Source organism: Ixodes scapularis, unplaced genomic scaffold (assembly GCF_016920785.2).
Source record: "Ixodes scapularis isolate PalLabHiFi unplaced genomic scaffold, ASM1692078v2 PGA_scaffold7__128_contigs__length_106722199, whole genome shotgun sequence".
In the NCBI taxonomy this organism is placed as follows: Eukaryota; Metazoa; Arthropoda; class Arachnida; order Ixodida; family Ixodidae; genus Ixodes; species Ixodes scapularis.
Window position 1 is genome coordinate 23,276,839 of NW_024609882.1, and position 72,089 is coordinate 23,348,927.

A 72,089-nucleotide genomic window follows, 5' to 3' on the forward strand; every position below is an offset into this window, starting at 1 on the left:
TAAGTGAAGTTGCGGGCACTCTGATACAAACCTGTAAAGGATCGACCAAAAGAAAAAAGAGCAAAGACCTTACCAATATCCGACCACTAGTTATACCATACATCCACAAGACGTCGCACAACTTAAAAAATGTTGCCAATAGATACAACGTGCCCATGGTGTTTTCAGCCCCAAACAAACTGGGTAGAATTTGCACGCTTGTGGACAAGAACAATGACAGCAGGGCTTGCTGCATGAAAAACCACAAGGTGCACTTTGTGTCTTGCATTCTACAAGTGGTTTACCATCTTCCTCTGTCCTGCGGGAAAACCTATGTCGGACAGACTGGGCGTTGCCTCAACGACCGCTTGAGGGAACATAAACAGTCTCTTCAAACCACCACTGGAAGCCACCTAGCCATCCACTGCAGAACCTGTGGATGTGATCCAGATTTTTGTGCAACAACTGTTCTAGCTTCCCATAAAGAAAAAACAACAAGAGAAATAGTGGAAGCCTTTTGGATAAGAAAGCTCGAATCCAAATGTGTGAGCCAGCCATCATTAACACTACAAGACAGCGAGTATGAGTTTATGGGGGCAGCTGCGCACAAATAGGTGTATGGTCAAGGCTTCGGAGTGCCGGCACTGGACATAGGACTTTGAGAGATTGATTTTCATTTTATTTTGTTTTCCTTTTCAGCTATAATCATTTTAGGTGTAATTTTATTTAATTTATTAGCTTTTTCACATCTTTCTCTTTTCCGATATACGTTCATGTGTGTAGTTTTCTTCCTTCTCCTTTTCATAGTAAATCGTCAGTTGCGAGTCAGCGCTTGCCTGTTCTGTCTTCCTTTTCTGTCCCTCTCCTTGTGCGCTGTTTAATTATGTAAATTTTATTTGCGTGCGATACGGGATACCCTCTGACGAAAATAATCACACGCATGGAGATCTGGTAAAAATACAGCGAGAAAAGCATCTGCTTGGAACATTATTTCAAACCTGCGTCGGACCCTCTTTCAGATGTTGCGCTTAATGTGCAGTGTAATAAATAGCAATAATATTGATTCTAACATTAGTGGTTCGATACCCCTAACTTTTTTTTAGGCTCGCAATACGGGTGTGTGTTTCGTACCTGCCTTGTAACCATCAAACTGAGAAAAAAAACCTACTGATTCTTCAGTTTTAAGTAAGACCCCAAGCGTGCATGACTGAAAAGGAACACCTCTCCGTGCTTCTCGAATATTTGAGTTTACTCTTATCCCGAGTGTAGAAGATACGGAGGCCAGGAGGCCAGTGTGACCTTGCTTAAGCAGTCTTACCCAATCTGACTAGCGAACATTCTAGGACAAATGTTCAAAATGCTGCGTGCAGTAGGTTAACGAGCCTAGCGCGGCTCTGTCGACTCACACCAAGCTGTCACGCCGACGCATCGTGTCTCTGCTGCCACCGTCGTCGCTCCTTTCTTTTATTTTAGGTACAAGTTCGGCGATTAGATCGAATATTTATTTACTGTTTTACGCTTGTCGATCCGTTGCCATCTGCTACAATTATAGATGTCACAAACAGTTCGTTTTCGATCAGACAGATGTGCTCTGAAATAATTGCGCTCTCAGAAATCGTTGAAACGTGTGCTGGCCTACACTTCGACCTTGATGCACATAACGTCGTCGTCGTCGTACGTGACTCTGCTTCAAAGTGTTTTCAGCTTTCCAAATACTGCGGTAGTGAGCTCCAGGGGACGGCGTTCGCGCCCTCGCGCACCTCAAGCGTCGATCAAAGCTGTGCTTCGCTTCCGAAATGCCACAGAAAGTTTACCCCGAGAATGGAAATTTCGTCGATCGTCGCCAACCTTATTCAAGCCGGTCGTGTACTCACTCAGAAAGAATTACTGAACTCTCGAAGCCAATTTGTCGTTTCCTAGCAAGGCAAAACTGGTTGTGAAACCTTATTAGGGGCGTTTGTCATCGCTTTATGGCACTGAGACCATAGAAAAAGTCTTCATGATTAGATATGGAGAGCACGCAATGCTTACAAAAAATGATGAAGTTTTTTATCAGCCGATTTCTAACCTCACCTCGAGCCCCTATGCATTTGTCCATAACAACGGCCCTAGCGATGGTTTGTTTGAAGCGGAGTGCCATGTTTTGACGTCATCATTTACGGGGTCAATGGGCAGGGCCACCATTCTGTGGGTGATGGCCAGAGGGAGTAGTGAACTCCACCTAAATTGCGCCTGGGGAGGCTCAAGTGAGAGTGGGTGCAACTGCTAGATCGGAGATCACGGGATATGGACGCCATTTGATTGCTCAATTTTGCTGGGAGTCTATAAGTCAAAGGGTCGTTTTATATCCTAACTCTGGTCATAAATGCCCATTAAGGTGCTTGAATAACTTACGCAAGGTATAATTGATTACTTCTTCATAGCCACCATTTTTGTTCCGATAGGTTAAACATTTGTTTAACGCGAAAAATGGTAAATTCCGCCATCTTGGACGTTGCTGCTTGTCTGGCGACCCTGCTTTCTCCTCTCGACGTTTGCGATTCCCAGAGCGAGAAGGAAGCGAGAAAGGCTGTGCCAAGGCGTTCGTTGCTTGCAATGGGAGGCGAGAGGAGAAAAGGCGCGTGGAGCAACAGAGTTGGAACAGAGCGGGCGTCTGCTCTCGTGCAGGAAACATTGGCGCATATCCTTTCCTAATCCTCTCCCTCGGGCGCCGCCATTAAATTGCAAAGCGCTTTCCAGGTTTTGAGTTGCACTCACCCTCACTAGAGCCTCCCTAAATGCGTCTAGCGTCGTAAATATTGCAGAATTTGTTTTTAACTAAGTAAAAAAGACGTCTTTTATTTAGGCCATTAAAACATTTTTATTTTAGCGTTTCTTTAATGGTGTATTTGCGCGAAAGATGGTTGTCTCTGGAGAAAACCGAGCACATCACAGCGATCACAGAGACTCCTCAAAGGCCGCGGGAAGCGCCCTTTGAGGAGTCTCAAATCAAAATCAAATCAAATCTTTTTATTCTCCAGAAATTCTGGAGGGGAGCCTAGGCAAAAAGCTGTTCAAGAACAGCTTGACTGGACTCAGGCTCCCCCGTTTACAGGCAGCAGCATTCAATAGAGAAAACAAAGAATGAATACACAGTACGCACACATATAGATACATGAAAATAAATGCTACAATTCATTCAAAAAATGAAAATACAATAAAAACCGACTAAATAAAATACGACAAGATGTCTTTCTTGCTAGCCGAATATATATCTATGTTCTTGGTGAGATATGTATTTAACAAAGATGGAAGAATATGCCGCAGGGATTGCAGATTATAGTTTGTACGTGACCGAGGGATAGCCCGAAACTCTGTACGACCTGTGCTGACGATGCTGAGGCTTTCAGTTAATTGCGAAATACAATATAAGAATTCAATAACTGATGGCAGTGCGAAACGAATGGAACACATCAGGCGGTATTCATACAAATGCTTAATAGGAAGGATATTATACTTAGTAAACAGAGGTTCAGTGTGATCAAGATAATGTACTTCCGCAATGTGTCGTAAGACCTTTTTCTGGAGCAAAAATAATTTATTTATTTTTGTTTTAGTTGTAGTAGCCCAGATGAGATGACAGTAATTCAAATGGGACTGAAATAATGCGTGAAATATTTTTAACTTAACATGAAGTGGCAAAATACCACGACAACGAGCAAATATACCGACAATACGAGACAGTTTCGAAATCAAAAAGTTTACATGAGCGTCCCAGGTCACATGTTCGGAAAAGTATAAACCTAATATTTTGTGCTGGTTAGCGATTTCTATTTCCGAATTGCCAAGTAGAATTGGGCTATGAGTTAAGATAGACTTATTTACGGATCTAAAAATAATTGCTTTGCATTTCTTCGCATTAATCCTGAGCGCGTTAGCCTCTGACCATAAAAAGAAGTTCTGAAGAACAGAATTTGCGCGACATATTAATTCATCGGCACTATCCGCAGAAAAAAAAGGCTTGTATCATCGGCATAAATGATGAACTGTGCTTGGTTATCAACGTCTCCACCCTGAAGCAGCGCGTCTCTGCTACCCATTGTCACAATCTCATTGGCTACGGAGGGGTAATAAGATGGTCGACACGACCTGCGTTTCTTAACTCGTTAGTGACTAAAACTTTTCCGGACTGGAACCACCTGCCGGCGTCATCAGTATCAATGCTCTCGCTAGTGTTGTGTAAAACTTGTGCCACTAATTCATTTGGCGTCAGTCTTTCGTGGTTATGTTTAACGGACATATTTGTGTATCGTGATGTGTTTTTTATTTGCCCACTCCACTCCTTAATGCCCTCTAATCTATAAATGTGCTATATAAAAAAAAAGCTAAACCAGCTTGGGAGGATAGTTTGGTGTGCTGTCGTTATGAATGCTGATGCATAAAACAACTACAATTATATTCTATGAACACTTGCGGTGTTTGGTAAACATGATTAGTTCTCAAGCTCGCTGTGACTTTCAAATATTAAATTATGAGGCGAACGCTCGCAACGGCCTTCTCCGGGTTCATGCTAATATGCTGGAAAATAAGTAAATATTTAGCGTTTCGGGTTCTTTAAAGCAGAAACATGCAAGGAGCAAGCATAGCAAGGTAACAAAAAATATTACACGCACTGCGATTCGGTGTAATATGGTCGCTTTAAGTGGTGTATCTTCCAGCGCCAAATCTTGCAAGAACACTCCAGGCTGGTGCAACACTATTTTGCAGCTCACTCTCAGGTTTTTTGCGGTGGGATTGGCATCGCAAGCCGGTGCAGATGAAGCAAAATTCAGCAGGTCCACAGCTTTTTAAATTATGTGAAGCACGACCATTACTAGAAGCAAGCGGTCAGCGCAAGTGACAATTTTGTAATTTGCTTTACCTTCAAAAATTAAGTTGTTACTTAATTTAACCTACAAAAAAAAAACAGAAGTACTTGTAAGTTTAAGTGTTTCATTAATGCGCTATGTTTTAAATCAGGACAAGAAATAAGGAATTATTTGGAAAGTTCAGCACCATATATCCTAGCGACACGTGCGGTAGCTCGCGTCAAAATAAATTTATTATTTAGTCGCAATCTTGCTGAAGAAATAAAAGTGTATTTCAATGCGAGCTTGGCCATTAATATTGCCTCTTTGTTCTTTATCTTTTTATATATTTTTCAATTTCACTTTATCTCTGAGAGCCAAAAACCCTTCGTTTCTCGAGAATGGTAGCAGTGCTCATTAACATTTCTTTCTGCATTCCATTTCTCAATTTTAATACTAAAGGAACACGAAAAAACCTATCAGCAAGTTTAAAACTAAACAAGGACTGCAGTATGTTATTCCTGTTTGCGAGGCCATCCATATTTACTTGTTTTTTGTTTTTGTTTGTAGTTCATGAGTTTTGTTATACAATTAAGAAATTTGCTTTGTCTAGAAATTAAGTTGTACAAAACCGCAATGGGTGCTTTGCGTTGGAATTTGAAGGGATGCAGTCGCATCACCAGTTGCACCCGTTCATTGTTTATGTTTATTGTTAATTTTAATGACATTCTAATATCTAGCAAAGAAAAATAAAATTAACCACTGCCGGCCTTTACGTCAAAGCGCTGCTGAATTCGTAATTCATTTTCGCTGCCAATTCTTTTTTCTTTTAAATTCGCGTAAACTTTTAGTGGAAACTTAAGTTTTTAAAAACTCAATGTATATGTCGTTTTATTCATACATATTTAGCAAGCTCTTCTCCTTTTATAAAATTTCCATATGGGATCTATGGATACAATGCATTTTAAAACGCGTAAAAAACACACAAAAAGAACCAACTCCGACAGCTGAACTGAAGAGTTCGGCTCTCGCAGTTATAGTTTCCTGTTTCTACGAACCTCAAGAGCCCATTGCGATTATTAAGATCAAGTGCATTTAGTACAGTTTGACGTGTTGCGCGGTATACTTTAGCAAATATCTCGTTTGGCGCATGTTTTCATTTAACTCAGGCGCCTTTTTAATTTATCTCAGTTAATGAGTCTTCGCAGTTCTTATAAAGTAGCTATCGGCAAAAAACCAAGAGAAGAAGGAGCGCTTATTTAATGAGGTAACGCTTAGCGGCAGTTTGTTTTAATTAGCAGCTGATGGTAACTTCGAGCGTGATTCTGTAATGCCTCGCGAGTGAGTTTTATTTAATCCTGTTTATAATCCATGTTTGATGACACTTTCATGCAAAGAGCTTTCTTAGCCTCGATATAGCTGCTGTGAATTTAACAACACAAAGACAGTTAAAATAAACTGGTTCTCTTTCGTTTAATCATATAACGAGGTTAATGAAGATTTAATATCGTTTATCTAACGTTATGAAAGACAAATTGGGTTGTGTTCAATATTGATGCTGCCGACCGCCTTAAACGACAAGCAAATAAAAGTAGCTTTCATGAATATCTGGTTTGCCTTCGTTCTAATTACAATTAAGGAGAAAAGAACAGTTTTAAAATATTATTCTAATGCGTTTCATTTAACATGTCCAAACACATACCGATTTTTAGTCTTCATTAGTAGTAAACAAGAAATCCTTTAAATAGTTTTAACAAAACACCGATCACAATATTGTCGAACAAAACACTCATTAAGCATCGCATGGAAATGTACGCAGAATATTTTAGAAGTGTTATGAAATGCACAGCTGCAACGTAAAAAGGTAAGCACAAGTAACCGATGACCGGAGTGGCAAAATCGCGACACGCGACGCTACCGTTCCCGAACGTGCCGATAGCGAGAGTGCCAGGCACGCTCTATGTTGCAAAGCGGGGGTGGCCAGTAGAAGGCAGCCCATATCCTAAAGCCCTCATTTCGAAAGCAATCTTAACTCTCACTTTTTGGCCGAGCGATGCTCCAACGTGTTTACGGAAGTAAACCCGTTTATTTTTTTCTTCTTTTTTTTTTTCTCGCAGGCGTTGTGAGTGGAGGTATTTTCTTTATCGCTGTTTTCCCCTAAACCGACAGTAGGGCCACTTCGAAAGACTACCTTTTGTTGGTAGCTGTGTAATCCCTGCACAATGAGGAACTAAAACCGCAACGTCACAGACGCATTTTGCGTTTGGTTGGATTTGACGTCTAAAGCACACCCAGATAAGAAGGTGATGCATGCAGTGACATTGCACTTTCGTCGCCGTTTGGTTGGCTCGTCGGCTCCTAACCGCTCACAACGGCCGCGTTAAAAAAAAATAGTAGCAAACGGGCTCACGTGCGCAACCACGTTGGCAGATCGATCGGCCGAAAAGTGAGCGATAAGATAGCTTTCAAAATGCCGGCTTTAAGGATCGGCTGCTTTCTGCCGGACAGCCCTGCTTTGAAACATGGAACGTGCGTGACACTCTAGCTATCTGTGCGCTCGGGAACAATAAGCAACCTGCAATGCTGTTTGGTTTGGCTCCATCTAGCGACTGAAGCAAGAAATATTGGGTACCCCTGGGAAGGGCGGCTGCATTGTTCAAACGAGAGCTTTTACTCCGGTGGCGCCACTTAGCCTAGTGTTTGAACCAAGAAATACTGGGTATCCCAGGAAGCCGTGATGGCGTAACGTGCCAGTACAGCGGAAGCTACGGCCCAAGAGGGCCAATCGGAACGCGACTGCGTATCACCGGAGCGCGCCTCAACTCCGAAGAAGTGTCAGGCTTTTCGCTGCGTCATTGTACAATGCGTGTGCGTTGCGCTCGTATACGACGCGTATTTCGAAGCCTTCGGCATGCAATGTGGGGCTTATCGTTCACCATTTGCCAAGTTACTACGAGACAGAGTGTAACCGTCGGCTCTCACCCTGCTGGCGCCGCCTGGCCGTTGCCGGCTGGCTATAGCGCCGCGTGTCCCAATTTTGCTGCTCCGGTCCTCGGTCACTTGTGCTAATCTTTTTCCGTTGTAGCTGTACAGACCATTCCAGTGGTCACCCTGCCACCTTCGTCAATTGGTTTGAAGGCGTTTTGAACATGTGCACTCTCTTTAGCGGAATAACAGGCGCCAAGCATGCGTCAACACTCCAGTGACTCAGCATTTTTAGCCCGGGTGATAAGCGCTACAGCGATGCATACATCTATCTCGTGGCTTGCGTAGTGCCATATACTTACAAAGCCTGGCAGTTCGTCGACGAAGCCATAGTGTCCGATCGCAGATTCGGAGCGCAAGAATCTGTTAGCACAGAGCATCAGAGAGTCATGTCGCGGGGAATTTGGACGTCAGCGCACAGCTTTTGCAGCGGCGAGGACCCAAAACATACTTGTTCGCTCGGGAGAAGTGTGTTTCGGCGTCTCGCCGCAGCGAGCGCCAGTCACGTGGCTGTCCTAGCTTATCCGTTGTCTCCCGCTCCACCTTTTCCATTTCGGCGGCCGCCTCTCCTGGCGATTTGCCAGGCTTTGTCAGTATATAGGAGGTTATGGTAGCGCTAAATTGCTGTGATAACTACATATTCTTTCAACACTTCCTTGCATGGCGCCGACAGTTATACAAAGAGGTCAACCGCAGTCGCCCCTCCACTCTGCAGTAAGCATGCTAACGAACGCGAAAGCATGAATTTTTGTGCAGTGCCAAAAAACAAGAAAAATAAATTACGGGGAAAGTATTCTTATGTTTGGATCGGTCACACTTCTCAACGCGGGCGAGAATTTATCGGTTTCATGCCAAACATGGCATCTCCGCACAAGGGTGCTCACCAAACTACGCGTTCACGCTTAGGAAGTCTCATTGAACCGCGAGAGCTGCGGCACTAGAGAGCCAATAAGTGCGTCAGAGCAATGCATGTTACGACGCCGAACTCTGCTGTGCAACGCTATATACTTAAGTCTGCGTTTTCAGGTCTTTTTATCTTCTCTTTTTTTAACGCGTTACAACCACGGGGTAATGGACGAGACAAGCGTAATGCTGATTGACCCCTCCATAGACGCGTCTTTAAATCATCAAATCTAATTATTGGTTTTCTACTTCGTCATCCGTAGGACGTGTTCTTAAAATCACAGTGGTTGACCCATAAAGGTATTCATGCACAACGGCGTTCAAATGGACGAGACGGCGGTATGCAGCAATATCACGTCTTGCAGAAGCGGAAACCTAAACGAGCCAACAAGCCATTGAACAATACCAATAAACAATCCCTAAAACAAATTCTTGGGCGAATTCGGGACATTTTATCGCAGCCGCAAACCTGTACAGAACGTGAGTCGACTAAGAAAGCTTTTTCGCATAGAACTAAAATGCTTGAGACGTTGTGTTGTGTTCGTCCCCTTCTGTGTTCCTGAGTCTCGGGTTTTATTACCATGAACTAAAATGGGCGCTTTCCCAGGGAAAATTGAATAGGAAGAACAAGGAGCTAAAAGAAGAAACAAGAAAAGGAAATAAGGGACCTTGGGGCAAAATGGGGGGCCAAAACGAGACCAATTATGAACGAAAAGGCTTAGAGATAGAATTTGTGATTGTAATGAGATTTAGCGAAATCTCACTTCAATAACAGAGTGAATGTGATTATAAGGGGACTTAAAGGGAAGCACCCCATTTTTGTACGTACCACATGGCACACTTAAGTTTAGAAACGGGGGTGTGATATTAAGGATAAATGTTACCGGGTAGCTATTCAGTACATTTCGTGCACACTAAATTGGCTGGTAATGATCAAGACGTTACTTCATATCACAACTTATAATACAAATGAAATATATTTTTTATATAAAACAGACGCAAACGTTTGTTCTGGAAACAGCAAAAAATATAGACAGCCCCTCGTACGAATTTTTAATGATTATGCAAAAATACAACACTCGGGACTGTTTAAAGTAAAAAATTCTGTACAGGCCAACCCAAAGCAATACCTCCACTTTTAGGCTGAAGTTTTGTGATAGGAACAGATTTCGCATTAACCGGCAAGACCACTCATAATCTGCCGTTAGTTTTCTTGCTCACGGACATTAAAAAATAAACTGCTAAAAAAAAAGCTTTAACGGAATTAAGGGATGAATCCTCCAGCGGTTAGTAAATAACAAAGCTCGTGTTAAAATGTATCGGAGGCCGGAAGCGCTCTGGATACGTGCCCTGCATGAAGCGATGAGGCTCAGCTGGGATATATTGAAGCCGTATTTCATTGCCGTTTGCTATTAGGGCATTTCTACTTGTCGTCAATATAGTTATGGTAACGCTGTGTTCGATTGTATTTTCAGGCGCCTCTTTGTACTGCTATATATGATTTACCAACGGCAAAGTGGAGGACGCCTGTCTATTATTTCTTGTTTGAATTTGGAATGGAAGAACGCAAACCGGATCTGCGATCAGTATTCCCGGTGGCATCCCTCCTTAACTCAATTTTCCTTGTTACGCCGTCTGTAGGTTTCCTACTGGTTTTTACCGTCTTCAGTGTCTTGGCGTTAGTTTTGGTTCTGCCAGTTTGAACTGGAATCTGCATGTGCCAACCCTGTTCGCTGCAAAATACGTTAATATTAAATTTTACTGTCTCTGCTTTTTTAGATAAACTTATCATCCGCATGACTAAAGCACTGCTTTACCATTGCAGTAATATAGTTTTAAATGTTACTATTTCTATCTTGTAATGTTACTTTTTTGATGCGATATATTTTTTAAATAATAGTTTGCGACAGCCAGAATTTCATTTTTACCAAAACCTTGTTTCTTTTTAAGACAGACTGATTATGAGAGCCTCAAATAACTTGTCTTCGACATGTGACAAAGTTGGCAGCGTAAGGACGACTCACTTTCCGCTAAACATCATGACCAGTCCCAAGGCTTCACAACTGGTTGGTGATAGTAATTATTGTGTCAGGATCGGTTTTCATTGACGGTTAAGTTAGAATAAAGGTGTCTGAACTGCCCACGCCCCGTCAACATTAAAGAGTTAATAACTGGAAGTGTAAACAAGTTTGAGCGATTGCTGTTAGTGTGTGCGGCCTACATGACATGTGAATGCCTCACGTCTACAGCAATATCTTTTTTCTTAATTACTTTACTTTTTTGTTTTAAATAGTGGTTCAAGACGCGGGATAAATAGGTAAAAGTGTGACTCACCACCAAGATGCCTTCAAGTGATGCGCCTTTGGTCCTGAAGCATGTTCGACGAACACTTAAGACTCAAAACAAAATAAAACTAAGTCACGTCAACGAAATTGGTAGTGCAGAGAATCTAAAATGTTAGATTTCTTCTATACGTCCTTGTACGTTTGGTAAATTTCACCGATTCCATTGATTTTTCATCATAGTGCAGATGTGTACCGCCACTTATGCAAATGTTTCTCTCTACTCTCCTTCATTTTCATAATTTTCTTAATAGTGCATGACCATATGTAGCATCGCGCTTTGCTGTGATAGCTAGCCTGGTCGTCCGGAGAACGTGTCATAACGTCGCAGCGCTCTTGTGACGATATGGCTCGTTTAAATCAATGTATTCACAAGGTGTTGTCAGTCGTATACGATTAAGCTGGTTACCAAGCAACCCTAGCAACCTGCAACGCAATCGACTCATACGAATTATGTTTGTAAAATTGAAAGACGTCATTCGTTGAATTGATTTTCGTGTGCCATTTGAGGGGGCCGCTAGCGATATTTAGTCGACCATGTTTTAAAGAGTTTGTATACCGGTCGATTCAACATTAGAAAAAAGTTGGTAATGCGAACATGAACTTCTCTCAGTAGCCACGTCCAAAATGGCCACGCCAAGAACCAATTGACAATACACAACTTATTTCTAGCATAAATAAATAAATAACTTCATCGTGTTTTTTTTTGTTTTATGGTTTTTTCGGACGTTCGGGGTTTGGCCAAAACGATGTCCGATAATTTTTAAGATTTTTTTTTATGTTCTGGTTATTGTTATTGTAAAGGAATTAGTTAAATGCTTAGATCTGTGTCCGGTCTTATGAGGGAGAATTATCCTACGGATTGTCAATTCAAAGATAGTTGCGTTTCAACGATTTTTTTTTTACTTTTTAAAATATCTGTGAGAAATTGTATTTGGCCTTTATAACCTACGAAACATCCATCACTTTTTTTCTTCTTTACGCAAGGGTAGTCGTAGAAAAAAAGATGGAAGAAAAACCTACAACATTAACTTAATAAACTCGCAGCCTTAAACAGCTTTTACGCCCCCCCCCCCCTCCCCCCCAACAATTCAGTTCACAAATTTCTTTCTGCTAGGTTCTTCGGGAATCACCAAGAAGCTTGCGTACTATTAAGGTTTTGTTACATAATCATATATTCCCCCGAAAGGGCCCCTGCATACAGAAATACTATTTAAACGTTCACGTTTCGGGAGCAGTTCTCTGGAGGAATATTTAACGTATAAACCTTAATTTTGTGTTCTCGAACCAAAAAGAACTTCTGTGAAACATTCTTTGCCAGCACACATTAATCTAGGGACAAATGTATAACGCAAAAGTATGGGTACCCAGTGAACGAAAGTCTCTTGGAGTTTAACATTTAGCCATTTGACCGAAGGAACGGGGAATATTTTCTCTCGCTCGCGACGCGCCCTTTGGGAAAGGTTAACGTAACTTAGACCTTTGTGCTCGCAAAAAAAGACCGTTCCGTTTCTTTTTCTAATGCTTGATATTCGAAGTCATGTATTGTTTCGGGTTCGCTTCAAAGGATAATACACTTTAGAGAATATAACAACGCATAATTTATCGTTTACTATTTATATTTTGTTTTCTTCAGCACCCGATTAAAGTCGCAAGGAGATTGATATTTTTGTAGGAGTTCGTGCCTACCATTTGGATCTGTGTAACCTTTAAGAGCGCTGAGGTTTTTGCACTCAAAGCAGAGTATACGCGTGTATTTCAGAATGTCTCGATATTTTTAATGAAGCCTAAAACACTTCTGTTGGAATACCGATAGGCGGTCGCAACATCACTGTTATGCAATCAGCATTCATTATTTAATTTGGTAGTTGTACTGCGCTGGTTATGAATCTCCGCTACTGACGATTTTTGTAGCGCTTTTTCGAACCTACTTTCACGGCTCCGTCTCTTGACCCACAGGCTCTGCGAATATGTGAAACACCCGAGAAGGGTGGAGAGCGAACCTGCCGCCACCATTTTGTGTTCTAGCTACTAGGTGACGTGGATTTTGCTGTAGTCACCAATAGCGTCCGCCTGTGTAACCATTTCAATAAATAAGAGTGTTCCCTCGCTCCATAAACGTACACAACATCAAACTTATTTTATTTTACCTCAGCATTGCATTCTGCCTTTCGGTAGACGTTTAGGCACTTCCGAGCCGGCGAGACCAGCTATCCACCTTCGGTTGGTTGGCGGAGTAGTGTCTTTATCACTGGTCTCTCTAAGAGTCACTAAAAGACTTAAGATAGGCAGGGAATGGCGAATCACGAGCATCCTATTATCGCTGCTTGGCCAATGAGATAGTTGCGTTAGCCGATAACAGCACCATATAGAACGAATCACGAAGTTAGACTATGGAACATGATAAGTCACGTCCTGGGCTTTTCAATAAACCGCAGTGGTTTTAGGCAGCTATATATTTCGTTTCATTTTAAGTCCAAAGCACGGCCGACGCTACGTGGTGATATTAATCAAGCCAACGATGCAGCGACCGAAGATCAACGTCGCGGAGTTCGTTCATCTCTGTTTGTGCGTCACGATTGGCTGAATCGACCAAGTGCAATGAATTCGTTTTGACCTTCCGCTCCTGGTACTTCTGTTCGTGTTTTATATCTCTTGCGTACACCTTTGCCAGTGGAATCCCGGCTTAACCTCAAACCGCGTGCCCAGGTGAGAAAGATCCACTCTTCAGCCAGGACGTTCACTGCTTGTCGTACAATGTTGCCAAGCATCTCTTGCGAAAGAGAAAGACATATTTTAAGGAATGCAATTATAAAAAAAACAGGAACCTTTATTGTCTCTGGAAACGTTTTTAGCACGTGATACGTAGCTATTTTCATTCCAGCTAAAACCAAAGGGAAAATATAAACGCTTTGAAAGAATGTCAACGGGAGGGACGTCAGGAGTCACCTGGCCATTGCATCAACAGTGGCTGCGTTCGAGGCAGCGCTGGCTTCCACGACGTGCTGGAATAGTGGCTCGATCGTTATAAAGTCAGTTCCAACCCTTCAACATGCCCCATCCTGCTATATGTGATGTCACGATTGTGTGTGGATACCTCACCCTGCGTTTCGAAACTGTAAGTACGTCGTTAACGTGCGCTAACGTCGGCCATCGGCGATGTAGCAGCCGCCGCCATCTTGTCCTCGCCTACCCCAATGACGTGCCCCTAGCCCACCTCAACATGGCGGAAACGTTACCCGGCGCCAGCATCCCTCACATTGGCAGCGCACAGAGCCTTTCTTGCAAACGTATAGCCTTAGACAGCTCTCAGACTCAAAGTGAAATGTAATCACAATTTCGCTGCTAAAAAAGGCGCTAATTTTTGAAACGCCGACGCCTAGCACACAAATTATTGAAGACAGACGCCGACGACCGCAACTCTACGAAATATTCAATAGTCAGTTAACTCGATGCTCGGTCGTTCTGTTGCCTAAAACTTCTCTCAGATTGCGGGTACAACAACCAAACACGGGGCAACAACGACAATGTTGCGTCGGTGTGACAGCTTTCAACGACCGAAACAGCAGCCACTAGTGCTGGACAACGCGTGTTGCTTGGTCCGATGGATGAAGGAATTTCGACACGAGAACACAAATAGCTTGGATGGCAAGGCTCAGAATCAGGAACGTTTTTAGTATCCAAACATTTTCACGAATAAATGCTTCGTAAATTAATATATTTATATAGAAGTATGATGTGCAGTTGATTTCGTTTATATAAAAGCTTTTTTTCGCGTAATTACAGAAACTATTGTCAAAAAAGTCGCAGCTACGCTTTTAGACATTCCAACCGTTTCAGAAACCAGAAGCATCACAACAATGCGTTCACACACCGCGAGTATAATAAAGATAACGCTTCTTGTTACTCGTTCAAGATATGCTGAAAGCCATCCCCGAAACCGAGCAATGCGCCGACAGACAGAGAGAGGAGCAGACAAGAGCACGCTGGGACGTCAGTATGCCGAGGTCTGATTGGAACGAATAGTGGGTAAACGTAAAGCCAGCTGCCGTTGCCTCCACTGCACTTATCAAGCGTGTTTGAATGCAACTGTCAACCGGCGCACGTGGCGTTCTAACCCGTACAAAAACATCATGATGGCGCGCTTTTGACGCCGTCTGATCAGCATGTAGCGGCGGCTGCGTCTAGACTCAAGGTGAAACGGAGTATTGGTCTCGAGATCGACCTGGAGGTGGCGCAACTGTCGCGCTATCATCATCATCAAAGCGGGGATAGAAGTATGGCCGCTCCATATAGGCTCTCCTCCTTCGCGCGCGAGGCGGTATTGATTCTCGCCTTTATTTTGCCGCATAATATCGGTCGTAATAGATCTTAGCCAAAAAATAGTGCGGTACTGATCGGCGCTTCAGTGAAAATCGAATAGTGTTACCAGCGAACGGCCTAAATTTAAATAATCGCTTTTGAGTGTGCGTCGTCTGCTCTAGGCATACGTTGGGAAGCATGGACCATCACGACGGATGCCTGTTTCCGGGTGAACAGCACTATTTAGGTTAAAGATTTGTTTATTTAGAAATATATATTTATATATATATCGGTTCACCAGCGTGGAAATTTAACAAAACAACCCGGATACTTACATAATGCTTGTACAATGTGTTGAGGAATCGCAGGTTCTATGCATTTTTGTTTTCGTAACTTTTAGCTTTCGCAGTAATATAAATAATTCGCATTGAGAAACGTTCGCGTTGTACTGGAAATCACTGTGATATTGGAGCTTTCATGAGTAAAAAAGTTCCTCTGCATCCAATGTTTTCTTTTCCTGTGATCTCGGGGGGGGGGGGGGGGGGGGGATTTTTCGGAATCGCAACAATTGGAATAGTTCGTGATATGGAGAGTGCCTTTTCTATTCACGATCCGCGAACTGTTCGTTGGCAGGACAACTGAAACAAGTGAAACAGACTGTTCTAATATATCTGCCACGACTGGAATGAACGAGTGTAAACCAGCAACGCAGAAGCGTGCATGCTATTAAGTGTTCTCGGTGGTGTGGGTTCACACGCTTCACTTTCCTCAGAGAAAGCCGCGGATGTCAAGAGGATAATTTTACAGATTTCTGGCTAAATATTTTGATATTTAAACGTAGTAGACTCTGCAACTCCAACGGGCGACTCACACCACGTTACAGGCAGCATCGGCAGCAGCGACACTCTCTTAGTGACGAGATCTATACTCTGTTTCATACTTAGTGTGCAACGCTGTGAAAGCTACTGGCGCGAGCGTGTGGCTTGGTCTCGTTGCTCATTTGCACGCGTTCTCGCGCAAACAAAACCATAGATGAAGCCACGCGCTTGCGCCAGTAGCTTTGACAGCGTTGCACGCTAAGTATGAAACAGACTGTAGCGCGACTCTCTCGAGAGTTGCGGCTATCGCTTTGCCCTAACCTAACGCATATCGGGGCTGGGCAGTTCATCGATTAACCTTCAGAATGTTCAAATAATGCTTTAATTGCTATATTTATTTTTGCCGTTTAATTGGAATTTTGTGGTGCAAAAAGTTTGAAAAAAGTAAAAGAAAAAAACAGCTTTTTAAAATATTTGTGAGGTCTTTATTTTTTTAGGCCAGATGCATGCATGGTAAATCACTTGAAAGCGCGTGTAATTCTCATTCAGTATGATTATACTGTTTATATAATAACTTAAAAATTACTTCACTTTAAAAGGCTTGCAGTGTTTATACTTCTGAAGGCGTCACAACGTGAAGTTGAAATTGGACTGCAATATGCCATTTATGGCATAGCAGAATAGTAAAAAAAAAAAAAATTGTAGTTTCAATGTTTTTAATGCAGTATAGACTGACGACTAATCAACTAACGAATTTATAATTGATTAGTTTATTAAAGGGTGACGATCTGTGAAATCAATTTTTTTAATAAACCCAATCAATATTCAACGTTTTATGAAAACTATGGATTGTTCGAGATAACAAAAATATGTGGGACCGACGGTTTCACAAACGACAACACTACAATTATTGTAGCGTACGACTTAATATTAATCGCTTTACTGAATTTCCACGCCTGTGAAACGACGCAACACAACTTTTGGTAAGAAGATACGACAGCAGAAACAACGAACATTTCATGAAATAGGGCCCAGCTCAGCCGGAAACGGGTTTGCGTCGTCGAGATCCATGCTCCTGAACGTGCACCCGTAGCAGACGACGCACGGCGGTATCACCTGCTTTCGCATGTTTTCAATTTCGGCCGCATGGTGGCGAGACAATTCGATCTCGAGACGAATAGGGACTTCCGCTTTTGATGCTGCTTGAGTGGTTTATTTACTTCGTAGCATTGGCTGAGCCAGAACTTACGTTGGCACTGACACACCGAAGGTCGTATTTTTGTGTATTGTCTAAAGCGATGCAAATTGTAATCATATCCACGCAAAAAAAAAAAAATACCGCAGCGCGAAAACAATTTTTTTTTCGCGCGCGTGTGCCATTTTATTAATTGCACCCTTTCAATTGTTTCACTTCCTAGCTTATTTTTATTTCTGACGTATTCGATTAGGAAATTTAGAAGCTTTGTGAGCGACATTTCTATAATATTCATTGACGGTTAAAGACTTGAGCGTGTTGGTGATCTACATTGACTTAAAACGAAAAAAACACGCAAGAGGACGAAACAGACGGCATTGGTAAAAAAATGTATTTTTTTGAGGCAGTTGCCAATGCAATATGCCCCCTTCTTTTGAAATATCGAAAATCGGAGTCGGGAATTAATGTCGTCTCCAGGCTTTTTATCCCCCCTCGGAAAACATGGCGGCGTTGGGCACACGCAGCAGTGAGGATGATCGGGGAGTCGTGGAATCGGAAGAAGTTCTCTTTTTGGTGCCCTATGATCTCTCAGGCTTCGAAAAGGAAACCGTCAAACGGTCAAAACAACTGGGCTTAGAGTCCGTGCCCCGTAGTTTCTGTTGTAACTCCGCCGTGGCAGCCTTTCACGTAGCGCCGGTGCGACGTGGCCCTCACGTCGCTCACAAAAATCCAATGATCGTCCTCTTCGACCTCACACCGTTTCAAAGAATTGGGCATCGCTGAAAGTGGTCTAAAAGAACTTTAAACTCGAAAATGAAGCATCGTCTGCTCACAGCGATTGGCGGCACGCATGGAGAAGCGCGGTTCATCGTAGGACGCGGGAGAGCATGACACATTCGGTGGGGACGGTTCGGACGGGAAGGCGGGAGAGAAATTCGAGTTGCAGGACGACTCAATCTTTGACGTCACTCCACTGGCGCGGATGGCTGGGAAACTTTGAATTCGGTTTTTGGAAAAAAAGTTTTCTTCACAAATACTGAGTTCCCATGCAAGCATTGAAGTTTTAGGGTAATTTTCAGGCATATTTTTCTATCATTTCGGACAATAATTAAAAAAAAAAACATTATTTGACCAACCAGTCAGACTAGTTTGACTGTTTAAGATCAAACTAAGAATAGTTTGCTTCGACTATAATTTGAGAGCGACTTCTTCATTTCCACCATACACCACGGCGATCGTTTTCTACTCTTGGGACGCCAGAGGAGAAGCTTGAACTTCATAATCCGGAACCTCGAGTGTTGAGCAAGAATATATTTATTAAAAACAAAACTCAATCCCCGGACATGCGATCCCCGTGCTACCAAATACTCGTACCACTGATGAACCAGTCTAGTGTGCGGTCCACTTTAACAGTAATCGGGTTGAGGCTCGGCAGGTGTGGTTGCCTCTGGTGCTGGATTAGGAGGCTTGTCTGGTTGGGATGGCGGTGGGACTGGTGGTGCTGGTGGCACAGGCGGTAATGGTGGCTGTGGTTGCACTTTTGGCGGTTCGGCAGTTGTGTCCGGCGGTGGTGGTGGTAAAGGCATGGGTGGCTTAGGGTTTAGGAACTTCTGGTACATCGGGAGGTCCGGAAGGAATTTCTGGTGGGGCTGAGAGATCGGGGTTGTCCATTAATTAGCATGAGTATGAATGAGGTATTGTGTGACACTGTTCTTGCTAGCAATCATTAAGCAGCGGCATAAAACTTAACTGACAAAATTAAAAAAAGAAATATTTTATGAGCTATTATCTAAGGCTACAGCATCACGAATGATTGTAGCAAACGCATGATAACTCGGGCGTACAACGATCATGTTGGTGGTACTGCTATAAAGTGCACGTTATCACGTGATTGATGCTGGTGTGCGCTATATGGCAACGTGATGGGCCGTCACGGTTCCTCGTGACCATGTAGCTTGACCTGACAGTGCCATGTGACCATTTAACTTGACATCACAGTGCCATGTGTCCAAGTAACTTCAGGTCTCCGTGTCCCGGGACATCCCTTCATGGCACGTTATATTGTGAATGACGTCATGGGATGCCCCAGCCTTACGCGACACGCCGATGTAAGTGACGTCACGCCACTTGGTCACGGGGTTGGCGTCACGTGACAAATTTAGAGGGTAATATTATGTCGTGCTAGAACAGCCCCACGAGTCGGCATTCTGCGTAATTCAAACCTTATTCGCAGAATCAAGGTGTTTATTATTTTTATATAACTTGGGGAGCAGAATTATGCCTACCAATAATACAACCGAAAATTATCACTGAGGAGGGAGCATTTATATTGATATGCATCATATTAACTAGAAATTAGCTAAGGAAGAAGGTAAAAGAAAATTCACTAATTGTCGTTCTGATTAGTAAAACCTTCTTTACAAAATGGACAGTTGAAGGTCACTACAATATTACTTAATCGAATTTTTTTTGTACTAATGGCAATCATTCTACGATATGCCTGATGATATATAAAGCCAGAATAATGCATTTCACGACGCAAAGTAACTTTCTTTTTGCGTGGGGTGTATTAAAGGTAAGACGATTGGGCTTGTTTTTTGGGCACCCAAACTAAATATTATTATTACTAATATTCTTAGGATTTATCTCAATGTCGAATGTAGCGAGGAACGTGATACCAGAAACTCCACTCGCGTACTTTGTTTTGCCTTCTAGAATCAATGAACTCTTACACTATAGTTGGAGCTTTTTTAAATAGAAGCTAGAACGTGGTATGAAGTATTTTACAACGATAGCTGTTATGGGCTTTTCCCACTACTAGAAATAGCGTCCGTTGTTGTTGCAGTATTTGTAGCAGGGCTTAATAGGGTGCAGGGCGTCCGTCCTGATATTGCCAAGTTCCTGAAAAAAAAAAGTCGCCATTTTTCTCACGGGAATTTAACCTGGGTCGGCTGCGTGAGAAGCGGGCACATTACCGTGCACGGCCACGCTACAGCACTGGCAACCCGCTTTATTATACGGTTTTTGTGGCACAAACATGAGTATGAGTCTAGAGTACTTGCTACCCGCTAGATAGCCACAATTGCTTTGACGTCACTGTATAGCGACGTAGTGACGTGTAATCTCCTATATAAAACATTTATGCCCTTCCTAATTTATTTCAAATTTATTTGGAGTGAAATGTTGAAATTAAAAGCTGCCGCCCGATTAAAATGGTTCAGCCGTATCCACCCATCCATTCTGCGCAGCCTTGAAGAAGGGCCTGATCATTACATCATTGTTAGTGGAGCCTTCAGCGGCCCCAGGCGGCAAAGGCTCTGAAGCTCGACGATTGTACGACGCAAATCGGCCGACGCGTGTGTCTTGGCGTCGCCGCGTGCCAGCGTCGCTCTTGTTGTCCGACGCCAATGCGTCGCGCCGTTCGTCGCAGGGTGAACTGTGAGGTGCTTGCTCGTGGCGACGAAGTCAATGCGGAGCGCATCTCTCATTGGCTCAGATTGAAGAACATTGGGAAGACCACAATGATAGCTACCTTTGAGGCCTACCCACTATCCTTAAAGGGGTCATGAAACGCTTTCCCAAGTTTTTCCTGTTTAGCTTTCCTCCTCAACTCATAAATCGCGCATTCTACCAAACAGTTCAAAGAGACGAAAAAAGGGGAGTCCCTTCTTGCTCGGAATCTCGCTTGTATACCCGGACAGAGCCATTGTCCCCCTAGAAGATTAGCCCGTCGCTCAAAATTCAGACAAAAGTTGCTTTCCCCACCCCGTTCACCCCGAAGCTGACAGTGCTGCGGAACCTACGTGCTCGTTAAGCCAGCCACACTTTTGCCACGTGATCACGCTCTCTCGCGCATACCCACGTGCAGAGAATGAGGTCAGGTGATGAAAGGGAGGCGGCTGATTGGCCGGGCAAGCGCGTAGCTTCCACCACAATGTCTGCTTAGGGGTGAAGGGAATATATGAGGTCCGGTATCGTGTGACGTGCGTTTGGACCCGGTGACGCGCCTTGGGAACCGCGGATGTGTGTAAAAAGGCAGAGAGCACGATGGGGAGGTGGCACGAAATAGTCCGCTGTGTTTTCAAATTTTGCACTGAAAGTCAGGCTTTTGACTTTCTACCTTTTTTTCGTTTGGCCCACTGAACCGATGTGCTATTAGTAAAATCCCAATCTAAAGTGATTTATACCAGCCTAATTTCGTTTCATGGGCCCTTTAAATCAGAGCGAATCAGGGCTCGACATTTTTTTGACGTCACCACAACCCCAAGAAAAGAAGCAGATGAACTTTCGCTTCGTATTCAGCCAACAACTTTGCCGTGACGTGTCCTAGCTACCGCTGTGACTGTATACTATGGATTAACAGAGGATAATGTTTATTTTACGTTTCAAGAAGTAATTTAGTTTTATACCAAGTTGATAACAATCATACATACACAAGCTGCATACACAAGCTGTGTATGCAGCTTTTCCCTTGGTCGCCACCATCGAGTGTGATGGAAATAAAATATTATTATTATTATTATTATTATTATTATGATGATTTCAAGAGAGAAAACGTACCTACTCGTTCCCTTCGTTTTCAAGAAACATTTAAAGTCCCTTTTGTCCGTACTCGATATGGTAAGAATACGCGCGAATATTATGTGCCTGAGACATTTAACAATTTGCACTCTGAAATTCTGCAGGCTAATTCTTTGAGCCAGCTGAAGAAAAGTATGAAAGTTCATCTTTCTGGAGGAGAGATTACATAATGTTTATATTTAGTTGCGTATGTATTTGTGTACATATTATTCATGTTTTGTGCACTCCTAACTGCGTTATTCTTGTTTCTCACGTCCACGTTGCTTTATTTTTGCGAATTTTTGTACTGACTTTGTTCTTGGTCGTTTCACAATTGTGTCTATATTTACTACATTTGCATTTGTGTATATATTAGTCATCCTGTCTTGTGCACTCCTAACTGCTTTATGATCGTTTTCTTTCCCGTTTTCTGCTTTCTTTGTGCTAATTTTTTACTGACTGTGTTCTTGGACATTCAACCTCTGTCTCTTTCTTTTTTCATTTTTTTTTGGGCGGCGTCACACAAGCCACCGTTGGCTTTGATTGCCCCCGCACTCCTGTATGAATTTATGAATGTTCCTAAATACAAATTTATTATTATTATTATTATTATATTAATTTTGGTTACTAATTAATGTGCTTTGAGTATATGCTAGAAGTAAAATTTAATCGTCAGGGTGCCAGTGTTGTTGTGCACAGGTGCGTGCTTTTATGTAGCAAGAATCCGCAAGATTGCAAGGGTGATTCCAGGACCGTTACTCAGGGGAGCTGGGGTGTTCTTTTTCTTTCTGCAGTCAGCATCGTACCGCGTTACGTCTTTTCTTTTTTTTTTGTTTTAGTTAAAAGTAGGGTTCCTCCGTTTCGAATCTGTACTTTCTTTTTGAATTTGGGAGTTTATATTTTGGGTTCTTCCTTTGCCCATAAATCTAATGTTTTTTGTTTTTTTTTTAATTTTAGTTTTGGACAAGAGAAACGGAAAAAAATTATTTTGGATGCTTACGTTGAAAAAAAAAGAAAAAAAAAGAAGAAAAACTGGACACGAGAATGAGGTTTATCAACCTTCAGTTAACATGCTCATGAACAAAAAACTTGGAATATAAACAAAATCGGGAAAAATGATGATGTTCCCGGGGGAAGACGCGGCCTCGGGGACAGTTGAATGCGATCAGTGCTTCTGGACAACACGCAAAAAAGCTCTAGATAAAGCTTTCTTCCGATGAAGCTAGGGTATTTTTTTTTTTATTAAAGAAAAAAAAAAAGAAAAGAAAAAACTTTCTTTTGTTTTTTCAAGCTTTTGATCAAACTGTTTTGGGGGTTAATTTTCGGGGTTTATCTGTGTTTACCAAAAACACGAAGCCCTATACCTAGTTATAGGTTTACAAAAAAGCAGGACAAGTTCCACCCGCAAAGCCCTCCACGCTCTCCAATTGAGCAGAGCGAACGCTGGAGAGGAGGACAGTTGTCTCGCTTCCTCTCTCGCCCGCTCACCCTGCGTTCGCTCGCTAAAGTGGAAAGAGCGGAAGCATTTGTGGGAGGAGTTTGTCCTGCTTTTTTTTTTTTTACCTATAACGGGGTACAGTCTTAGGTCATGACCGAGTTCCTTGCCAACTTTACTACAACGTGTTTATTATTAGGGTCAGCCAAACTCGTGGGTTCCATCGCGTTATGTGAAAGAGACTGCAGAGCGTGACTACTTGGTGATCCAAACATTAGGATAATATTTAATACTAACAGTTTTGAGAAATATAAATATATCTATATTACATACTTGTTAATGAAAGATCCAGGAAGATATCAATCCTCCATAGAGGTGTTGAAACGAATATAAACATTAAATACAAAGTGTGCATTCCATGACATACGTAGCAGTTTGATTAGCCAATATTTGTGATTATCAGTATGTTGTTAACGTTGTCTATATTTTGTAAAAGAAAGACAAAAATGAACTTACGCTGTGGAGGCATGTCATCCTCATGAGGGCCGTAATACTCGAGTCCTTGGTTGCATGTACTATATTTAATTGCATTCAAACATATTAATTAGCCTTCTGTACAATTTAAGCGAAGGGTGACAATAGGTTAATCATATCATAGGGCTCGGCACACAACTACTGCTGTGCATCCATAAGGGCCCCAGCTATGCACACCCACACACCAAAGCAAAACGACCAAGGAACGCGGCGAAGTGCGTGCAAAATTATATTCGTACGTCTATTCCTGGCGCGCTAACCTTGGGCTTGCGTTTTCAGGCGAAACTTTATTATCGAAGCATTCTCAGGGACAGCCTAACGACACAGGGCATGACTTCTTGACGCTTCTTTCTTCTCAGAACTATTTACCCCCTATTCCGACGACTTTGAGGGTAAATAAAAAAATTATCACATCTACACGTGGTGCATGATGTTGATTGTTGCGAAGCTCTGGTAGCGCTGATGATACTGATTTTGTTCATGCTGATGGTGCTGATTTTTTTTTTTATTGCTCATAGGTAGTGCTGAGTTCCGGGTTCGTTTTCATCCGTGTCAGAAAGAGAATGTGTGGTATGGAACGTGGTTATATACGCATTTGAGCATTTGACCGTAGGCGCCCTCTCGTCTATAAACGTTGAGCCAATGCATGCAAAGTTTAACGCGACTATATACGCATTCGACCGCAGCGCCCTCTCCTGCATAGACGTTGAGCGGCTACATGCAACGTTTCATCCATGACAGAAACCCCAGCTCTTGAGTTACTACCCCATCTCAGAGCCCCCCACTCGTCCCGCAGTCGTGGCCGAGTGGTTAAGGTGATGAACTAGAAATCCATTGGGGTCTCCCCGCACAGGTCGGAATCCTGTCGACAGCGCAAACATCTTTTTTTTTTTTTAAGAAGCCAGATGGGATGACAATTGATGTGAGCACGGACGCCGGATAAGGCTAGACCCTAAGGAGCTTCGCCCCTAATAAATTAAAAAAAAGACACTGGCCACATACAGTGTTTCTAAAGCTAATTCCTAGTGATTATAGCTCCTATCAAATAGAACACTGAAAATACATTTTGGCTGCCTTTGTTAGCGTGGCTACGGTAATACATTGGGTAGGCGCGTGCCTCTAATACTTTGTGTTATTCCCCTTCGAACCGGAAGTAAATTAATGGCAACGATAGTGTCGAATTCTTGCTTTTAGATCATGATTTTTTTTTTTTTTTGAAAGGCCAGTGCTAGATGCACGCTTGTGCCATCGGAGAACGGCTGAGTTGTAACAACCGTCGGTTGCCACATATTTTAGAAGAGAAATCAGCGATACATTTTCTACGTCCGCCAACTTTTCTCAAAAATGGTTTGTTTTTAGTCATTGACAGCTAAAGAAACTCATGACGTGCCGAGTTCCGGCACGTCATGAGCATCTTGTTATCGCCTCGAAGCCAGTGTTGGCGGTCACGCGTTACAACCAACGTCGTTACCGGTAACGCGTTACTTCTCTCGGTAACGTAAGATCGTACTCGTTACATTTTTGTTCCCAAGATTAAAAAACGAAAGATTGCACTTCAAAAATTTTTTTGTGTTTCTGGGCTCCAAGTTATATATGTGAATTTTCGAGTATTTTTCCGTTTTTCTTTGTGTTTTTTTTAATATTTAGGTGAAACCGTAAAAAAAATAGAAAGTAATTACGTCGAGTTTCTGCATGAACATAATGTTTCTTGAATTATGACGCTTATGCACACCTGTAACGTCGAAATCAGTAAAACGTGTCACTTCATAATTTAAAAAAAAGTAACCAAAAAGTAACGCGCGTTACCTTTTTTATCTTTAACGCTAATGCGTTCCTTTTATTTTGGAGGTAACGTAGGGTAGTAACGCGTACCTTTTATTTGCCAGTAACGAGTAACGTATTTCGTTACTTTTTTCGGTAATGCCGGCAACACTGCTCGAAGCCAAGGAGATTGGGGCATCCGTTGATAAGATACGACCAACTACCAGTTTTCCCAAGCCGACGAAACGTCCTTAGGCAGCCTCTGGTTTGAGCATGTTTAATCTACTCTTTCGTTGGAATCGGTTCGCGTTTACAGAGTGATAAGCAAAATGTGCGGGCTGGCCGCCTACGAACCGGAAAATCGTAGCGCTATACGGTGCATGCTGCTTTCGTGTAATTGCTGCGCAACAATTCATATGCAAATCAGACTAGTTGATTCCTAGGGAATTGCCTAAGCGCGCATAATATTTATTCATAACGGTTCGCGGTATTATGGAGCACCGTGTAATTGCCTGAAACTTTACCGAACAGGCGTCGTGCAAATGCAAGGCGATCCTAGCTCGGTGTAGTGCCGCGCAAAGCATCTTGGGTACCTTTCGGCCAATGTTTCGTTTTGCCAACCTCAATTCACGACATCCCGTCACGACCAAATGCAGCGGGTGACTTTTCGAATATGCAACTTTCCTGAAATGTATGGTGTAGGCCTACCAATACGGATAGATAGAATGGCAGGTTACATTTTTTGCCGGCTCCCGAGGCACCAGAGTTTGTGTGCAGGTAAACAAAAGTAGTAGGAGTAATCTACTGGGACGATCATCCTGTTCCATCGTCTCAATGTCCCAGGCTTTTTAAATGATCGGTGACCCGAGAAGGCTATGCTGCATTCTGAAGGGGTACCAGGCCGCCAGAAAGGTATGGGACTTGGCAGGCGTTCTTCTCGCCAAGTCTAGGCAGGTCCTTACGGCCGCTAAAGGTCCGTGTTTAAAAGGGGCTTTCACAAAGATGACTGAAGGCAGTGTGAACGAGATCTGACTTTATTCACAAGCAGTGCTGAGGTGCACTACTTCGTCAACGGGGCAATCGAATTCGAGACCATGACACTCTTCTCCATGGCCAAAGAGGTCCAGGAATGCAACGCGCGCAGTTTTGCATGCAGGGATATTTGGAAGTATTTCATTCTAGTCATTGACTCGTTGCATCTCGTTTTGAATTTGCAGCCTATGGGATTACAGCATTCGTTAATAAAAACGCAGAAGAATGAATGACGAAGCAGGAAGCTTGAACATAACAAACTACATCACAGCTTTCTTAAGCTGGAGTGTATATAGGCATTACATAATTACGTAAATAAACGCGTTATTCTTTGCACTCAGAAAATTAATATTGCACCATTCTATGTGAGTTGAGTGGGATCTACACACCTTAAGTAGTTCTTCATGCGGTCTTTGAAACTGCCTTCAGATGATTTTTGAAGATGAACATTTGGCACGTCCTTTGGGTTTACGCTGAAAGGTCAATAGTAAGTGTATATTTTTGACGTGTATGCAAAGCTCCTTTTTGGCTCTAGTAAAGCACCTATGATGTAGGAGTATAGTAGTACTAACTCTCACACAAATCATAATTTATAAAAAAATAATATTACTCGGAGAAAAACGTTGCTTGGTCGTATTAACACTGCGCTCGCTGTAACGTTGATTTCTGCATAATAAATTGTTCCACTTTTATAAAGCACAACTTTTTAACTTTCGTCAGTGGTAGAGTCTTTGTCCGTAAAATGTTTGAAAACTAAATTTGTGGTCGGGAAATGATGAGAAAAGTAAGAAACAAGTACAACACAAGCCTCCTTGCAAGAGCTTCAAAAATGGGCATTCGATAGTTAAGATATTTTTCTTGGCTTAGTGTACATGTCAGCGCCGTGCTTATAATATGTATATTCTTATTTTAAATTTTAGCTACTTTACAAGTAATACGAAACTTTAAAAAATATTGCTCGGTTGAAATAAGTCATTCTGAGGTTAAAGTAATGAAAAATGGGCAATAACAAGCATTGTACCATGGCTTGAAACACGAGTCTCTCGACATTTTGCAAGGTGCGATATTCTATACTATATCTCTTATCAAATTCATGTAATAAACAAGAGGCATTTTTGTCCGTAGGAACATATATCTTGTGAGCTCCTAGATGCATGCCCCTAATCAGTTCTGTTTATAAATATTCCCGCGAGCTATCCTGGTAAGATAGCATTTAGACGAAAAAAAAATCGTTTAATGCGTAATCAAACAACATTGCTCATTCCATTTGGACGCTGATCGTATTTGCTCTCGAAAATATTTAGGATAGGCTCTTTTAGTAAGATCTGCACAAATATAATGCCTACTCACTGCACGTCTTAAGAAACTTATCGGTGCATAGTGGGCTTAAAGAGCGTATTAAATGTAAATAGCAGTAATCGTCTTAAAAACTGCTAGCTGACAATTTGTTGGGTATAAAAAAGGACCAGTATTATACGTTCATTGTAAATACGTATGCTTTTACTCATCATAAAAGTATTTTGTTTTCACAGACCACTGACCCTGGAGTTCGAGGAATATTAGGGCTGAAACATCTTCAAAGCAAATAAGCCTTTCTACGATATCTTCCAAGACCAGATCTTCTTTTGGCTGAGTGTAGGTATCTTGGCCCTAATTCGCCAAGCAAGTGCCAAGGTTAGGTTTCAATGCTGGTAGTCTGGCTTTCACTGACATTTTTGGCCCTAGATCGCCAAATAAGTGTCAGAGTTGGGTTTCATTTCTCGTTGTTCGGCTTTCATGGGGCAGCCTTAGGCCTAAATTTGCCGAACAAGTTCTAGGTTTGACCTCACTGCTAGTTCTTTGCTTCTTGCGTGGCACCTTTGGCTCAAGCCTGGCAATTGGGCAATTATGTGGCGAGCACGAGGAACGCCATAGAAACGCCAAAAATGTATTCTGGCACTAGCTAACGCCTTGGACAGATACTGTAGACGGTATCGCTCCAAGAAGGCGGCTGGGAAAGGGGGAGGGGCGGGGGGGGGAGCGCTGTTCGCGCTTAGGGCAATAGACACATTCAAAACCTGATCAAGCAACATTGGCAGTCACCACTTCTTGTTGGTCTCTTTAGACTTAGGCTAGGTGACAATCCTAGTGGCCCGATTTTCGACCCATATAATGGGCGAAAGTTGGGCCACCAGGATTGTCAAGCATGTGGCAAGGGTATTTCTCTGACATGATACCTGGTTCATCACCACCGCTTCCATCTAATGTCTGATTTGTGAGAGGCTTGAATTAGAAATAAAGAGTCGGTTCAAATATTGGGGAACACCTTCTGGAAATGTACAGTGCGCGTTTTAAACTATGTCAAGGCACTAGTCAAAGTAGCAAACGGTAACAACGAGAAATATATACTGGTGACTGATATTGTATATATTATTGTATTTGAAGTGTTGTTACGAACCTCCATTATTTTTATTTTGCTATCTATACTGGCATCACTTCATATTTAACTTATTTGTATGTACGCTGAACGCCTTATGCCTGTTAACCTAATAATTGAAACTTGCTATGTTAGATATTTATTGGCGCTGCTTTCTATGTCTTGGCTGTCGTTGACTGGATAACCCATGCCAATTGAATGGATGAGGAATCCTCGTCAACTGAACATTCTTAAATTATTCCCGTGCACCCCAGATCACTGTCTTTCTTATCAATGTCTGATGTAATAACGATTATCGATTAATTTTTTCTAACAGATTTCGGTTGGTACGCACCTCTTCCTGATCATTTCAGAAAACATTCTACCGGCGTTTCCCGCTTCGTAGGGAGCGTACGCTAGCAACATAGATACGGCCTTCTCACACAGAGTCTGATCCTTGGAATATCCTGAAATAAATCGAAATCGCGGAAGAAATTTACAGAACATTGTATTTATTCTCACGAAAATGATTTTCATTTCTGTTCGTTATTTATTTTACATTTTACAGTATGGATTCCACTAAATCTTCAGTTTCTTTTTTTTTTTTCAAGATACCTGCCACCGGGAAACAGATATCTTCACAGTAAGCACACAAGAAAGTGTTTTATTTTTTCTTTATATTAAGAAACATTGAACACCCAATAGTGTACGTTGCTAGATTTATTTTGAGTTATGAATGATACCGGAAAAAGCTTCTATTTTGAGGCTTTGACCATGAAAGAGGTGCATGTTTTAGAATTGTTAAATGAATCCCACAACCAAATATATTCCGAAATAATGTTTTTTCGTGGAAGTCTTTGTTTTTGTGTGATATACGTATTCTATACACCAACTCATATTTACAAAAAAACCGGAGCGCCCCTAGCGGACGCCACCGGCGGCGCGCATGCGCGATGGGGGAGTGGGCAAGCAGCTCGCCGTCGCCCATAAACAAAACATTGGAATGCGATGTTGTCGGCGTCAGTGCGAGTCCCTGTGCCCTTTTTCGCGTTCGAATTGTTGATTCTACGTCTTCCTGGCAATGTCTGACTATTTGAGCGGCCTCAGCGAAATTACCGAGGCTCGTTACACCGCAAAACTTCGCGTGAATAATGTGACATGTGACGCTTCATTCCGCCGTATGTACGCTAAAACCTGACTCGCATAATGCGATTTCGCTCGCAATTTTCAGTCGCGACGCCGCTCGGGCTGCGAAGGCGTGAACCGTAGCTGAGATGGTCGACGTCGATACTGAAAATCGCAAGCAGAATCGGACCAAGTGAATTAGGCATAACAAGTCGGTGATGGTTACTGGAAACAATGATCAACATTTTGTATCTACTGTTTACATCGAGCCTGCTTACCAACCTTCAACTGTAAGTCTTTTGAGGCCTGCACTTACTTCTTATCGCAAGCACCGGGCCAACAATTGGTCTACGGGCCGGCGTCGTCTAACCGCTCATTCACACTGGAAGCAAATCCGCGTTCGCAAAGCGGTTGCGAACGCGGTTGTATAAAGATCCAGTACATTTGCACGCGCACTTGATGTCATCGAGTGCGCGCGCAATTGCATTAAATCTTTATACAACCGCGTTCGTAGCCGCTTTGCGAACGCGGATCCGCTCTTAGTGTGAATGAGTGGTTAGAGAGCAGACGACAAGCAGAAACTTTTGAAAGAGCAGACGACAAGCAGAAACTTTTGAAAGAGCAGACGACAGTTCGAACGATCAGACGGCCGTTTGAACTTGAAGGCGCACTGAACGTAGTCCGCAGGTGGTCGGCACAACTTGACGGTTTTCTATCGTTCATGTTGGAACAAAACAAATAAATCTGATGACCATAAGTATCCGTGAATTCAACCCAAAGTGCTTCCCGCCCAAGCAATCGCTGTCCGACGGCGTCTGCTTTTCCCTTTTCACGGCACATATCCAGATACTTGGACAAACCGAGCACGTGAAAACTGACCTTCAAACCTTTCTCGACACCTTTGGTACGGCCCCAGTCGCGGCGTTTTGACGAGAAGGCAGGTTTTTGTCTGGTTCCTTTGAAAACAACGCGGGTATACACGTCTGGCATGGGGACTTCTGCCCACAGCCCCAGACCGGAAGTGCGACCGACGCGCCACCACCGCGCCGTGACGTAACAGAGATGAGTTCTTCTATAGAAGCTCCCTTGCCACCCTTCCCGTTTCCCCCTTTCCCACTGCTATCTTGACTTGGGGGGAACTCCTTTTACTGCTCCATATTGCGGCAGGATAAACCGGGAGCTTATTTCGGCGCATTCAGCTCCAAATATACAGCAACAGAGGGAGTTCCCTCGCCGTCAAGTGAAGAGTGGGAGAGGGGAAAATGGAAACAGTGACAAGAAGAATTTTCACTTTGGTTGAAAACTATTTTGCAGGTCGGTTTTTAAGATGTTTTGTGGGTATTGTGTGTATGTTTACAAAGCGGAAAGTTAATCAGCCCCTATGGGCGGCTGGTTTCATCACTGTAAAGTGAGAAATTGTGCCAGTGGAGTACGACCGCTAGCCCAGGTTCTTCAACGTGTGTCACGCATTAGTAATACAAAACCGCGCGCCGGCACGATGCTTGTCTAGCCATCCTCCCAAACGAATTATACGTCCGATTTCTCATTACAAATTGTTGCATACTATTGATTTCTAAGTTTAGCGGCGCTATTTTGGATTGTGTGTTCTTGCTGTTCATTGTGCGTACATTGGTTGCGTCGAAGTTGTACTTCGGTTATATAAAATTAATTCCTGAATTTTATCGAGATTTACAACGTACGACGCACTTATCACCAGCGAGACTATCGTCTGTTTTTTTTTTCTCTTTCTTTTTAATCATTATGTATAAAAACACTACGCTCACCACGATAGGGAGTAAAATGTTCCAATGACACTCTCCGACTGGTAGCTTCAAACTGAATCGCAGTAGAAAATACTTATTCCTAAGTGATAAAATTAGGTGTGCGCAATAACTTGTCAGAGATAATGGCGAATAACACCGATGTCATGATAGCGTCGTGTTGCTTAGTGTTCCAATTATTCCCAGCATTGTGCGTCCGAATTACTCAAAATGTATCTCTCAATATTTCTCTCAAATGTTATGTAAAATACATTGTAAAATAAAGCATTGCAAAATGCTACAACCTCATGCAAAGGGATCAAAGCGGTTTTACCGTGACTCAAGCGTTTAAGTAAGTTCAACACAAATTGTCTGAAACGAAGTTCAAGTTTTACAGAAGTTTCTTATTTCTGGTCGGCGCACTACATGTATCAACATCTGCGCAAATGAAGGCATGTTGAAACTACACAAATAAACTTGGTCATCTAAGAACAAACGTATGGCCGTTTTCTTTAAAGATGTAATGAATTTCAATCACAAATTACTGAGCCTCAAATGCTATGAATTACCGTTACAAATTACGTTCTCGTTACTTTTTCTGTACACTATCAAGAAAACAATAAAAAGCATTTTGATGTTTTCAAAAATTTTTCTGGGGCAGTACTTGTAATATTTTATACGCAGGAAAAGAAGAAAAACCCAACGGAAGGCGATGGAAAGTGGAACAGCCTGTACTCGGCATTGTCTTTTTTTTTTCTTTGTGTTTCGCATATTTTTATATGGCTTGCACTTTTGTGTAGTGGTTCTAGTGACCGGTCATAAAACAATTCGTGTTTTCTTTTCGGTTATGCTTCACTTCACGGTGCTTTTTATTGTCTTGAACTTGCCATCTTTATGCTGCTTAATTTCCTGCTCACACTGCTCCAGTTTCTTTACTATGTTCATATTTTTAAAGAAATAACGAGTAATTGAAGTAACCCGTTACCAATATTTTGTAACAAAATTATATTACATATCACTACCGGAAAAATGTAACGTGGCAATTTCAAAATTATTTGAAAAAGTAATGGAACACAAGTAATCCGTCACCTGTAACGGATTACTTCCAAAGTCTGCTTAAAAAATACTCGAAGAGCCCGTTCGCGTTACTCGTGAAATATGGCACCTTTTGTAATAAAATATACCAGCAAATTAAAAAAAGAAACTTAAATTAATATTTACGAAACTTAGACTCCTTATTTAAAATACCCACAAGAAGACAAACTCACCATAAGCATTCCTTACATCATCTCCATTGTAGAGTCGATATCTGAAACAAAAGGCGAATGTGATGGTATCGTAGATGTGAATAAGTATAGTGGCGTTGTCTTACTTTGTTACAAGGCAAATAATGTCAGGAGGCTTTCTTCCTTCAAAATAGGTCGTTAATGCGTCAATTGCACCATCCAGGTTAATGTAGTCCGTGTTTTTATAACTTTTCAGTGCATTCTTTAGACCAGGTTCTTGTTCCTAAGGGCAGATTGTAAACACACTTCTTAATTGCATGCATACACTGCTCCAGGCACGTAGCAAGAATTTTGTTTCGGGGGCGGGGGGCGGGGGGGGGGGGGGGGCCGCCCATGACAAAATGCTGTATGAGGGGGAGGGGGGAGACGGGGTCCCAGCAAGATGGAAGATTTCGGGCTAGTGAGGGCACGTAGGCAGCGGGGGGCAGTGCAGGCACGTAGCCAGGGGGGGGGAGGGGGGGGGACCCGGCCCCCCCCCCCCCTCTATTGGCTACGTGCCTGCACAGCTCAGACATTTCATCGACACACAAAAAGCATGCAACTTCCGTGAAAAAATATTTGGTACGTCCTGTACTGCCAATAATTGTATGTCTTACTGTTATAGCCAATCTTTTCACTTAAGCATTGCAGCATAGCTTCCTCTATGCACCGCTATAAGTTTGACTTTTTAGTGTCGCTACTGGCGATTTTCATCACGTGTTTTCCAACCTACTTTCACAGCTTAGTTTTTTGATCGCCAGGCGCTGTGAATATTGGATTCGCTCGGGAAGGCTAGCGAGTGAACCTGCCGCCACAGATTTCTGTTCTAGCCGCTGGGTGCCGTCAATCTCGCCGGTGTCGCCAATACTATCGACTGTAACGCTGTTCATTTTCATCCGGTCACTTTGAAGAACCGAAGCCGTTCGTTTGACTGACCGGTACTACTCTCCTTACCCGGACTTAGTGCGTATTACGCAGCAGTTGTATCGTCGCAAACCAACCTACTGCTTCAAGGTTTTTTTTATTACTAAATCTTCATGAGTTCGTTTTATTGATAATATGCATCGCTTATTATTATACTAATAACCCAACAATTATAAAAAAGTAAACGAAAATTTATAAAATAAAAAAAAAGAAACAGGAAAGGGTTCTTTAAGTATTCCTCGGCCAGCAAGAACTAAGTAAACATTTTTTTTTAAATTTTTTAATCAATAGTTTAGGTCAACGCAGTTCTTCTCTATCAGTGTTCCGGCAATGTAAGGTTGGGTTGATGAATGCTGATTAGGCTTCAAATTGTCCCGCAGAGTTTCTTAAAAAAAAAAAAAAAAAACCCTATTGGGAAAATGATGCCGAGGAACCTCATCCCAGATTGTGTGAATTTCTCCAGGCCCCCTTTTTTTTTTTTTACTTTTTTATGGTTGTGTATTTTTTCATGTGGAGAGCAAAATTTGTTTATCAAAGCATGTTGATTCATTCTATGACCTCGAAAAGTATGATGCAAAAAGTGGGTAACTAAATAAGCGCAGTACCTTAGCTTGGGCCGTTGTCTGTCTATTTTTTTTTTATCGCGTGTCACTTACATTTCTAAATGTTTTCGGGTTTCTGCCTTAATCAGTGATTACACAAGCTCCAACTAATAGCTGACACAGCCTTCGTTCATTTTGTGCCTCTCGCTGGCCTCCGGAAGGTGATATGGAAACTATTTAGGAGGTGTTGCGCATACTGGCTCGATAGTGGAAAGCCTGGCAAATATGGTCAAGAAGACCAACAAAATGGGAAAGAAAGAAGGAACATCCAAAATAGTTCGGGGAAAAGCACCACGTATTGATTCCCGTACTTCGCCGAACCCCATTTATTTTCCTAGAAAGCCATTTTACTGACGGCCAGGTGTGTCCTGAATAATGACAACTGCCGTTGTGTGGCGCTGAGTGCGAAGATTCTCCTTTTATTGTCTGCTCGCGCGGTTTTTTTTTTTCGGCAACAGAGCATAACATTGCTCTCGTGTCGAAGTGCCAAGCTTTCCCACTCGGAGGAGTCTATTGCTACGACTGTTGAGAAATTAACTCTGCAACTGGTAAGTTTTCTTATAACATGTCGTGCAATCTTAACATATTCGCAGAAAACACGCAGTGAAAATTGTTACTTTATTTGTGTGGGGTAAATTTATTTTAACATTTGCTGAATGAGAACTCGATTAATTTTAAGTTAACCAGTAAAATATTCATTTTAGCTTCATAAATGAAAATGATGTTACGAAAGAACAGATCCAGAGTCAAGCTAAATAACGAACACATTTAGAGACAATCTAAAGAAGGCTTTGCTTGGGAATGTATAAAATAAGTAATAGCATGAAAATTTAGGTAGTGTGTGTGGCACTAATCGACTAAAATCACGCTCTTGTGTATAAAAACATTAATTCCCCTTTCTGCCCAAAAAATACCTGTTTCTAAATATACACCAAGAATTATATTTGTAGAGTTTTATCTGGCTATCTCTTAGTTATTTATTTATCTAGGAAAGATGAATAATACAAGGAAAAAAAACTTAGGGTTCAATTTATACCATCCTTGCCCTTGAGAGTATAATGATTGTGCAATTTCTTACAAGGTTTATTGTCCAGTGGTAAAGTTGTATATCGTCGACGGCAAAATAACTTCGAAGATCGGCCCTTGTCTGGAAAATGCACGACGAAAGAAATTGTTATGAGAAAAAATATATGAATTATAAGGATCCTTTCGGGCATTACATAGAGGAATTCCTATAGAGATTACAGATTGACAGTATTTTAAAGGAATGTCTGCAGTTAAATTATAACAAAATACTATAGAAAGCACACACGACATGCTGCCTGGTTGTGACATAACTGTAACAAATACAGCAGTGACTATGCGTTTTGTGAGAAAAGAAGTTAGGAGATTTAAAACATGTCATAATCCTGTGCAATAGCAATACTATATGGCAAGGCATTCCACCCGGGGATAGCGGAGACAATGGGAGAATATTTATATATATTCGTGCGTGTAAATATCGTTTTTTTTTGTTGGGGTGGTCTATGCGAGGAGAAATACGGTTAGCTGTAACAACGTGCACTTGACGGAAGGGCGAACAAGAGTCTTATGGAACAAAGAAAAGCGTGCGATCCGTCTTCTGCTTTCAAGGGAGGCCAAATGTAGGGAGCCTTTTATGCCTGTTATACTGCTGGTATTAAAATAGTCACGTGCAATAAATCGGGCTTACATTTGTTAAGATAATAGTGGAATTAATTTGGCAGAGACAATATTTTTAAATATATTTCTAGGAGCAATTGTTTCAATATGTGTTATCCAAACACAAGCATGCCAGGAAAAAATGTCGTACAGCATAATTTTTAATCTTATATATTTCATCTTTAACTGGAGATCTATTTCGCAAAACTAACGAGGCTAGCATATACATAGAAATAAAGCTGAACGACTATAAACACGCAGAAGCATACCGGATGACATGTGACGACAATGTTTGCGAATCTGGAGCACAAAAGTTGGCACTCCGTCGAACTAACATAAACAATAGTATTCCGGAAAATAATTAGCAAAATAGAGAACTCATGCCCTGGTTAGCACTAGCGTAGTATTTTTATGCACAAATAAAATGATGAGCCATTTCACTCGATAACGGTGGATGACCAGCGAAGCTGTTTAGCACACGGCGCAGACGTGACACAGGATTTTGAACGAAGGCACGAACACATTTACAGTCTTGACGGGTAATCATCATGACGAACGGTACGCACACGCCTGTCGAGGACTATCGCCGCCCGAAGAGCCGGAGGGAACTAGACACGCGGGACGCGACCGCCACTCGGCGAAAGAAAGGAAACTAGGCACGTGAGCGCTTGGAACGACGAGAAGGAAAGGACGGTGCGCTTCCCTCCTCCTCCTTCCCTCCTCCTTCTTCTTTCCCTCTCCTCTCTTCCTGCCGCTGAATTTGTTCCTGGGTGACGTGACACAAAGTCGTGACGTAATTTTCCCCTCTAAATTTAGCGGAAAAACTGAATTGTTGTTGGGGTCACGTGACGTTAATTTCCCCGCTACATTTAGCAGAAAAATGACGTCACGACCTCTTAACGTCATGACGTCACGACCTTTTGACATCATAACGTCCTGTGACTTCACAACTTCGGGACGTCATGCGACACGAAGTCGTGACGTCACATGACGTCACAAACCTGTGACGTCATTTCATTTGCCGCGCACGAAAAATCCACGGGACCCTAGCCATAAATAGGTTCGCTGTAATAAAGACCAGGACGCTTTCTAATGCGATTTGCATGTATACATCTTGTCATGCAGTGATTAACCTATGTCGTTTTTGTTTATTTATTTAGATACATCTTTTATTGGAGATGCTTTAGGCGTGCAAAAAATTCTTCAACGGTGTAGGTAAACAACATTAGAAACGAAGAACTAAACAAAATTTCCCTTTCGCATTTTTTTTTTAATTACACTAAATTTTATACATTTTCACATGGCACTCATGTAAGCCAAACGAGCACTGCCAAGTATAAGGAAAAAATAATTTACACAGATAACTCCGTCACCCCCCCAAAAACAAACAAGAAAAAAAAACTTATTGGGTACTATAATAATCAAAAAAACATTTCAGATAGGAACGCATCTTCGGTTATTGTACGAGGCAGAGTCAAAAAGTAACCTCAATTTATGTTTTATTTGCGTGGTAGTATAGATATAATGAAAATCAGTTTATTACTTTTCCCCATAGTCACCTTCTTGCTCGACACATGAGCGACAACGCCTCACTAATGCATAGAATCGGGGGGAGAAAAGAACTCTTGTGGCTGACTCCGGAGCCAAAGGTGCACCGCCGTTTTCAGGTCATCATCTGTATCAAGCTTCTTTACCCCGAGAGCCCCTTCGAGGCGTCCGAATAGGTAGAAATCACTCTGTACGAGGTCTGGCCAGTATGGTGGGTGCGGAATACACTCGAGCCGCACGCAGTCCATACATCGGTTGCACGTGACGTCATTCAAAAGGCGCTACGATGACCACCAGAGAGGAGGGCAAGAAGAAGCTCCGCTCTTATCAGGGCCCCCTTTTGTGCCTCCCGGATTTACACAGTCGTCGCTACTCTCCCCCCAGAAGATTATAAAAGATTAGCCCGTCACTCAAAATTCTTACAAAAGCAGCTTCTCTCTCCTCCTCTTACATGGAGGCCAAAAATATGCGACGTGACGTCAGTGCAACCCATGTATTGATTTTCTCCGCTGTCGTACATGCCGTGTGAGGACGCGCATTATCGTGCTAGAGCAACACCCTTGAGCTTAGCAATCCGCGACGCTTTGACCCGATTGCAGGCTTTAAGTGACTCTCAATCAAGTTACAGCATGTTGATTCTTCACACTGAGTCCCTTTGGCATTTAACATTCAACTACTGGGCCTTTATGGCCTCAAAAGGCCGTGAGCATTAGCTCGCCCACTGTTGCCGCTGTCTTGAACTTCTTCGGCCTTGGTGACATTGTGTGTCGCAACTCCTTGCCTGCTCGCTTTGTTTGTACCCAGCATTAATCACCGGTGACAATGCGCCAAAGAAAATCATCTCCCTCTGCTTCGTAGCGTCGCACTGGCGTCTCACAGGCATCCACACGCCGCTCCTTAATGTCCGGCGTAAGTCGTTTTGCTACCCACCCGCGGATACTTTGGGGTACTGCAGAATATCATTAATGATATGGTGCGTCGAGCCGTGACCAATATTCAATTCTTCAGCCCCTTCATCGATGGTGACACGCCGTTCCCTTGTATGAGCCGTTCCGCAGCAGACATTAGGGAGTTTTCGTAGACCTCGTTGCCCCCTCCGCTAAGCCTTCCGCAACGAAGAAGTTGCTACTGCGCTTGCGCGCCGATAGCCTTGACTGTGGAGTTCCCGCTATCGTAGCGGCTTGCGGAGGGCCTTGCGGAACGGCGAAAACGGTCCACGAAAACTCCCTATTAGCGACTTTTACTAGACCGTGTTTCCCGCTCCGCTGAGCCCCTCCGCTACCCGGAACTCTACAGCCAAGGCCATCGGTGCGCAGGCGCAGTGGCGATTCCGCGATCCGCTCTGCAGAGCGGCTGCAAGAAAGCGATCTACTAAAACTCCCTATTCCGGCGTCGTTGAAGTGTCAGCCCGACCGAAGCGAGCTTCGTCCGTCAAACTGGACGCTCCATTTCGAAACTTTTTGTGACACTCGTACACCTGCCGAAGCGGTACGCAGGCGGCTCCGTACTGCTTCAGCGTCCTGCAATGAATACCCGCAGGTTTTTCGTCCTCTGCGCCCAAAAGTCGGATAAGCGAACGCAGCTTCTTCATGGTGCATGCTAGCAGGGGGGCGGCCATTTTGAAAGTGCTGTGGTCAAGTGTGGTCAATCAAAACATATTTGCAGCTCAGCAGTCTATCGCTAGATTTGATTTTCTCACGGCTAAATTGCTGTTACTTTTTGACTCTGCCTCGTAACAATGTCATTTGGCAGGAAATGTTAATCGTGTTCCGTATTTGGGAAAAATATGTTTAAACCAAGCTACCCCACACAAATCCTTAATCTCGGTCTGTCTCAGATGGATACACAAAAAAGCGGCGGCAAGTATAGCTAGATTTGTTCAACTCAATCTCTTCGTTTTATGAAGGCTATTAGATTTCAGTTTGAACAAACTTTTATTAAAAATATAAAGGAGGCGAGAATTACACGGGTTTCATCTTCACCATGAATTTATAACATCGGCGAACATTAGATGGGAAAATAACCGTCACGATAAGTAGGCTAATTAGGTAAACGTGTTAAATAACGTTTTATTTTTGGTTTTATGTGTGACGTTGCAATTTCAGTATTGACGACAGCTATAATTACAGGCTAAAAATATTTAAATAGTTCTCGAATTGCCAAGGAACTTCAAGACATTCATCAATCAATTTCAGCGTTTTTATTTTGTTTTCCCTTTTTTGTAGTCTGATTACAAAACGACGCGGAACTCCTTTGGCGCGGTAAGGTTGTTAGCTATATTTCTAAGTTGATTTAAACACGGAGAGCCCATGGCGAACGATCTCGCGTGCTGTAGAGCGTTCATTCTCCGCTCAAGAGACACTACCCTCTGGGGCCATTCACGACGCTAGTGCATTCATGCGGCGGTGCAGTTCAAAACCGCTTTTGAAAGGTTCTGCTCGAGCGCACACGAACACTAACATACAAGACGCTTGGTCATATTGTGGCTTAAAATCATTGTTACCAGTTACCTAAAGCTGTATCTGAAATCACAGGAGACACTTTCCTGTCCTCCACCAATGTTTAAACAAGTCCGCGACAAGGCAAAGCATTATTACATGAACTTCCTAAAACCGAGTCTAATGCTAAGGAAGTCTAACTTTCGAATCATGACGATCGACAGTTGCGTCTGCTCTGCAGAAGCACCAAAATGGTGGCTGGCGCCCACAACAATGTCGAGAAACGGAATGCCGATACTCTAAGCGCAGCTCTGGCGCCTCCCATGGCATCGGCCTCGCGTGCGTAGCATTCGTTTTGCTACAAGTAAGTGTAAAACAAAGCGTAGTTCTTATTTGCACCACATGAGCCGTTTCGATTGAATCTCGAGGCGATCGCACAAACATCTGCAGTGCAGACAAAGACATGGACACGAGCGTGTGGCTTTGCGAAGTGCCTCCTATGCACGAGTTCTCGTACGAACAAAAGTATTCATCTGAGATGGTCTCACGCGCCTGAGCCTACGTCTTGCGGGCGATCTTTTTCAAGGATTTTGCATCAACGACGACTGACGCCTACATCGCCAACTACAAGATCAACAATTACTACAACAGACGTCATTTCCAGTTGTGGGAAGAGCCCATAATAGCTATCGCTGTAATATAACAATTCCGCTGCGTAATACAAAAAAAAAAGAAAAAAAAAAAACGGGAGTGTTTAGCGATTTGCAGCCGCGAGTGGTAGCCACAGAAACCGTCGCATGTCGTCCCTCCGGGTGCCTCGTAATAAGTTGGCTAGATGTGCTTCTATATGCTTATATAAGGCTACCTTTTATCAATTTTGTCATTTCTCAACACGAATAAAAGCTTCAAACCCCTCGTATCTTCGACACAATACTGTTAGACTATGTATAAGAAACGCCATTTTTGCGACGCACAGAAAAACATTTCTCTGCTTTGCCAAGCTCACTACCGCAGTCAGGAGGTTGGATCAAGATGTGGTGCTGCCTGCGCTTCATCGTGGGACCGCTTTCCGCGCGGAAGTTGCTATTCAGCGATCGAATTGCTGCCCCTACCGGCACTGCGCCACGATCATGCATCGGTAAAACTCACTAATGAGTGCGATCACTCACGCTCACTCAAACTCATCACCATGGTTCGCGAGGTTTCGGTTTACATGTGACAACCACCAGCGTTTTCCACAGCTGCGATGCCCAATGTTGCTCGCAGCAAGCAGGCGCACAGAGTTGTTTCAGCGACATCCAATGGCCACCGCAATGCTAAGTTTTCGTTTTCATTGTTTATTGTTTTAATTAAGAAGTAAAAGGTATAATAAACACCGTTAAGAAATATTGGTTTGCATTTGTTTTGTGTTCTCAAAGTTCGCTCTGTCAAACACATATAAGTTGTTAACCAGAAAACGCGAATACACACACGTTCAGACACTCAAAGAGAGATGAATGAGGTACTTCACTTTAAGAAAAATTTTCACGGAACACAGGAACAAAGGCTAAACCTTTCCAATTGGGAACACAATACTACAGCAGCAGATGGGGACAAAGAGAAGGAACCAACACGGGTAACCTGACCGATTATGTATTTTCTCCTCGTGCCGTCTACTTAAAACGTGAATACGCTGTATTATTCGCAAGCTTTCCCGCAATCTTTCTCCTCCTGTCGCGTGGCTCCCCATTGCTCTGTGAATGGCTAGCGATTTCTGCCGCTCCGCCGCTGCACCGCGATTCGGAGCGGCGTGTTCGGTTGAAGAGGCAGTGAGCGCTGGAGACCCTGAAAATAAAACCCAGCCTAAAACATTGCGTCCCTAGTGCACGGAGCTACACATCACTGCGCACGTGACTCGAAGACGGTGGAAGAGTTGAAGCGGTCGGAAGGCGCCCAGAACTTCGACCTTTGACATAATTTTTTTTTTAAGTGAGAACGCACGTAGTCAAATTGTGTTTTTAGTTCTTTACTCCAGACGTGACAGGGAGCAACTCCCACAATTTTTAACCAGGGTCCGAAAATTGTTGTGAACCCCTTTAACGTGAAACGAAGTATCGCTGTAATTTTCTGCCCTTGTCTGCACACAATCTCAAATATGCGTTTGTGCGCGTGTCTCTGTGTGTGTGCCTGTGTGTGTCTGTGCGCGCGTATGTCGGTGTTTAATACAGCGTAGTTTCGACGATATGAGTTGTAAACAGAGCTTTCTCACCGATAGCTATTTATACAACACTCACTCTGGAATCGAACATTTGCTCCAACGGTGAAACCAACTTGCCCCGCCCAATCCAAAGGTTAAAAAATGCTCACAATCGTTGTAAAGTGCAATACGAGAATAGTTTGCTGATGTGACGTGCGCGAAATAAGGTTTCATATTTTCAAATCTGAGTCTCCAAACAATACTGAGTCATCATGAGTAACTGCGTCTCTTCTAAAATGTTACGTAGTAACCTCTCTTATCAATGTACAAGTATTGATATCACAAAACATTTTCAAATAAACTTTCATAAAAACGTATATATTTACTATTACCACTAACTTAATTTGTCGTATAATTATGTATTTTACACGTGGAGAGAAACTGCACATGCACAGCCGCCTCTGGTTTAGAATATCAAAGCAGCAGTTTGCCAAAACACAAAGAATATTAGGTTATATAAAACAAGTGGTTAAAGCATATATATTTACCGTCAATATGACGTTTTCTAAATAGTCATTCACTTGCTCGCCAGTCGCGTTGACAGAATCATCAATATAAAAATCTATGGTAATACTGATTTCTCCTGAAACATTGAACATTTGTCAGTTACCATCAAGGTTCAAAATAATTTATAAAAGAACATTGACAAATCTTCAGTAAAACCGTAAAGCGCGTGCACTGTGACGTGGGTTGAGCTACGCTTGCAACCTGATTAACAAACACGAACCAGTGCTGGCGTATACATGAGGAAGACAGGAATGATGGGTGGCCACTTCTTCGAACAGAGATATTAGATTATGACTGTGGCCGTATAGTCTCTCACTCACGCAGTTTAAACGTGATGCCGGCTATTACATCTTTGACGTATTTCTTTTGGTAAAATCACCTTATGGAATTTAATTAGATTTATGTACATTCGTATTTTACTTATGTTTGAATATTGTTCTCAGCTTATCAGTAAAAATGTACAACTCATATATTAAGAAAGTGTGGTGCCGTGTGACGAGCCTTCACATGTTTGGATGTTCTATCTTGTGTTAAAAGGTTTTAGTTAAGTTTTTTTGGTACTAGTACTCTGATAGTTGCGTTAGCTGAATGCCAACAGGCCATTCAAATGAACGTGTAAATGCTACACAGTAGTCAAATGTTTCGAGGTTTAAATTTTTTTAAAGACACTGAAACATTTTAAAGTACGTACCTTCAATTTGTTGTCTTGAACTTAATCGAACTCTGGGCGAACATTCTACATAAGCAGATACCAACCAGAGCCATATGCATAACATCAAGCAATGTGCGTCCATTGAAAGAAAACTTCTTGCACTTCAGCGCTTAGCCATTCGTCAAAGTCAAGGAGCTTTATATGAAACGTTTCCTTTCTTGGCCCCTGTTTTTCAGAACACGTTGACGTAACATAAACCCTTTCGACAGGTGGGAAAGAGCATTTTGTTTTTTAATATTACATTTGACCTTTAGATCAAGAATGTATTCAGGATGCACTTTATGTGAAGCTGTTCCATGATAACGTAGCTATGCATAATTTATTTCCTTAAATTTATATCCTGTTTACTTCTACATTCCATTCGCATCACGCAAAGCTTGCCATTTTCTACTGCTCATATCTTCCGCATCGAAATTTTTCCGCAAAAGGCTCGTGTAAGAATCTGTATCTGTACAGTATGCATAAACATTTACGTTTTGCACTCCACATAAAGCTTTTATACGCTTTTCATAACGTCTCAATATTTCTATTAGAAGGTGAAACACTTCCAAAAACACTGAGTTAGAGGTGGTCATTTGTTGTCATCATTCTCTTTATTCGAATACTGCATTTATATTTATTATGATTAAACGTAACGAACTTTTATCTCGGAGAGACGTGCATAAAATTCCCTAGAACAAACAGTGAAGCAACCTTCCGTTTTTGAGTATTTACGAGCGTACTGATGTCATCGCTGATCTTTCCAAACTAGCTAGTTATGATTTCGCTTCACAAAAAGCGCTACATTTTGTCGTGTTTGTTGAAACCAAAACAACCAAAAAAAATAAAATTTAACTATTTTTTTTTGTACATGTTGCGTCAAACGTCGCCACTAAGAGTTAAAAAAAATAATCCGGAAACTATTTAAAAAGCAAGAACTCTGCCTCTCAAGCGCATGTGAGTTTCTCAGGGAAGTATTGTGGCTGGTTTGGAGGTCATTCAGTCGGTTTGGTTAGTGTTAAGTTATTACGTTGTCGGACAGAAACATAAAGAAAACCGTTCGAGCGAGATTCAAGCTGAGAAAAAGACCTGTTTATAAATAAGACTAAGTGAAAATCAAAGTGGTTTCGGTGCAGGATGCTCCGGTTACAGCGAAGCCTGAAACCGATCTAGCACCCTGGGAACACTCTAACATACACTGCAACCTGTCTCTTGCACAGAATAGCAAGAAAAACACTTGAATTAAGTGCGGCACTTCTGCAAGAAGTTTACAAAATCACTCGATTGTATGACGATCATAAAAAGGTTTATACGGATGAAACAAAATCAGACTTTTGTTGGCTGCTCTGTCATTGGCTCTTCAGCGGAAGTGGTAAGGCGGATAAACACTGCGGCTACCATTCTGACAGCGGAGCTGTGTGGCCTATTCTTGGCTACGGAACACATAGCTCGCCAGAGGATAGCCCTGGCAGTGGGTTTCACTGACTCTCTTAGTACCTTGAGAGCCATCTATTGTTGTTGAAGTCCAGAACAAAATTACTGTGGCAGCAAGAAAGCATCGCACCATTGTCTTTGGTTGGATTCCCAGCCATGTTGGTATACCAGGCAATGAGGCGGCCGACCATGCTGCCCGCACGTGCTTCAGCAAAGAGCTAGTGATTAGAGGGATCCCTTATATGAACTATCGCCCTTCTGTAAGGTCTCGCATACGATTACAATGACAAGCCGAGTGAATGAGGAGATCTACAACAAGCTGCATCTCGTTAAGCCTAAGCTGAGCGAATCGGCCAGCGCCCAGCACCAAGAACGGTTTTACGAAGTGATACTGTGTCGTTTGCGCATTGACCACGCACCTCTCACTCACGGTTACCTTCTTCGTGGTGAGGATGCCCCTTTGTGTGAACAATGTGATAAACCTCTAAGCGTTCTTCATTTTCTAATTGAGTGTCCTTTCCATAAACGAGAACGCCAATATCACTTCGCACAGTTGTACAGAAATTATATTCCCTTACAGGCGATGTCGATATTGGGTGATGAACCATTCGTGACTTACAAGCAGGTTTTTAAGTTTTTAGATGCTATTGGTCTTTTACATCGACTGTGAAACTTCAAAGTTTTTTAATCATGCTCATTTCTCTTTGTGAAATATTCCGGTTTCATGTATCAATCCTATATTTTTAACCACGACCACTAGAGACCTTTCTTCTTGCTTACCCTCAATGTAATACGGTCCTTCTTTGGCCGTTTTTTGGCCTCCAACAGCTCTTGCCTCATAAAAACGCAATCGAATCTAGTGGAAATTGAACACAGTGGATTGCTGAGCAGTCGCCCCAAAGATATAGAGAATGCATTTACTTAATGATATGAGGACCTATTTGCGCACAAAAGACGCGGCAGTGAGTAGCAGGTCGTTGATTATCTTATGCTGATGGCGCGTTCAAACGATAAGATAAAGGAGGGACTATAAGAGCCGATAAGCTTGGCTGAGATCGAGAGAGCGATTGACAAACTGCCGGCTAATAAATATCCGTGACCTGATGGCTTGACTACAGCTTTTTATAAGAACTACAAACAGAGCACCACCAAGCGCCTTCACGCAGTAATAAATGAGGCATACGAGACGAAGCAATTACCACCGTCATTTCTCAACACAAATACGATATGATACCCAAGGAGGACGACGAATATAAGTGAAAAAATATAAGGAATTACAGGCCAGTTGCACTTGGTAATGTCGACTATAGACGTTCTTTATTTCCTGTCGTTTTCAGTCACGTGGGGTCCATATCTGGTGTGCGGGACGACAAGCAATAATAAAACATTCCAACCTGGAATAGAAGAGAAAATATAGGTAAGGTGAAAGAAGGTGGGGTACGATAAAAAAAAACGGACGAACACAACAACACCTTGAGTGGAATCACGGATTTTTTGGTAAACACCAACCAGCTGCGTGGAGAGATCAAAACAACGTTTTACCGCATACCAGAAGTGATGACATTCAAGATGGCTGCGCCCTTCTGGAAAATGTGTATAATGCAATAATGAAAGTTTCAGCCCGCCGATTGCAAAACGTCATAAGTGAAATAGTTGTGGAGCATCAGACATGTGGTGTTTAAGGGAAGTCATTTTAACAAGGAGTATATTAGTGTTTTGCGATTAAAATATAGATCAGGTTGACGTGGTTCAGATTGATCTGGACAAGGTCGTTGACCGCGTGAAGCAGCAGGTACTTTACAAAATATTAAAGTATGTACGAGCAGGTGAACTCTTAACCAGCCTATTTCTAACGACGTACACAGGGTGCACTACACAGCTTATAATTAACGGTAAGCCAACCACCCGTATTATTGTTAATTCATCAACTAAACATAGATGCTATTTATCGCCGTTGTTGTTTATTATTTAATTAGGGCCGTTTTGTAAAAATATTATAAAAATAGTAAGATTAGTGGGATTTCCCCTCATAATATAGAGGTCACACTTCTGTCGTATGCAGATGATGTTGTTATATTTTGTAAATATAAGAGTGGTATTGTCGAAGCTGCACGGGAGGTGAAATATTTTTGTGAACTGATGAGAGTGGCAGTTAACTCTGGCAGAAGTATTGTGGTCTTCGGCACGGTACATGGCCGGGCCACGAAACTCGACGCTTTTCCGGATATAAATTGTATATCCACGCCGCCCAAGTATCTGGGTATTCTGCTACAGCTTTACAAAATGTCTAACGCCTATTGGTCGGCGGTAGTTAAAGCAACGCATGAGAGGGCTGTCAAATGGGGAGTATGGGAGATAACTATCTTTACGCACGCCACTGTTTATAATATCCCTAATAGCTAAATGTTGGTACGTTCTTCAAGTTTTGGCGTGCGCTCAAGTAAACTTGCAGACACCACATTGCATCCATGGTGTATTCATCTGGCGGTCCGGATAGGAAAGAGTGTGTCGCGATAATCTGTTTCGTCGCGTGAGTAAAAGAGGGCTGTCATTATCACACGCCTTTATCAAGCAGATAGTTTCGCGCGTTATGTTTCTGAGAAACGCAAGTAATCATTTCTTCGCGTTTTCATCCATACAAGACTACCAGAGGATATTGTTTTTGTACTAGTTGTTTCTTCGTATTGTTGCGAAGGGTTGGTACTTCTCTGCGCGAAGGGGTAGACGCGTGTCGTTTTTTGTCTGTTCGCTGGGTCATGTCGCTGGGACGTCATGACCCAATCGACCAATCTGGATTTTCCCGTCACGCCACTTACATCAAATTTTCTGCAACAAGCTCCTTAACGCTGTCGCGTTAAAAATGAGCACCCGGAACAAACTAACCAGATGTCATCACCTTAAACAAAGCGCACATGAAGGCGCCCTAGCCCCAGCTCTCGATCCTCCTGGTACGCTGTCCCCGACGCCTGCGACGCTAGCCGCCTTGTATTATGATTTGGGTACAAGTTCACCCCATTAAACGTCAGTTTCCTCCAGTCATTTGTTGCCTCATCAATTGTCATTCGCGACAATATCTGTATTTATACATACGTTCCGTAACTGCCAATAAGGACTTTTCTTTAGATCGTTCTCGCCGTCCCGGAACACCCTCCGCAACCCGCTACGTTACCCGGAACTCTGCAGTCAAGGCTATCACCGCGCAGGCGCAGTGGCAACTTCTTGGTTGCGGAGCGCTTAGCGGAGGGGGAAACGCGGTCTACAAAAACTCCCTAGTCACTCATAAAGGTGGCATGGTTGGTCAGTCTGCACCTTAAGCACAATAGTCATTTCTGGTTAGTACAGACAGCTCCGTTCCTACCAAATGGTTCATAATTAAAGTTGTTCTTAATAACGAGGCACAAATGAATGCATGAGCTAAGTTATTCCAGAAAAGAAAAGATTGTCTATATTGCGGCGTATTCCTATTAGCAGAGCGCATAGTAATAACACATGACTCTCTTGTATTCAACAAAGGTTTCGTGTTGAATAAGAGTGCTTTGAACACTTGTCGACTGCAACGTAGCGTTGTATCTTAAAATAGAAGAATTTATGCCTCACAAGTGCATGCTTGTTTCGCTAGTAACCATACACATCGGGTAAAGAACAATATCTTTAAAACAATATAAAAGAGGCAATATTTGGAAAGGTCAAGTATACGTCAGTGCGAAGGTTCCATAGCAGAAAGGTCATCTCGTTTATTTTTCGTGTCTTAGGATCTTCCGTTGCACGTATGCGCATTTCGCTTCTCCGCTATTTTACAGGATGAGTCAAAGAGATCGATTGCTGTTTGAACGGAAAGCATAGATCGGTTTCTAAACGTATCAAGACAAAAATGTAAACGGAGGTGGCCGGCAAACGTGCATCAAACGTGCATCAAGAACAAACTTATTCGAGTAAAAAGTTAGAAATGAAAAAATTGAAATTCCTACCTGCACCGTCCATGCGCTAACCGAAGGACTCTGATTCGCGCAGTCTTGTACTTAACGGCGTTCCAAGGAACGGCGTTCCTGGAACGCGTTCCTTTTAGGTGGAACGAAGGAACGCCGCTGTTCCATTTTGCATCGCTGGAACTGGAACGGGAACGCGTTACATTTTTAGTGGAACGGAAAGAGTTACGGCGTTCCTTTTTTTCGTTCAGTGGGGTAATTTTTATTTTATTTATAACAGGAAAATTTTGACAGTACAGAAACAATATCTTTACGAAGCACAGGATCTCGTTACCTTTTTGGCTACTAATCTTGTAAATTATTTTGCGTGGTCCTCGCTTGCTAACAGTTTCGGGTGCAGGAGAGCTGGTGGACATTGATTCGTTTTTGAGTGCCCGAAATTCCGTACAATAAGCGAGGCTTTTAGTCGTAGGAAAAGACAAAGAAAGAGGGTTGTTTCAAGCTCCGCTACTTTCTTTGCTTCCACGAATCCTCCCAGAAATCTAAAGGTCGACTACAGCCACTAGTGAACTTGCATAACGAGACCTACAGTTACAACAAGATAACAGACTGCCAGACATCGAACGCACCCTTGTATTCCGAACATTGTTCACTTAAAAGATACACACACAAAAAAAAGTACCATTATTTCTCCTCTTCCCCCCCTCCCCCCCCCCCCCCCCCCCGGACACACACACACACACACCTTCAAAATGAACAACAAAGCCAACCTCACAAAGAAATATTTGTAGTTTTTTTAAGACTGACCTTCCAAAGGCCCTACCCTCTCCTCGACTTGCTCGTCTTGCGGACAGCAACATCGAGACGCAAATGTTGTTAAGGTCGAACAAGGGACTTTGATCAATTGAAACGTGCGAGGTTGCTGTAAAACGCTCGTACAATGTTGGGTAAAAGTACATTCGGCTCGTCTGAATTGTCCACTACAAACATGAATATGGTTGAAAGCTGAGATTTTTAATTTGAATATATCAACAAATGAAACCCTGCTTCCGCTTGTTTTCTTCTCCTGTTTCCTTCCATAACGACTTACAAACTCGTATGTTGACTACTGATAGGATAGATAAAAAAAAAAACTGCTTGATTAAACTAAATATAGTAGTTAGCAAAATACAAATGTAACGCATATGTAACGATACGTTCCATTTTTTAAACTGTAACGGGAACGAGTTCCTTTTTCAAAGATGTAACTTGTAACGGGAAAGCGTTCCAAAAATCAGAAGGAACGAGGAACGAGCTTTCGTTCCTTTTTTTGAGGAACGTGTACAACACCGGATTGGCGCAACAGTAGACAGATGTCAGCAGCGCTCTCCACGTCGACAGGAGGCACCGAATATCGCATTTTTTTGCGTCAGCTTCGGTGATGACACCACCTTTGGCTGTGGCTTGTATTGAATGTTTCCCTTCTCGTTGAGGCGCCTCACCCAGCGTAGAATTGTAGGGAACCCCGGAGGTTGCCGCAGAAACTCCGCCCGAACGCCTAGGCGGATCGCTTTCGTCGTATATGGCACTCCCCGTACCAGAGAGCAACCTTTCCTCCCTCACTCGCTGGAAACTAAGAGCGCCTTGACGATGACTTGCACCCCAAAAAGACACGGGCGAAAGTTGCGGAGAAGACATCTGGTGATAAGCAGCGCAGATATCCGGTGCAAAGCAGATGACAACATGGAATCAAAAATAATTATCGAAAAAAAAAACAACAAGATAACATATTGATTCTGCTGTCATCTTATTTTACTTTTACGTAATTTATTGGTAGAATAAAATATTCATGCGTGGCAGAAAAGGAGCGCATCGCTTCTGGATCAGAAACGTTGTCTGCTATTGCCGAGATCGTCAAAAGCGCCCGTCGTGGCCGCCTGCAATCTTACGTGCCGCCATCTGCTGGCTGTTTAGCCAATCAGGCGCCTTTAATTAGCGGATGGCCACCTAAGGTTGAGATTTCAAGGTTTTAATTTCTAACTTCTTACTCAGTTAAGCTTGTTCAGTAAACTTTTAATACCCTTAGTGTACGTCCTTCGGCCAGCTTTGTGTAAAATTTTAGCTCAATCCTGTCAGAAACCGATTTATACGGTCTCTTCCAACAGCCATTGATCGCTTTGACTCATCTTGTATTTCTTACTAGTAAGGAAGTGGACTGGAAGGTTGACAGTTTTTCATATTCGATCAAGGGTTCGCTTGATTTAAGTAAAGATGTGAAAAATACTACAGCCTCGAGCAATCTTTAGAGGTATTTTGTAACTTCGACGTATGTTTTGGGATTTTGTAGACTTCGGTTTCTACGTCTTCCGATAATTGATCTTTGGTTTTTGTCAGAGACATTTATGCGCATATTCTGTTCTATTCATTGATCTTTGAAAGTCAGATTACAACTCTTCATGGGCTGGCAACACGCGACGGATTCAAAAATTATTAATAAATTTACTATCAATATGTGTTTGTTTCAACAACTTAGGATAAATGATTCGAAGAGGGGAGGGGGACAGCTAAACAAATTAAATATAAAGCGCACATTTAGTGATAGCACTTTCAGTTAGAACAATAGCATTGATTTCAGTGATTTAAGCGGGAAGGAGGTTCAGTCTATCGATGTTTGAGGTATATAAGAATACTAAAATAACAATTTTCTACAGTGAAACCCGTTTATAAGGGACACCAGGAAACGCTACGATTAGTTCGATATAGCGAGTCGTTCGATATAGAAAAAAAAAACATTTACAACGAACTTCCACGATAAGTTCGTTGTAAGGCGAGAGCTTCTCTTTCTTTCTCATCTCTTGACTTCCGCCTTCAACCGGCGCGCTAGATTTTTTTTTTTTTTTTTTTGCATGCGTGCAGGGTTTGTTTTTTAGCTGATCTTCCCTTCTGAATCACTTTTCTTGGTGAACAAACGGTTTGGGATGAAATCTTTTTTTGTTTTCTGTGCGAGTGTGCAGAGTATTTTTTTTAGCTTTCTCCCCTTCTGAGTCGCTTCTCTTCGCTCAATTTTTTTCGCAACTTGATCTTTTGGAATTTCGTTTCTTTCCTACTTCTTTTCTGAGGGAAGGGACAGGCTAGAAGACGACTGACTGTTTGCGCGCTTTTGGAAGCCTTCCCGGGGAAAAAAAAAGTTCGATATAGCCGATATGTTGTTCGTTATAAAACGCCCTTTTTACATGCATTTTTATTTAAACGTTTCGTGAGTTCGATATCAACAATAATTCGCTGTACGTGGGTTCGTTCGAAACTGGTTTCACTGTATAAAGTTTGATATGCCAACCTTTATGGCTATGATATTTGCGAGCAGACATGTAGAAAGGTGGCACAATTAAATTAGAACAAAGGGCAGCATTTTGATGAAAATTTTATGAAAAAGACGCGCGAGTGGTTTTTGTACTAGGTACTAAATATTATTTCAATAGTTCTATAGATAGTGAACTATTCATAGACAGCTGTGAAGAGGAAAGTATCGATGGAATCTTCGCTTGTCAATTATCAATAGTTGGCTATTGATTTACTAGTGATAGTCAAATTGTAGTAAATTACTGAATGTGGACATTGGTATCTATAAAACTATCGACACTCTAAAAAGTGTTTATCTTTAACAATAAAATATTTAGGGATAGCCCTCAATCAAATCGCTATTTTGCGTATTTATAAACGTTTACATTGTGCGACGAAAACGATCCCTGGATTTTCAGGGATTATTTTCAGCAGTAAATATTGGTGGAATCTACCAAAATCGAAAATACCGAATGAGCATTTATTAATCAATAAAATAAATAAATTCATCCAGAAGAACTAGCATATAAAAATTGAAAACGAGTTCCAGGCAAACACTGTGTCGAAAGCAAGCACCTTGTCTACGCTTGTTGTCCTAACAGCAGACATGAAACGCTATAGCAAGTGACTGTTCGATCTCATGCCTAATACCCTCGCACTGCTCCCTACTTGATAAACTTGAACATCTTATTCCCATTTTTTTTGCTATTGCCTTCCTACTGACATTATGCTAAAAATGTGCTGTGAATGTATGGGTAGCCAAAAAATTGAGGAGCTCTTTCTATCTAACGATGAACGCTAAACTCTTGGCAACGACATGCCGTGACGTCACCTGACGTTGCAGTATACAGTTGTGGTGTCCCGTGACTTGACGCCACGCGCCGTGGTTATGTGACGTGACGACAAGTTTCACGATGACCTGATGCCCGCCAATACTAGATCTAAAAATGTCGGTGGCACTATGAGCCACGCGACACCAGGACTTCGCACTCCAGGTAACGTGTCACCACGACGTGACACGGTAACGCCATGGGACTTGGCGTAACCTGACACACGTTACGGGGTCACATGACCCGTAGAGGCACTAGCTACGTGACCAGGCGACCCACAGTAGCATCCCGCTGCATTGAGTGGGACGCTAACCCGTTGGATTGAGCTACTCTAAGCTTAACATTAGGCCGCTAAATTTAACTATAACGTTATCCCGGAAATATTAACTTCCTAAATTTTAACAGAATGTTGGCGCGTTGAATTTAAAAGGACGTTTCGGCATAGCAAGGCTTTGCCAGAAAAATCTTAAATCTGCTTCCGTTAAAATGCTTTATGCATTACAAAAAAAATAAACAAAACAATAGAAAGACAACAAGAAAGCTCTCAAGACTAAACTTTACTTTCACTCTGTTCTGCGTATTTTCAGAAATCGTTTATTGGTCGCCATCACCAGGAGCTTCCATCTGCATTATTCAGTCGACGCGGGGTAACTTAAAGGGCAACTCCGGCCAAAACTCAAAATGAATTAAATTACTGGTATCGCTTTAGTGACACAAAATACGACCCCAGCCAAAATTTCACGTCCGTGGGACGCCGCATTCTCAACTAACGCCGATAATAAAAACGCGACCCGCCGTGAGCCGCTGCTCCTTAGCGGGCGGCCAGCGGGTTGCCGATCGCTAAAGCAACATTGGGCCGTGATGTCAACATCGTTCTTTTTTTTTCCTCCGTTCCGGACGGGCGCACGGCGCAGCCGTCGCGCGCGCTTCATTGTGCCGCGACCACCGCTACTTCGGCTTGTAATTGCGTGTTTAGCCGTTGCTTTTACCTGTAGCCGGTGTAGCTTCGGTATAACCTTTTATTTATTTGCTTGTGAGGACTCCTAGACTCGTCGTAGCGAGCAACTCGGTGCGCCCAAGACTGCCCAGCTGTTCCTCGAAAGATGCCGAGTACAACTTAAAGCGCTGTGGGCTGCTTGCTCAAATAAGCCGCTGCGCAACTCGGAGGTGCTTATTCACAAGTTTCCAACGGATCGGAAATTGGAGAAGGTGTGGGTGGACGCTGTTCGACGAGTGGACTTTGAAAAGCCTTGGACGTCGACCCCCAGATCGAAGCTCTGCTCCGATCATTTTTCGCCGGAGAGTTACGAACGAAACCTACAGGTGTTGGTTGCTTGTGGCTTGTCAGCGAAGGGGTCGAGGCTTAAAAAGGATGCCGTGCCGTCGCTCTTTGCCCATCGTACATGTACAGAAAAGGTAAACATGATAAAAGTATCCTGATCAATAAATAAAACAGTCATCGTCAAGTGCAGTGTTGAAGATTGAGCATTCACGCTCCATTGAATGTCTGTTGAATGGGGAATGGTGGGCATGTAGAGTACAACCACTAACTAGCTCCAAACACTGAAGTTTGTAATGAAAACGAAAACAATGTTCTGCTTTGCGTCACTGCTTGCTTACTACGCAATCTCGTGCGCAGTATTCAGGTCCGTAACGACTACTAGCGAACAGACGGCGCGTGAAGCTCATGCGATATAAACATTCGTTTCCGAATCGTTCGAACCCGTTACGCAGCAGTATTAATTAACATTGCGGTTGTGAATACCACAAGGGACTTTAAAGAAATCGCGAAAGTTCGGATTTGTAAGTTACAACTCTCTAATTTACCCGAGTTCGGCTGGAGGTAAATATAATATTTAAAAATGCAAAAAAAAACAAAAAAAAAACACTTGCTTTAGTCAAAAGTTACGAAGGAAAACTTAAAATCCTATGTATTCTAATAAAAAAAAATTGTTGTGGGTGGGGGTGGGAATGCGGAAGGGAAAGAAAGTGTTCTCACCTTGCTAACGTTCTCTGTTTTCCTTTATCACCCACAAAAACTTTTGCTAGCTTTGAGAAGAAAATGACCGCCCAAAGACCTTTTTTTTTTTTTTAGTGCAGCAAGTTTTTTTTTTATTTGTACAAAGATTCATTACCTGGACGAACTTATGTGGTGAATTAGTGTCGTAGCTGACAAATTCGGCTTTTACGCGCCTGAGGAAAAGATAACGAAAAAACAGACGTCTACAACTTGACACACGTCTGTTCGGTTGTCGCGGAACGCGCCGGAGAGCCTCAAAGCTTCGTGTCTGGGACTGACCCGCCGCGCGAAAGCGCCAGCACTGTACGTCACTGGCAGCGCGGCGTAGAGCAACACCGCTCCATCCACGGAGCTCCGATGATAATTTAGGCCTAGCGACGAGTGCAGGAGACCGCACGCACGCCGACAGCTGCCGAGTACGGCACCGAACGAGTTCACTCGTTTTCCAGTCGCTAGCTTTTGGGTATATAAGCAACGAGTACGGCACGGCATAGCGCACGCGCGGCGGCGGCCGCCGAGTACACTCTTAGAATAAAAGGAGTCCAAAGGGAGTCACTGCTTCCATGACTCTCTTTGACACTTCACGACTCTCTTAGAGAGTCAATTTTTCGTGTGACTGTTTTGACTCTTCCCCTTCTCAGCGGGAGTCACAGGCCAGCAGCATTTGTACTACCGAAAAAAAAAAATTATGAATGCTGCTTCGCGGCGTCCATCCGGCAACCCAAGCCCCGCCGTTTCCCTATGCACCTCTAGAAAGGGAGTCCGACACCATTTAGTTCAAAGCTTTGTCGACATTTTATTTTCAATAATTGTGCAAAAAAAAAAAAATTAAAAAGGAAAGGAAAAAAAAATAATGCACAAAGTTTCGTCGACATTCATTTTTCTCAAGAATAATTGTAAAAAAAAAACAAAAAAAAAAACGTATGTTTATTTTTCCATCGAACCTGGGTTCGCTTTGCAAGAAGCGGGCACCTTTCCACATAGCTACACCTGCGAGTACTCGTTTTGAGAATTCATTTTATACGAGATTCAACAAGTTTCGCGTCGTGCACATTATTCGAAACCGAATCCTGCGTCTGCATTTTACATATTTCTAGAACTGTCGTGGGGTGCGTCTCTGGGAGCGAGTGAAGGTGCAGCAGCTTATTCAAGACTATACTCCGTTTCATACGTAGCATGCAACGCAGTCAAAGCTAGCGCACCGGTTTGCATCGCCGACCGTGTCCACGTTCACCCCATAAAATAGTGCGTCCCCTGCGAAAACACTTATAAAAAAGTCGAAAAAGGTGCCTCCTTGGATCTAGAAACTGATAGTGGTGTTATGATTTCGACGGAGCACACATTTTTTTTCAATAAAAAGGAAACGATAATGTAAACTACTTTAAATTGTTTTCGTTTTCGTCCGTGCGGCAGCAGCTGCGGGTTTTCGGGTTGTGTGGCACTGGCTGGTTTTGAGAAGATGGCGTCTTACGCAACAAGCTCAAGTACCTCTCCTGCTCGGATATGTTCAAAGATTCGTTGTGCGCAGACCTTGAAAGAGTGCAAGCAGGTGATCGCCAACGTGTACGCGAGTAGAAGAACGCGTTTCCCGGAGAAGTCGGTCGTGAAGTCCTGGAGACGGTCAGTAACAACACCGGAGTGTGGGCCCGTACTGTCGCGAAGTACAAGGCGCAGAGTCTATCTGGCAAGCTGGCGTCCCCGGAGCGAAGACCTCGCCATGTAGAAGTTTCGAGCACGGGGACTGTCAAGCATGCCGAATTCACAAACAACGCCATTCGCCTCAAGGTGCATCGCAAGTACCCCGAGAGGGGGATTCCTACCCTTGACAGCTATTTCAAAATAAGCTGTTCAGGCCACAACTATTGTCGATTAACGTCCTATTATAAATTTTGGGGCAAGGCTGCTATCAGTGAGATTCCTCATTCCACGCTGCACGAAAAAAAAAATATAACTCGGTACTGCAGGCAAATAACACTTGCAAAGCGGCAGAGCAGATGGTAGAAATGTGGCCTCTCGGCGACTTACAAATAAATAGCAAGAAGAAAGGAGGAATCGAAATATGTAGTTCGGCAATGCGCACAATCTTGCACAAAAAATGGCTAAAAAAAAAAAAAAAAAAAAACTGCGCGTCTAGAGGGTTTGAATTACTGCCGCCGAGACGTCGGTATCGCCAGAGCAGCCCTACCACTCGTCCACGAAACGCGCCCAGGAACACTTTTTTTTTTTTTTCTGTATTTTCATGCGCACCACTTCAGTACCTTTGACAGCTATGCACGCTATGTATGAAAATGAGTATAAGTGCCCATTTTGAGAACCACACCACCACACTGCGAGTTGAAGCAACGCCGAAGGCTCGCGTCTCGCAGCGCCGCCTGTTGAATAACCATTCGAAGAGTTTGCACACTGTGAAGGTAAGAGCGCTCACACCGAAGAGCTCTCTTTACAACGCCTACACACACACAGAGCTCACAATTGAAGGGGGGCCACTGAGGTTTTAAGAGCCACTGATCGTAGCAATCGCATTCCAAAGACGCCGCGTTGTCGTAGATTGTTTTTCACCAGCTAGGTCCTATAGGGATGAGGCCAAGGCCAAGGCTGGGGGATTCATCGCCGGAAACGTAAAGGAACCAAGCAAACGGCGTGAGGCTCGCGGAAGCGGTTCGTGGGAGCCGACGACGTCCAAGCCACGATCCAAGTAGCCCTAGTAGCAGCCTTGCTTCCGAGAAGACTGTATATTCTTTCCGGCGGGCACACAACACTCCGACAGCATGCTTGCGGCTGATGTGGATTGCAAGAGGTGGCTAACAGGACGACCAATGCACAGAAAATAGGTTGAGCACAACACAGCACGCAACGATTGTCGCCGCCACTGATCTCAATGACAATTGCTGGATCGCGCTTGCCGCTCCCGCAAGTGAAGCCACCGGACCTCACTCGCTTGGGATACGATTTGCCGTTTTTGCTAGCCTTTGCTGCGGTTTTCCAGCGTGCTGTAGACACGTTTTCTACTCGCTCGTCGTCGTTCGCCGAAGAAGTTTTTTGAGACTCTGTGTATTGTTGAGACTTGCCGTTGTGAACACGTGGAAAATTTTGCGAAAGCGCAGTACCGCAGGAAAAAGGCACAACGCGTCGTGGCGGCGTGTTCAAAGCTTCCTTGGCACGCCGAAGCGTGCGCCGAAGTGCCGTGTCTCTGTGCCTTCGCGCGCTTGGATACCGACTAAGAATCGACGCCGTGTGGATATGTTTTGCGAGTGCAACGTGCGCGGAGCCGTATGTGAAGGCACAACTCGTCGTTTGCAGGTGTCGCCGGTCTCGCGGACTGATCAAGGCTTCCTTGGCACTCCGAAGTGCTACGTCTCTGTGCCTTCGCATGCTTGGATACCTATCAAGATTCGTTTCGGCGCCGTGTGGATGTGTATTGCGAGTGCTATGTGCTTGAAGCCTTATGTAAAGGCACAACTCGTCGAAAGCAAGTGTCGCCGGTCTCGCGGCCTCAATAAAGCTTCCTTGGCACTCCGAAGTGCTACGTCTCTGTGCCTTCGCACGCTTGGATATCTATCAAGGTTCGTTTCGGCGCCGTGTGGATGTGTTTTGCGAGAGCGATGTGCGTGAAGTCGTACGTACGTACCTCTGGAGTAGCGTTTTACTTTTACTCTGTCTACTGTATTTGCAACTTGCGGCACTCGCAGTTCAGAAACCGAGCTTGATCCAGTGTCCAGTGGCGACGGAAGAGGGGGAGGGGGGGGGGGTGAAGTGGGCGGCATGAGCGGCGTTTTTTGTGTTTTGTTTACTAGACGCTTATGGCAATCAAATCAGTACTGCAACATCTACATTTCTGTGCAACCTCTCTCTCCCCTCCCCCCCCCCCCCCCCCCTTCCCCTATTTTTCCAACCAAACACCTCCGATGTCCGTGGCTCCATTGTTTTAAAAGTGGCAATGTGATCTTGCCCTTGCGATCTTGGTTTCATGAAGTGGTGATCGATTTGCTAAGAGTTGAAAGGAGGCTTTCTTGTGTGATATACGCCAAAGGCACGAATAAACACCGACCGAAGTGATCGAATTCTCGAGTAATTGCATGAGGCTACAATAGAGTAGTTCACTGGAACTATTAAATTATTTTAATAAACAAAACAAAGTGTCCAAGCCATAAGACATTCAGCAGTTCGAATAAAAGCAGCGCAGTAACTTCATGCATGCTTATTGTTATAAAAATGAAGCACAGAAAACATTACTCGGAGTCACTTTTCACTGACCCAGAAAAATAACAGTACGCATGTTATTGGACCTTATGTTTGGACCCACACTCTGTTCTGTAAATCGGCGTGCCTGGTGGTGCAGCCTGATCTTCGAGTAGCAGGAAGCTGTGAGCTTGGTTAATTCAACGACATGGTTATTCTGGGGTTCAGTATCGAACATGTGTTCATGTATGCCTCGGAAGAGTTCAGCCTGGTCTTCGGCGAGGTCATGCAGAGTAGCGCACACAATGGCAGCTTGTAGGTTTGGTCGCTGGATTAGCTTTCTGCAAGTGCTGTTACTGGCCTCGAGCCTCCTAAGGCATTTTTCAGTACTTTTGCATATAACCACCACACTTGACGAGGGAACAAGTAGCCCGCCCCGGTTCTTTCGCCTAAGAAGCAGGCCACCACTTCCTTCTTGCTCTTGCAAGGCTGCCATGCAGTCTGGGCAGGTTATCTTCCTTTGCAGCATGCGGACCACATAACCGGCGATGTAATCTACCACATTCTCCACGTACAGGGACAGAGTTGTGGTGTTTGGAACGTCCGCATAGTCATGGTCCTCTGCTCTGGGGGAGGCGATCATGCCAAAGCGGCGGGCTGCTGCATGGTCATCCAATGGAGCATCGTGGGCCACGTCTTCATGGTGGTTGGCCCTCCTGGTCACGTGCAGGATGCTAGTCTGGTCTTGCATTGAACAGTTCCCTTTGGTCTGTTGCACCTCGTGACGCACAAGGAGCCTCTTGTAAGCAGCCATAAACTGCAGAGCCGTCGGATTGTTATTCCAGCCACCCCTGCTTCTGATGGCGCCAAAGAAGAGCTCAAGATGATCCTGGCTGCACTTGTAGGTGAGCAGGTACCTCATCAGAGGTTCTTGACCACCCAACAGGTCTTCGCAGAGGCCCTCAAAGCTCTTTATGGCCATAAAAAATCCCAGAAAAGCAGTCTTCCTTCTAGTTAGGTAGAGTGGCAGGCCAGTGACGTCCTTCAAGCCGAGAATGTAGCTGGCTGCTTCTTCAAAGAAGGGCTTCCATAGGTGATGTGTGCTCATTCTTAAGGGTGCTTTGAAGTTCTTGGCTACAGGGTTCCTTGAGTTCATCATGTCGAACAGCTTGTCGAAGATCCTGATGAGCTTCACTGTGGCCTCGCTGTCGGCAAAGGTCCTGTCCTTAAGGTCAATGTTGCAAAATTCCAAAGCATCGGCGACGCTTGAGCTGATCGCTTGAGCTGCTAGGTTCACTTTCATCTTTTGACGCCTCCACTCCACATGTGCCGGTCGCAGTTTGTTGCCTGCCCTGAGACCTTCTTTTTCTTGAAGCTTGTTTAGCTCCTGAATGTAGAGCCACCTGACGGAACATCCGTCGGGATCCTTGATCACCTGCAGAGACGAGAGAGCATTGCGCAATAACTTGAGCATGTGGCAAATGTCAAATAAAATGAAAACTCTCTGGTTAGAGTTGGCTGGATGAGGGAACCAGGGCTTCATTCCTTGGGGTAAGACAGTGAGGTCAACCCCAAGTGCTTCAATCATGGTCCAGTTCGATTGGAGCCCGTCGCATGTTATGGAACAGACAACAACACCAACGTCGTGTACCTTCATTAGACACATGTTCACCAGGTTGGCCTTCTCTGCACCACTCATGCCGTGGATCAAGAAGTACCCACAGGGCAGCTTCCAGTGGTCGTTGAGAGCTACGAGCATGAAGACTAACGCTTCGGTGGCAAGCGGTTGACTGTCATCGTCCACTGCAGTTCCAAGATCGATAAGTCCTCTGAACTTCTTCCCATCCCACTCGGCGTGCTTTCGAACGCTCATTTCGTCCATGAGCAAGGCACAGAGGACTTTTTTCCCCTGCTTCGCATTTGCTTCAACAGTAAGTTGCAGGGAGTGAAATGCCTCGGAGGTGAACCCAGGCTCGCCGTCAATCGAGCGGTACCATGCCCGCAGTGACGACACATGGGGCAGTGCTAAGTTGAATGTGCTTCTTACGTATTCATAAGCTTTAGTCGAATAGAACTGAAGTGTTAGAGCAAAAGCCCTTAACTCTGGTGGATATTGCTCTCTCGTTATGTTTCCTTTCGTGTTTTTCATTGCTCGAAGACAGACTTCCAGCGGCGTGCCAGAAAGTGACTTACTAAGAACAGAGGCAGCATCACTGCTAATGAGTTGCTTTTGCTTGAGGTCCTTGAGGATATCTTGCATGTTAGAAACCTTTCCTTTTAGCCGCCTTGTAGCCTGCTGTGTGTATTTCAGCTTCTTTCTCACTGCTTCTATGTGGCTCACCGCATTGTTCATTTTACGTTTCTGGGTCCGAGGGCTTTGTAGGGTGTATGTGTGGTCCAGTGTTGCTGACGTGGATGGCTGTGCATCAAGGGTGTCACTTGTAGGATTAGTAGTGCCAGCGCTGCTGCCACGGTCTCTTGGAGGCCTTCTTGTCTTGGGTTGCTGAGAGAATGCCAAAAATGAACATAGACACACATGTGTCCCTACACTGAGGAAGAAAACAAATTCTAGGTTTCTTTTACTGTTTCTGGCAAAGTTACAGGCTGAGGCCAGCAACGTAACATCTACAAAAACACATTGTGTCTTTCTGCCTATCGGTTTTGAGAATTTTGTCTTCAATTTGGATAGTGAATAGTGGGCGAGTATTCCATGTCTCACAACCAATCAAGCCTTATTGGGAGCTCAAGATGCTTTGGACATGTACTTTCTGAATCATTTGCGGTTTAAGTAAACATCTAATTGTTAGCAATGAGATGGGAGGAATATCGAAAAAATAGCACAATTCAGGGTTCACAATTCTGCCACTAACCAGCTTGCCTGCCCTCTGTCTGTCAAGTAGCCAGGGTTCAGAAAGACATAACAATATCTGATTACTAAACAAGGGTGTGCAAAATATAAAATTTCAGCTCGAATTGAATAGTGCCAAATAGTTACCAAAAACTTGTCTATAATCAAGTATTCAATACCAACTATTTTATAATGTGCAGAAACTAAGCAAAAACAGCTCAAGCATTGTTAATGCTTCGTAAATTTATGAAATAGACCGAAAAAAAAAAAGTAGAGTATATAGACTGCGCTTAAAAAAAGTAAGGTCCAGCCCATTACCTTGACAAGGTGTTTAGGAAACTTGAAGAGAGTTGGGATGGCATCTTCTCTTAAGCGTACAGTTTGACTTGTTCTCTTGAAGCACGCCTCTTCAAAGTGGTCCGAGCAAATACGACTTTCTTTGGATGGCTGCCAATTTTGCCTTCGGATGTTGCGCACCCATTCTTTACAAATTTCTGGCCGACTTTGTGGAAACCTTGAACCGAAACAAGTATTGTTACAGGTCGCACTCCAGTGAGACGTTCTTCTCAAAGCAATATGTGATACTTACCGATGGTACGTCCTTTTGTCGTCCTTAGACGTTTCACAGAACACCGCACAACAGCTCCTCATGACTGATCACTAATCTGGCTCATTATCCTCAATTCCACGTGACATCAAGTTTGAGCGCGGCTCGCCTAATTGTGATTGGTCAACAGACGCACACGCCGGAACAGCGGGACGATCGAGAACATCTGCGCGCGATACACCTTCAAAACTTTGCCGCACAGTCGATTCTTGATAGGTATCCAAGCGTGCGAAGGCACAGAAACGCAAACCTTCGGCGTGCCAAGGAAGCTTTATTGACGCCGCGAGACCGGCGACACTTGCTTTCGATGAGTTGTGCCTTTACATAAGGCTTCAAGCACATAGCACTCGCAAAACACATCCACACGGCGCCGAAACGAATCTTGATAGGTATCCAAGCGTGCGAAGGCACAGAGACGCAGACCTTCGGCGTGCCGAGGAAGCTTTATTGAGGCCGCGAGACCGGCGACACCTGCAAACGACGAGTTGTGCCTTCACACACGGCTTCGCGCACATTGCACTCGCAAAACACATCCACACGGCGCCGAAACGAATCTTGATCGGTATCCAAGCGTGCGAAGGCACAGAGACGTAGCACTTCGGAGTGCCAAGGAAACCTTGATCAGTCCGCGAGACCGGCGACACCTGCAAACGACGAGTTGTGCCTTCACACACGGCTTCGCGCACATTGCACTCGCAAAATACATCCACACGGCGTCGATTCTTGTTCGGTATCCCAGCGTGCGAAGGCACAGAGACGCAGCACTTCGGCGTGCCAAGGAAGCTTTGAACACGCCGCCACGACGCGTTGTGCCTTTTTCCTGCGGTACTGCGCTTTCGCAAAATTTTCCACGTGTTCACAACGGCAAGTCTCAACAATACACAGAGTCTTCAAAAAACATTCTTCGGCGAATGACGACGAACGAGTAGAAAACGTGTCTACAGCACGCTGGAAAACCGCAGCAAAGGCTAGCAAAAACGGCAAATCGTATCCCAAGCGAGTGAGGTCCGGTGGCTTCACTTGCGCTGCAGCGAACAAGCGGGGAAGCGCGATCCAGCAATTGTCATTGAGATCAGTGGTCGCCGCCATGTTGAAATAAAACCAAGCTGAGACAGGCCAAGCTACAGTTTAGTATACGACGAAGCTGAGACAGGCCAAGGTTCAGTTTAGTACACAACCAGCATACTTCATTACAAAGAATTAGATAAATGTTTAAACAAATTTTTTTACGTTTAATAGTTTTAATGTATGTCGATTAAAACAGAAACATTCACGTTGCGTCAAATGAGTTTCGTCGTAACCAGCGAACGTCGCCGCGTCGGCCGCGACGCCATCGCCAGCGTAACCAAAATCAAAAACAAAGCAAGCTGCAAACTTTCGGGCGGTTTCAGGCCTTTAGTGCCTTCGAAGAACGTTCTCCGAAAAACAAAAAGTGTCTCAGATGTCGCCGTGCCCATGGACCGAGCTGTGGGTTTTGTGTCTACTTGGTGAGTACTCGTCTATTCGCTTGACTTTTTCAGTGCTTCCTTTTCGGAGCGTTTGTGAAGTGTCCTGTTGTGTGTGTGCAGGAAGCGTGAAGGCGAACGCGGCGAACGTGTGGGGCTCCTTGTCGCACACGTGCTTTGCGCATGGGATGACCTTCGAGCTTTTCCCGAGGAAGTCCCGCAACCGACCTGTCAGCACGGCCTGTCAATGAGCGAGCAGTCCGATTGCGGGAACGCACACAGAGGCGAAGGTCCCACCGAAGCCGGAGGGGGGGGGGGACGGGACTTCGTAAGTGTATCGGGAGCTTTATCTCGTGGATCGGTGGACAAGGCGAGTTCTACAAATCGGGTGGCGCCTTGGTACGGCTGTGGTACCACCTAACTAGGCGGTGTGTTTCGCGGAACCCGACTGCTATGGTACCCATTATGTGCTGGCGCTCGTATTTGCACCCCGTTTGCTTTTACTGCGGGTGTTCGAAATCAGGTTCGTTTCTCTGCATTGTTGATGTTGCTTTCGAAGAGGTCTTTTTTGACTAGGGCACAAACTTTTTATACAAAATGCTGTATATGTTGCAGTTATTTGGTAGCCCTCTGGCTGTAGTGTATTGTGAAGGTTGTGGGAAAAAACGCGCATTGAGTAATTACAAAAAGATATACCGGCTGTTTTTGCGAAGACTTTCAAAAATCCTAAAAATTAGGGCGATTGAACAAAGAAGAAGCTCTCTTCGGGAACAAACTACGAGCCACGGCGGACGGCAGGAATTGCCAAAAACCTACTAATTTGCCAGATAATTAAAACTTGTTAATTAACTTTTTAATTAGTGGAAATAGACATGATTCCAATTAGAAAGTTGCTGAACGTTATTGAAAACCACTAAATCAGTCATTTTCAGAAAGACTTCAAGCGCTTGAGAAGAGTAGTAGCGCACTAAAATTACCACTTGTGGAGCAGGTACAAGGCTGGGGCTAGATAAGAGGCAGAAAAATCGCGCGGGCGCCTTACCGCAAACGCTAGCCTTGTACCTGCTCCACGAGTGGCAACTTCAGTGCGCTACTACTCGTCTCACGCGCTCAAAGTCTTTCTGAAAATGACTGATTTAGTGGTTTTCGATAACGCTCAGCAACTTTCTAATTGAAACCATATGTCTATTTCCCCTAATTAAAAAGTTAATTAACAAGTTTTAATTAATTATCTGGCTAATTAGTAGGTTTTTGGCAATTCCTGACGTCCGCCGTGGCTGGTAGTTTGTTCCCGAAGAGAGTTTCTTCTTTTTTCAATCGCCCTAATTTTTAGGATTTTTGAAAGTCTTCGCAAAAACACCCGGTATATATATAATGTAGTGTCGAGTACCGTCCGACGGCACTCTTGCAGAACGTTCACGTGCCTTGCAGTGGCACTCCACTCACGTCTTCAAGTGCCGTCCGAAAGTCTTATGTAAAGCGAATTGTCAAAACGAGTTTTTCGAAGTTGTAGCGTAGCTTATTGGAAATTGTAGCATAGCTCGCCTCATAGGCAGCGTACCCGGATTCGATCCACAGTGTGGGCTTACTTTTTAAAATCTTTTTCTCAAACATTTTGTTTTGTCGAGGCATTTGGCGATATTTACGTCATTTCTTTTTTACCATTAACACTGGGGAAAAAAAAGGATGTTGTCGACGAAACTTTGCTTAAAGGGGGCCCTGCAACAACTTTTTGACTGGTTCTTAATTAACACCGAATTTGAGCGCACTGAACGTAGTAACTTAATCTTTTCCCAAATTTCGCTTTATTTTAAAAGTTATAGGCAATTTAGAATTACAAAAACAAACAAAAAATAACCTCTTTCATGACGTTGTAGGTCCTGGCTTGAGTGGCCGTGAACTAGAGGAGTAGTGAGCTCATCGAGCGCTCACGGCTGCTGCACTCCGTGTCGACGGCTCGAGAGGGCGCTACTAAAGCATATTCTGGATAGGCTGTATGAGACGGGTGGCCAGGGCGGCTTGCATTGCATTTGCTGCGCGATTAAGGACTAATTTGGCATAACACTTCATTGGCCACAAACTACAGCAAACACGGTGTAAAGATCAGTTCAGAACGGGAGCCACTTCGCGCTGCCATACCGCCAAACGGCCAAATCGCCAGCCAAGCCCGTGCTGAAAGCCTTCGGAACGCTCGGAACCGGTCGATTCCTCGATCCGGTATACGACCGCAGCGCCGCCGCGTACATCCGGGACCTTTCTACGCTCGCTGTTCGTCGGAGCCTCATCCCACAAGCCTTTTCTAGTATGCGCCGTTTTTTCCGCCGCTTGGTGGCGGGTTTGTCGACGAGTCTTTTCTTGTTTCCATACTTTATAAACTGCATTTGTTTCTTTTCTGATCTAAATTACCAAACAAAAACTACTTTCATACATAACTGAAACGGTTCGCGACACTTATATTTTGTATTTCGACTAAAAAAAAGCTTTAGCGGCTCTGACCAGTGGTAAGCCCAGGACCAAAGACGTTACATATTGCGCGCTTTTGGCGATGCCGGTCGCCCTCATAAATGGAGGAGGTTTCCGCATCTTCCGGTTAAAATATGACTCACTGATATTTAGTTACTCTCTCCGTGCCCGCTGACTTGCCCGAACCCCAAGAGACGTGGAAACCGCAGAGAAGGTAGGCGCTTAAATATGATTGCAGGGCCCCTTTAACAAAATGGTATGGGCGTCCCTTTCCGGAGGTCAACGGGGGACAGCGGGGCTCGGTATGGGACAGAGGGGCTGGACGCTGCGAGGCGTCATGTGCAATGGGGCCAAGTAGGTTAATAGTTTTGTAATTAGCAGCCGCATACTGTTGCCGCGAGGCGGCATGAATGTATGTGGGAAGTTGGTTAACGAGCTCCCCAGGGATACATGTGCTGTTCGACTTTCTTTCGGACGGCACTGTAGACAGCCAAAAAAACAACAGAAAATGAGGTGTTTCAAACAACTTTCTTGAAGAGATCGTGAACTGACGTTTCAACTACTTCCTCGTCAGCTTTCCTCCTCAGTACATAAGCAGAGTGAGAAACCATGTGGTCGTATTTCACTGAAACCCAAAGTTCTGCCAGCAGTCTGAGAGCCGGCATGGACAAAGCCCTACATAAATTTCACACTTCACATTTTTGCAAGTGCTGACAACCATGAAGGGAGCGACGGGACAAGCGATGGCGACCCTTTTTGCTATCGCTCAGCCGCACGACGAGGCACACTGCATGAAAGCAACTGGAGCAAGCGACCAATGTGATGAGCGACGTTTTCTTGTAATTCAAGACCGAGCAGCGTTACAAGCGACAGTGAGAAATCTCCGTCGCCGTTGCCGATGCTCGTCTCGTTGCTCACTCGTTGCTCGCTTTAAGACAACGTCTCGTTGACTGAAAGCGAGAGACACCTGCCACGAGTGAGTACCGTGCTGCCACTCACTTCCAAGTGCCTCTCATTTCAGGGCTACACTGCCATTTGCTTCCAAGTCCTGCACGGGCCTCCTGCTCAGGCGCTTTGATGCCACTTACGAAACTAGCACAAACTCGTCAAGGGGGTTTAGGTGGGGTTAGTCATCCGGTGTGTTTGCCGCACTATTCTTTACGGTGCCTCGACAGTCCACAGTCACTTCACAGTAACAAGTTGGGACGCCATGATGGCAGCGGCACTTGTACCTGCTTGTCTTATTCACTAGAGGTTTGAAGACCAACTGCAGACTTTCGGCAGCATGACACTTTCGGTTTTGTAACATCATTGTTGCTTCCTTGGGACAACTCTTAATACATGGGAGGAACAAGATGGCAATTGCGCCAGTGGAGAATACGTCCAGGCACTATACCTGTACTAAAACTTGCTTGATCACCTATTTATTTATGATTATCTTTACACTTGCAGCGTTACCTCCGAGGCGGGGATGCCCGACCAGAAGAAAAATTTGACAGGGCCATAGGCAAGGCCAAGTTCGACTCGCGTTGCTGATCCTGTTTTCCCGGTGCCTCTACAAGGGCGAGGACCTGGTCGATAGGAGTGTGACAGGCCAACCTTCCAGGCGTGACAAAGTATGGCGCCGTGGGAGGGAAGCCCATTACACCTGTCAAAGTGGATGCAACTGCAGGTGCGAGCCTTGCTGCATGTCCGCCTTCCCGGTTCTAAACTATGTAGAAATTGGAAGGTTCAGCATCGTGCATTATATAGGTTTTATAGATGCATACGCGAAATAGCTCTTGGGTATCATCATCATGCCGCTCGGAGCGACATGTGGTGGGTTTTGATATCTTGAATGTGCAAATGCCACTATACCTCGTCTCGCCTCAGCATGAACTAACTGCAAAAGCTGTGCAAGCGCAAGCGGGTAGCCTTGGCCGGAGGATGGAACCGCAGTATGTGTGCGTCCACAGGTTTCCAATGTCAACGGCAGAAGCTTCCGAGGGTGTCCCAAGCATGCACCAGCAACTTCGGGAGGATACATGGGCACTGCTATCTTGGATTTCCAAGATTAAAGAAAATGAACACAGTTGGCAAAAACTTGAGTCTTAAGGTTCACACTCTTGCAACTGAGTACGACCGAGAGAGACGAGATCTGTTAAAACTTCTTAAAAGTTCTTAGGACGAGGGTACATACTGGGGGCATTCTGGCACCATCTATGCGTTGACCCTGGAACTGCATTTTACAAGAGCGAAGGTTTCGCGGAATTTCCAAGGTCAAACATGTGTAATACCTGTAGGAAAGGCTTGTTTATAACGTTGACAAAAGTTTTTCGAGCCAAGAAAGAAAGGATAATGCGCAAGAGAAATAGTAAATATGCCGGACCGCCGAGTTTACACTGCTACCCAATAGATGGTGCCAGTGTGTCCTCTCGTTGTAAGAAGTTTTAAGGAACCCAATTTTAAGAGGTCGCAAGAGTGTGAACGGGCCTTTAGAGAACCATGCAGTGAACGGAAAACTTAACAGTTCATGCATTCTTGGCATTTCATCAGGTTGTCGGCAGGCCTCTTCACGATGTATAATATGTGCATTACTTTGGTATTTGTTGATTTTTCTGGAAACGGGTGCCAGCATAGACAATCCTAATTATATTCGTGCATCTGTACAACTTTTTTTGTTATTTTATTTTAAAGCTTGCTATTTAGTTTTGAAAGAACTTCGTGGTTCCCATGGCGAAGTTGCAAACATTATATTGGTATGCTCAAAACCAGTCCAAGGTCAGAACTAATCATCTAAAAAAAATAATGTGACCAGAAACAATGTCATTTATTATGTTGTCAAGCTAGGCCTCGCAAATATTAGCCAAATCAGGTCCACTAGTACCCACCCATGTAGGAGGGTGTCTTTAGTGCCCATGCTTGTTGTTTAATTAGACCTTGAACATGGTTCCTTACTATGTAGGACTTGCATTACGAATGAGTTTTCTAGTTAACGGTGGTGTTCCTGTTAACAAACCATTGTATTGGGTAGGTTGAAAATAAGAGTGAAGTGAACTTTACTCTTTAATGGCAAGTAGGTTCATATGGAATCATTTTTGCTTCAGTGGAGGCTCAAGTATGCACGACACTGAAGGGACTTTCCTTTCAGTCAACGGAGACAAGGGTACCACAAGAGCCAGCGAGGGAAAGAGAACGGGACCTCTTGGTGTCAACGCCTTGCCGCCTGCGTGGCTGTGCCCCGAACCGTGCAGTTTTTGCCGAGGTAAACAATTGGGCCATTTGAAAGGTTTGCGTTTTTGCGGATAAAAAAAACATGACTCACTTGCATGCCTTGCTGTAAACAATCCATTGCAGCACTGAAATTCTTGAGTTGCAGATAATGTCACAGGTAGGATAGATAACCTCTACATTCTCGGAGTTCTGTAGACAAAGGGGCTGCCCAAAGATTACACAGCAGGATGGTGCCCCGCTACAGAGCACCAGTATATGTCGTACCATAGCCTCCTTTATACTGACAAAACCTGGCAGATTGTCACAAGAAGCGGTCGCCGAAATGGAAAAGGTGAAGTGGCATACAACGGAGAAGAGTCTCGCCGTAGCGGACGCGAAACACGAAAAAAGTATGTTTTGGGTCCTCGCCACTGCAAAAGCTGTGTGCTGACGTCCAGGTTCCGCGAGGAATGGCTCTTTAATGCTCTGTGCTACCAAATCCTCACGCTCCAAAATCTGACCAGGCACTCTATGACTCCGTCGTCGAACTGGCAGGCTTTGTGAGTTTAGAGGTGCTATAATCATACTCTAATCCACTTTACTCCTTTTTTTTTTTTTCAGGGGGAGGGCATCTTTTTGTTTGCATTCTTAAAAAAGAGGGTTAGACTGTTGTGATTAAATTGGTGTGGACAACCACTAACAAGCTCTGTTTGCTGTCGTCAGGGCCTACGCTATTCTTATCAATTCCAATCTTCGCAAAAGAAAAGATAGGGGAAGGGACAAAACCGGAGGAAAGTTGCGCCGTTTACGTGGTCGATGTAACTACTCATGCTAAAGATAAATCACATGTAACTATGGTTGTTTGAGATAAATCTGTTTGAAAGGGTGTCTTCGCTATGCCAATCTGTAAACATATTTTTCTTTAAAGCTGGAGACCAAGTGACACAAGTATCATCGCTGTCTTCTCAACTGGTTATTTCAATATTTTATTAGGAGTACCGGGACGCCAAAGGAGAAGCGTGAAGTTCATAATCCGGAATCTCAAGTGTTAAGCCAGAATATATTTATTAAAAACAAAACTCAATCCCGGACATGCAATCCACGTGCTACCAAATACTCGTGCCACTGATGAACCAGTCTAGTATGCGATCCACTTTAGCAGTAATCAGGTTGAGGCTCGGCAGGTGTGGTTGCCTCTGGTACTGGATTTGGAGGCTTGTCTGGTTGGGATGGCGGTGAGACTGGTGGCGCTGGTGGCACAGGCGGTAATGGTGGCTGTGGTTGCACTTCTGGCGGTTTGGCAGTTGTGTCCGGCGGTGCTGGTGGTGGAGGCATTGGTGGAGGCATTGGTGGCTTAGTGTCCGGAACTTCTGGGACATCGGGAGGTCCGGGAGGGATTTCTGGTGGGGCTGAGCGATCAGGGTTGTCCATTAGTATTGGTATGAATATGCGATGAGGTGTTGTGTGACAATTTTCTTGCTAGCCATGATTAAGCGGCGGCATAAACGTGAATTGACAAAATTAAAACAGAATGATCTTATGGGTCATTATCTAAGGCTACAGCATCTCGAATGTTTGTAACAAAGGCATGACAACTCGGGCTTACAACGATCATGTTGGTGGTGTTGCTATAAAGGGCACGTTATCGCGTGATTGATGCTGCTGTGGGCTATATGGCAGCGTGATGTGCCGTCACGGTTCCTCGTGACCATGTAGTTTGACATGACAGTGCCACGTGACTAGTTAACAATACGTCACAGTGCCACGTGTTCACGTAACTTCATGTCTCCGTGTCGCGAGACATCACTTCATGACACGTGACATTGTAATTGACGTCATGCAGTGCCCCAGTCTCACGTGACACACAGACGTAAGTGATGTTAAGCCACTTTGTCACGGGGTGGGCGTCACGTGACAAGTTTAGAGGGAAATATTATGTCGCGCTAGAACAGCCCCGCGAGTCGGCATTCTGCGTAATTCGAAC

The 72,089-nt window shown here is 43.7% G+C and overlaps 1 protein-coding gene and 1 pseudogene across 2 annotated transcripts in view; both read right to left on the minus strand.

Moving 5' to 3' along the window:
• Positions 1-18,692: 18,692 nt before the first annotated feature.
• Positions 18,693-43,946, minus strand: LOC120849667 (annotated as a pseudogene).
• Positions 43,947-71,151: 27,205 nt separating this feature from the next.
• LOC8031749 (myosin-1-like) overlaps positions 71,152-72,089 on the minus strand; it is a 17,950-nt gene continuing 17,012 nt past the window's right edge. The window contains exons 9-10 of one of the 2 annotated variants that reach the window (XM_040221884.1): positions 71,480-71,514; positions 71,152-71,437 (exon numbers count right to left, since the gene is read on the minus strand). In XM_040221884.1, coding sequence (XP_040077818.1) covers positions 71,261-71,437; positions 71,480-71,514 — 212 coding nt within the window. In that variant the 3' untranslated portion in view covers positions 71,152-71,260. Of the gene's footprint in view, positions 71,515-72,089 lie in introns of both variants that reach the window. The other variant, XM_040221883.1, reaches the window with a different exon arrangement.